The sequence below is a fragment of the Lagenorhynchus albirostris genome, chromosome 1 (assembly GCF_949774975.1).
Source record: "Lagenorhynchus albirostris chromosome 1, mLagAlb1.1, whole genome shotgun sequence".
Classification (NCBI taxonomy): Eukaryota; Metazoa; Chordata; class Mammalia; order Artiodactyla; family Delphinidae; genus Lagenorhynchus; species Lagenorhynchus albirostris.
In genome coordinates, this window is record NC_083095.1 from 131614172 (window position 1) to 131685188 (window position 71017).

Genomic DNA, 71017 nt, shown 5'->3' on the forward strand with positions numbered 1-71017 from the left:
GGCGGGGTCGATGGGCATGAGGGGGTGGCTTGTAAGAGGCCTTGAACGCCAAGCCTCAGACTTTGCATCTGAGTTGATGCAGAGCCAGGAGGAAGCTGGTCCAAACCTCAGGAGCTCATTCTGAACCACAACCGTGAAGATCTCAGCCCTCCACCCGCACACACATAGACAAAGGTGTCCCGGACCCCAGCATCCAACAGGGTTCTTCCCCTCCTAGGGCCTCTCTCCCCCAACCCCTACCTTGGGCAGGGATGAGACGGACATCCCGCCCACATCGCACACCAGAACAGCCTGGGAGCTGGGGGGAAGGGGGAGTAGGTGGAGGGGCAGCACCACAACAGGAATCTGGGTCATGGTGTGAAGTACAGCACCCGTTCAAACAAATGCACAAAACGTAAATGTATTCACAGCGATGAATCATAACAACGTGAACACACACATGTAACCCCACAGTTCCTACAAGTCAAGAAGAGTGGCATTGCCAGCACTCCAGAAGCTCCCTCATGCCCCGAGTCCCCCACCCCCCACTTCCCCAAGGGGATCTAATACCCCGATTTCTAACTCTTTTAAGTTTGCTTGTTTTTGAAGAAACTCTATATGGAATTGTAGAGGACGTACCTTGTGTCTGACTTGTTTGGCTCACAATTAGTTTGAGAGATTCCTCCATGTGGTTTCACGTGACCATCATTCATTCATTTGTATTGCTGTATAGTATCCCATCGCATGACTGTCCCCCCATTCTACTGTGATGGACACTTGTGTTATTTCCAGTTTGGGATTATTACAAATAATGCTGCTAGGAATGTTCTTACCCCGCTTCTTAATGCGTTCACTGCATCAATGTGATGCATTCTCATTTTTACTGGGTATATACTCAGGAGTATAATTGCTAGATCATAAGCTATGCATGTGTTCAACTTGAACAGGATCCAGTATGCAAGCAGTTCTTGGAAAGGATGGTGACACTTCCTGTTCCCCCAGCAGTGACTAAGCATTCTACTTGTTCTATATCATCACCAGCATTTGATATGGTCAGGGTTGTTTTGTTTTAGTCATTGTGGTGGGTGTATAGTAGTATCTTGCTGTGGTTTTAAATGACTAATGAGGGCGGCCACCAATTCAGATGATTATTGGCTTATTTTGCCAGGGGCCAGTTCAAATCTCTTGTCCATTATTCTATGGCGTAGTCTGTCTTTCTCTTATTGATTTGTGGGAGTTGTTTTTATATCTGAATATGAGTCCATCATCGGTTGTGTTTGTTGCAAGTACCTTCTCCCACTTTTCCTGCCCATTTCACCCCCTTAATGATGTCTTTTCATGAATAAAAGTTCTTAACTTAAATGTACCCAACTTATCAATCCTTTCCATTCTGGTTCGTGCTTTTGTGGCATGTCCTGTTGTGAAAAACCTTTCCCTACCCCAAGTGCATAAACATATTCTTATCTTTGTCTTCTAGAAGCTTTATTGTTTTATCTTTTACATTTAGATCTACAATCCATCTGGAATTCACTTATTTATTTATTTTTAAATTAATTAATTTATTTTTGGCAGTGTTGGGTCTTCATTGCTGCACAAGGGCTTTCTCTAGTTGCAGCAAGCGGGAGCTACTCTTCGTTGCGGTGCGTGGACTTCTCATTGCGGTGGCTTCTCTTGTTGTGGAGCATGGGCTCTAGGTGTGCGGGCTTCAGTAGTTGTGGCACATGGGCTCAGTAGTTGTGGCTTGCGGGCTCTAGAGCACAGGCTCGGTAGTTGTGGCACACAGGCTTATTTGCTCCGTGGCATGTGGGAACTTCCTGGACCAGGGCTCGAACCCGTGTCCCCTGCATTGACAGGTGGATTCTTAGCCACTGCGCCACCAGGGAAGTCCTGGAATTTATTTTTAATTATGGTATGTAATAGGAGTCAAGTTACCCTTTTCTCCAGATAGATATCAAATTGATGCAGCACCATTTAATAAAATTACAATCCTGGGCTTCCCTGGTGGCGCAGTGGTTGAGAGTCCGCCTGCCGATGCAGGGAACACAGGTTCGTGCCCCGGTCCGGGAAGATCCCACATGCCGTGAAGCGGCTAGGCCCGTGAGCCATGGCCGCTGAGCCTGCACGTCCGGAGCCTGTGCTCTGCAACGGGAGAGGCCACAACAGTGAGAGGCCCGTGTACCGCAAAAAAAAAAAAAAAAAATTACAATCCTTTCCCTGCCTCCCTGTAACACCATCTTTGTCATGTATTAAGGGTCCATATATGTGTGGGTCTCTTTCAGGGCTCTCTCTTGTTTTGCTTTGGTCTGCTTATCAATCTTTGCATTTATATTACCCCGTCTTAATTATTGTAGCTTTATCATAAGTCTTGAAAGCTGATAGAGCAAGTCTTCCCACCTGTTCTTCTTCAAAAATATTTTGGCTACACTTGTTCTTTTTATTTCTCATAGAATCAGCTCATCTATTTCTACACATACACATAGAGTGTTATGATTTTAATTGGAAATGCATTGAATCTATAAATCAATTTAGGGAAGAACTAACTCTTTAAATATTGCATCTTTCAATCCAGAAACATGGTATGGCCCTCAATATATTTAGGTTTAAATTATTTTTAATTGATGAGTAATGTACGGACAAATTCTTAGTAAAAATGCAAAAAATGGAGATTAAGCAAGTGTTCCTTTCTCTTCCCAAACGGAGCAGTAGCCACTGTTAACTATATATCTGCATGTATGCACTCATGCACACACATGTGCATACACACACACATACCAGTGACAGATGGGATCATATTAATTTGCCACATTTTTTTTACTTAATAATGCAGTGTGGACATCTCTGTGTCAGAAGAAGTGAATCTAGGTCATTTTTTTTTAAGCTTTACTGTTTCAGATTTTATTGGATAATTGGTATTACATGCATTTAAGATATTTTATGTGCTTATAAGTATACTGTATTAGACCATTGCATAATTTTTATTAAATTCAGTTTAGAAAACAGTTTATGTATTCTTATATCCTAAGATTCTTCATCCTTATAGGCAAATGTGCTTGTTCCAGTTGTGTGAAATTGCTTGATGTAACCTGTTAATAGACTTAAATGATGAAAAGTTGGTGCTTTAACACTCTGCAGGGAAGTTGGGAGTTTTGTTTTATAGTAAATGTAGATTTTGCTGTAATTTCAAACCTTCTGCTCTCTTAACTGTACTATACACAGCATGATATAAGAGTAGGAAAACTGACAGAATCAACAAATGACAAGATCAATTTTGCTTCCTTTATACTTTTGGATTAAGCCTATATCTAACACTTCCAAATAGTTCTCCACTGGAGGATATTAGAATCCTCCCACTATTAAGCACTATGTTATTATTTTTTCTCCATTTTCTTTTTGAATTTTGTTTTATTTATTTTTTATACAGCAGGTTCTTATTAGTTATCGATGTTATACATAGTAGTGTATAAATGCCAACCCCAATCTCCCAATTCATCACCCCACCCCACCCCCCACTTTCCCCCCTTGGTGTCCATACGTTTGTTCTCTACATCTGTGTCTCTATTTCTGCCCTGAAAACTTGTTCATCTGTACCATTTTTTCTAGATTCCATATATATGCGTTAATATATGATATTCGTTTTTCTCTTTCTGACTTACTTCACTCTGTATGACAGTCTTAACTCCATCCACGCCTCTACAAATGACCCAATTTCTTTCCTTTTTATGGCTGAGTAATATTCCATTGTATATATGTACCACATCTTCTTTATCCAGTTGTCTGTCGATGGGCATTTAGGTTGCTTCCATGACCTGGTTATTGTAAATAGTGCTGCAAAGAACATTGGTGTGCATGTGTCTTTTTTTTTTTAATAAAGAAAAAGTTTATTCTCTCTTCCTCTCTACATGTGACTTTTTGAATTATGGTTTTCTCTGGGTATATGCCCAGTAGTGGGTTTGTTGGATCATATGGTAGTTCTATTTTTAGTATTTTAAGGAACCTCCATACTGTTCTCCATAGTGGCTGTATCAATTTACATTCCCACCAACAGTGCAAGAGGGTTCCCTTTTCTCCACACCCTCTCCAGCATTTATTGTTTGTAGATTTTCTGATAATGCCCATTCTAAACGGTGTGAGGTGATACCTCATTGTTTTGATTTGCATTTCTCTAATAATTAGTGATGTTCAGCAGCTTTTCATGGACCTCTTGGCCATCTGTATGTCCTCTTTAGAGAAATGTCTATTTAGGTCTTCTGCCCATTTTTTGATTGTTTTTTTTTTTAATATTGAGCTGCATGAGCTGTTTATATATTTTGGAGATAAATCCTTTGTCCATGGATTCGTTTGCAAATATTTTCTCTCATTCTGAGGGTTGTCTTTTCATCTTGTTTATAGTTTCCTTTGCTGTGCAAAAGTTTTAAGTTTCATTAGGTCCCATTTATTTGTTTTTGTTTTTATTTCCATTACTCTAGGAGGTGCGTCAAAAAAGATCTTGCTGTGATTTATGTCAGAGTGTCCTTCCTATGTTTTCCTCTAAGAGTTTTATAGTATCCAGTCTTACACGTAGGTCTTTAATCCATTTTGAATTTATTTTTGTGTATGGTGTTAGGGAGTGTTCTATTTTCATTCTTTTACATGTAGCTGTCCAGTTTTCCCAGCATCACTTATTGAAGAAACTGTCTTTTCTCCATTGTATATCCTTGCCTCCTTTGTCATAGATCAGTTAACCATAGGTGTGTGGGTTTATCTCTGGGCTTTCTATCCTGTTCCATTGATCTATATTTCTGTTTTGGTCCCAGTACCATATAGTCTTGATTACTGTAGCTTTGTAGTATAGTCTGAAGTCAGGGAGTCTGATTCCTCCAGCTCCGCTTTTTTTTTTTTTTTTTTTTGCAGTACAATGGCCTCTCACTGTTGTGACCTCTACCGCTGCGGAGCACAGGCTCCGGACATGCAGGCTCAGTGGCCATGGCTCATGGGCCCAGCCGCTCTGTGGCATGTGGGATCTTCCCGGACCGGGGCACAAACCCGTGTCCCCTGCATCGGCAGGCGGACTTTCAACCACTGCACCACCAGGGAAGGCCCTCCAGCTCCATTTTTTTCCCTCAAGACTGCTTTGGCTATTCGGGGTTTTTTGTGTCTCCATACAAATTTTAAGATTTTTTGTTCTGGTTCTGTAAAAAATGCCATTGGTAATTTGATAGGGATTGAAATGAATCTGTAGATTGCTTTGGGTAGTATAGTCATTTTCACAATATTGATTCTTCCAATCCAAGAACATGGTATATCTCTCCATGTGTTTGTATCATCTTTAATTTCTTTCATCAGTGTCTTATAGTTTTCTGCATACAGGTCATTTGTCTCCTTAGGTAAGTTTATTCCTAGGTATTTTATTCTTTTTGTTGCAATGGTAAATGGGAGTGTTTCCTTAATTTCTCTTTCAGATGTTTCATCATTAGTATATAGGAATGTAAGAGATTTCTGTGCATTAATTTTGTATTCTGCAACTTTACCAAATTCATTGATTAGCTCTAGTAGTTTTCTGGTGGCATCTTTAGGATTCTCTATGTATAGTATCATGTCATCTGCAAACAGTGACAGCTTTACTTCTTCTTTTCCAATTTGTATTCCTTTTATTTCTTTTTCTTCTCTGATTGTCATGGCTAGGACTTCCAAAACTATGTTGAATAATAGTGGTGAGAGTGGACATCCTTGTCTTGTTCCTGATTTTAGAGGAAATGCTTTCAGTTTTTCACCACTGAGAATGATGTTTCCTGTGGATTTGTCATATATGACCTTTACTATGTTGTGGTAGGTTCCCTCTATGCCCACTTTCTGGAGAGTTTTTTATCATAAATGGGTGTTGAATTTTGTCGAAAGCTTTTTCTGCATCTGTTGAGATGATCATAGGTTTTTATTCCTTAATTTTTTAATATGGTGTATCACATTGATTGATTTTCCTATATTGAAGAAGGTTTGCATCTCTGGGATAAATCTCACTTGATCATGGTGTATGACCCTTTTAAGGTGTTGCTGGATTCTGTTTGCTAGTATTTTGTTGAGGATTTTTGCATCTATATTCATCAGTGATATTGGTCTGTAATTCTCTTTTTTGTAGTATCTTTGTCTGGTTTTGGTATCAGGGTGATGGTGGCCTCGCAGAATGAGTTTTGGAGCATTCCTTTCTCTGAAATTTTTTGGAAGAGTTTGAGAAGGATGGATGTTAGCTTTTCTCTAAATGTTTGATAGAATTCACCCGTGAAGCCATCTGGCCCTGGACTTTTGTTTGTTGGAAGATTTTTAATCACAATTTCAATTTCGTTACATGTGATTGGCCTGTTCATATTTTCTATTTCTTCCTGGTTCAGTCTTGGAAGTTTATACCTTTCTAAGAATTTGTCCATTTCTTCCAGATTGTCCATTTTATTGGAATAGAGTTGCTTGTAGTAGTCTCTTGTGATGCTTTGTATTTCTGCAGTGTATGATGTCACTTCTCCTTTTTCATTTCTAATTTTATTGACTTGAGTCCTCTCCCTCTTTTTCTTGATGAGTCTGACTAAAGGTTTATCAGTTTTGTTTCTCTTCTGAAAGAACCAGCTTTTAGTTTTATTGATCTTTGCTATTGTTTTCTTTGTTTCTATTTCATTTATTTCTGCTCTGATCTTTATGATTTCTTTCCTTCTACTAACTTGGGGTTTTGTTTGGTCTTCTTTCTCTACTTCCTTTAGGTGTAAGGTTAGTTTGTTTATTTGAGATTTTTCTTGTTTCTTGAGGTAGGACTGTATGGCTATAAGCTTCCCTCTTAGAACTGCTTTTGCTGCATCCCATATGTTTTGGATTGTCATGTTTTCATTGTGATTTGTCTCTAGGTATTTTTTGATTTCCTGTTTGGTTTCTTCAGTGATCTCCTGGTTATTTAGTAATGTATTGTTTAGCTTCCATGTGTTTGTGTTTTTTACGTTTTTTCCCCTGTAATTTATTTCTAATCTCATAGCGTTGTGATAGGAAAAGATGTTTGATATGATTTCAATTTTCTTAAATTTGCTGAGGCTTGGTTTGTGACCCAAGATGTGATCTATCCTGGAGAATGTTCTGTGTACACTTGAGAAGAAAGTGTAATCTACTCTTTTCAGATGGAATGTCCTATAAATATCAATTAAGTCTATCTGGTCTATTGTGTCATTTAAAGCTTGTGTTTCCTTGTTAATTTTCTGTTTGGATGATCTGTCCATTGGTGTAAGTGAGGTGTTAAAGTCCCCAACTATGATTGTGTTACCATCAATTTCCTCTTTTATGGCTGTTAGCATTGGCCTTATATATTGAGGTGCTCCTATGTTGGGTGCATATATATTTATGATTGTTATATCTTCTTCTTGGATTGATCCCTTGATCATTATGTAATGTCCTTCCTTGTCTCTTGTAACATTCTTTATTTTAAAGTCTATTTTATCTGATACGAGTATTGCTACTCCAACTTTCTTTTGATTTCCATTTGCATGGAATATCTTTTTCCATCCCCTCACTTGCAATCTGTATGTGTCCCTAGGTCTGAAGTGGGTCTCTTTTAGACAGCATGTATATGGGTCTTGTTTTTGTGTCCATTCAGCAAGCCTGTGTCTTTTGGTTGAAGCATTGAATCGATTCACATTTAAGGTAATTATCAATATGTATATTCCTATTACCATTTTCTTAATTGTTTTGGGTTTGTTTTTGTAGGTCCTTTTCTTCTCTTGTGTTTCCCACTTAGAGAAGTTCCTTTAGCATTTGTGGTAGAGCTGGTTTAGTGGTGCTGAATTCTCTTCGCTTTTGCTTGCCTGTAAAGCTTTTGATTTCTCCGTCAAATCTGAATGAGATCCTTGCTGGGTAGAGTAATCTTGGTTGTAGATTCTTCCCTTTCAGCACTTTAGATATATTGTGCCACTCCCTTCTGGCTTGTAGAGTTTCTGCTGGGAAATCAGCTGTTAACCTTATGGGAGTTCCCTTGTATGTTATTTGTCGTTTTTCCCTGTTGCTTTTAATAATTTTTCTTTGTCTTTAATTTTTACCAATTTGATTGCTGTGTTTCTTGGCATGTTTCTCCTTGGGTTTATCCTACCTGGGACTGTCTGCTCTTCTTGGACTTGGGTGGCTATTTCCTTTCCCATGTTAGGGAAGTTTTTGACTATAATCTCTTCAAATATTTTCTCAGGTCCTTTCTCTCCCTCTTCTCCTTCTGGGACCCCTATAATGCGAATGTTGTTGTGTTTAATGTCCCATAGGTCTCTTAGGCTGTCTTCAGTTCTTTTCATTCTTTTTTCTTTATTCTGTTCTGCGGCAGTGAATTCCACCATTCTGTCTTCCAGGTCACTTATCCGTTCTTTGGCCTCAGTTATTCTGCTATTGATTCCTTCTAGTGTATTTTTCATTTCAGTTATTGTATTGCTCATCTCTGTTTGTTCTTTAATTCTTCTAGGTCTTTGTTAAACATTTCTTGCATCATCTCGATCTTTGCCTCCATTCTTTTTCCGAGGTCCTGGATTATCTTCACTATCATTATTCTGAATTATTTTTCTGGAAGGTTGCCTATCTCCACTTCATTCAGTTGTTTTTCTGGCATTTTATCTTGTTCCTTCATCTGGTACATGTCCTCTGCCTTTTCATTTTATCTATCTTTCTAATGTGGTTTTCGTTCCACAGACTGCGGGATTGCACTTCTTCTTGCTTCTGCTGTCTGCCCTGTGATGGATGAGGCTATCTAAGAGGTTTGTGCAAGCTTCCTGATGGGAGGGACTGGTGGTAGGTAGAGCTGGGTGTTGCTCTGGTGTGCAGAGCTCAGTAAAACTTTAATCCACTTGCCTGCTGATGGGTGGGGCTGAGTTCCTTCCCTGTTGGTTGTTTGGCCTGAAGCGACCCAACACTGGAGGCTATAGGCTCTTTGGTGGGGCTAATGTAGGACTCTGGGAGGGCTCACGCCAAGGAGTACTTCCCAGAACTTCTGCTGCTAGTGTTCTTGTCCCCGTGGTGAGCCACAGCCACCCCCCACCTCTGCAGGAGACCCTCCCACACTAGCCGGTAGGTCTGGTTCAGTCTCCTATGGGGTCACTGCTCCTTCCCTCTGGGTCCTGATGCACACACTACTTTGTGTGTGCCCTCCAAGAGTGGAGTCTTTGTCTCCCCCAGTTCTGTCAAAGTCCTGCAATCAAATCCTGCTAGCCTTCAAAGTCTGATTCTCTAGGAATTCCTCCTCCTGTTGCCGGACCCCCAGGTTGGGAAGCCTGACATGAGCCTCAGAACCTTCACTCCAGTGGGTGGACTTCTCTGGTATAAGTGTTCTCCAGTTTGTGAGGCAACCACCCAGCGGTTATGGGATTTGATTTTATTGTGATTGCACCCCTCCTACCATCTCATTGTGGCTTCTCCTTTGTCTTTGGATGTGGGGTATCTTTTTTGGTGAGTTCCAGTGTCTTCCTGTCAATGATTGTTCAGCAGTTAGTTATGATTCTGGTGCTCTCTCAAGAGGGAGTGAGCACATGTCCTTCTACTCCGCCATCCCGAACAAATTTCCTCTCTGAATCTAGGTCATTCTTTGTAAGTACTGCCTGTATCCAGTGACTCAGCGTGCCCTAGAATAAAACCATAAACTGCAGTGCATGGAGCATCCTTGAACATGTTTTCTTGGACGAGGGTGTGCTCCTCTAAAAGATAACCCTAAAGCAAAGAAACCCATTTGGATACTAATGTAATTGTTCAGAGCAGACATGATAAGAGCCTGAACTAGGCTGGAGAGGGAAAGGAGAGATGAATTCCCTTTCCAAAAATATCATGTGCTTCCTCTTGACAGTCTACTGGACCTCCCAAATCCCTGTCCATCAAGGGGCTGCTATAAATTGAGGATGTAGAGCAGAGCAGAGAAGAGAGCAAGGGAACCCAGGGTGAGGGTAGCAAGGAGGAAGAGAAAGGGGTCTGGCCTGTTGATTAAAGCTGGCACTAGAACAGAAATGGGGTGGGATGAGAACTACTGCCTCCAAGTCATGTCTGCCCTAGGCGGGGCCCTGAACCACACACACTGACTCTGAGCTTCCAGATACTCCATGCTTCTCCCATGAGAGGAATCAGAGGCTCAGAAAGGTGAAGGGGTCTGTCCAAGCTCACTCAGTGAGTCAGTGGCCAAGCTGGGCTTCTGAGTCCTGACCACAAAGCCCTGTGTGTGTGCAGTCTCTGGGCTGAGTGTCCTAGTGAATGAAGCTGTCTGAGGGCACCAGATGGGCAGATCTGGAGGAGCCAAGACCTGAAACTTGACTGGGGCAGGTGCTGGGGAGATGGGCCCAGCACTGGCACCATTTAGAGGGAAGGCTAGACAGCAGCAGGTGACAAATGGTGTCTGATGAGCCCCTGCTGACTGGAAACCCCTCCCCAGGCAGCCAGTGGCCCACCATGCAGCAGATTGAAGGCAGTGGCTGGGAGCCAGGCCACATCCTCAGTCAGCATGGGGCCCAGGTGGGAGTTGGGGACAGAGCTCTGCTTCCTGAGGACTTGGGAGCCCGTTTCTGGCCAGGCCTAGGAGGCCCACCCCCCACAGGCAAGGCCTTCACAGTCTCAGGAAGGACAGGGCTTAGGAAGCTCCTGCTGGCCTCGCTTCCCTCCTCCCACTCCTCCCCCAAACCTAGCTCCTACCTCCTCCCCCTCTACCGAGCTTCCTGGCTTCACATTTTGAGTCCCTCTTTTATATTTTGTGGTACTATTTATATTAAGAAACTCCCTTTCCAAAACTTTTTATAAATAACAATAGGGAATTTCTGATTATGATACAAGTACGTGTAAATATAGCCTATTAATTCTCCTATACACACACAAGGGCAAACATGAATTTTTTTTTCCCCAAATTGAGATCATAATTGTTTTTAGTAACCTGCTTTCATCACTTCTCAACATACTGTGAAGTTTCCATACATGGGGGCATCGTGGCAGGATTGCGCAGCGTTTAAGAGCACGGACTCAAGTGGCAGGAGGCCTGGATTTCAGACCTCGACGCTGCCACTCATTAGTTTTGTGACTGAGCACGCTACTCGCCTCTCTGGGCCTTGGATCCCTCGTCGGTAAAATGAGGATGATAATAGTATCCGCCTTCATAAGCTAAATGCAGGAGGGGGGTCTGACTTGGTACCTAGTAAATGCTCAATGAACACCAGATATTAGTATTATTGTTACTCCTAACCTAGTGACAGAGCCTGGCATCCCTTCCCCACCTCACAGCCTAGATCCTGTAGCTGGATTCCAACCCTGACCCTGAGTCCTTTTCTGGATCTCCCGGGCTTAACTACGCCATGTCCCTTCACGCCCCCTGGGCTGCTTGGGAGGCTGGTGCCTAGGGTTGGCTCCCAAGAAGCATTCAGCGAGATTTCAGAGAGATTCTTCCCTGGGTTCTCGGTGACGTGAGGAAGAAGAGGGATTAGAGAAGGGAGAAAGGAGAAGGGAAAAGGTGGAGAAATGGCCCTGATTTAGCCTGGCCCTGGAGCCTTTCAAGTCTCCATCGCTCATGGGCCTCCTCACCTAGTGTCTGAATCCTGAGTCGCCCCTAGCTGGCCTCCCCGGAAAAGGTGTCACCCCCAGGAGAGCACATTTGTGCAGCTGCTCTCACACGGCCAGAAGGGGTGAAAATCCTGTCATGACCACCCCTCCAAGGAGTTGCTAAGACTTGAGAGCACAGCTTGGGATTCTCTCTGTTCTTTGGCCTTGGAAGTGACCCACTGACTTCCAGGTGTGGGTGTAGATATTTGGGGGGGCTACAGTGGGGCTGGGGGTTCATCTCTGAGTTCTGGGGTACACAGGAGATGAACAGCTACCGGCAGGCCATGCAGAAGATGGCAGAGGACATCCTGTCACTGCGGAAACAGACCAGCATCCTGGAGGCAGAGAACCAAATGCTGAGGAGCCAGCTGACCCAGGAGGGGGTAGAAGAGGAGCCAGACATCACTGACAGAGCCCAGAACCTGGGTGAGGGCGTACAGGCCACCGAGGGAACAGGGTGGCAGGAGCCTTTCCCAGGACACAGGCTAGTAGGAGCCTGGCTGGGTCCTCTCTGAGATGGGAAACTGAGAGTCCAGTCCTGTGTCAAGCCCCAGGACTGGGAGATACCCCCCGCCCCCCAACCATGCCGATTTGAACTGGGAGGTGCCTCCTCCCTGAGCCAGTTCCTCCTCCACCAGCGTCCATGAAGCAGAAACTGCTGCTGAGTGAGCAGGACATGAAGAAGCTGAGGGACAAGGTGCAGCATCTGCAGAATGAGCTGATTCGAGTGAGCCTGGGCTTGGAGGGCAGAGGGGAAGGGGGCTCGGGAGGGAGCGTCTGGAGAAGCGTCTGCGGCTAGAAGGGAGAGGGACGTAGGGGCCAGGGGGCCAGGGCAGTGGAGGACTGAGCAGAGTGGCCTTGGGTGGACCCTAAGGGTCAAGGGCACCCCTGCTTTCCCCCGTTTCCCCTCCCTCCCCCACCATCAGAAGAATGACAGAGAAAAGGAGCTGCTCCTCCTGCACCGGGCTCAGCAGCCACAGGCGGCGCTGCTGAGGCGATACCAGGACAAACTGCAGCAGATGAAGGCGCTGGAGGAGACCGTGAGGCACCAGGAGAAGGCAGGTGCCCTAAGGGCCAGGCTGCCCAGGCCCAGCTCCACACACGGGCAGGTGTGGAGCCTCTAGGCCATCCCAGCCTCTGTGCTCTGCCCTCCAGGTGATTGAGAAGATGGAGTGTGTGCTGGAGGACAAGCTGCGGGAGAGGAACGAGCCCCTGCAGAACAAGCTGCAGGGAAAGCCCAATGTCGGTGAGTCTGCTCCCCAGCTTCTGTCCCATCCCTGGAGGCCCTGCCTTCTTGGAGCCTCTCAGTTTCAGGAGCACCTTCAAACTGCAGCAGAGGGTGCTAGGTCCCCTCAGTACTCAATCAGGCACTGAGCACTTCCAGAGGTCCCCCAAGCTCCCTTCTCCTACCATGGAGTCCCTCAGAACACATGGAGGGGACACAGTGTGTGAGCCATGCTAGAAAGAGGCTCAGGCCTTCCAGAAGATGCTCTGAGATTAGAGCGAGCAGAGATGGGCTACCTGCAAAGAGGGGCTGTCTGGGGCAGCGGTTCCCAACCTCTTAACTCCAGGACCCCTCAAATTATTTGCTCATCTCCCTGTGTCTTCAAAGAGTCTGCTTCTATAAAACACACAAAAACTTTCTGGTTAAATCAATGATTTGCTTTCTCCACTGATGTTAACCAAAGCCACCTAGAACTGCCAACGAGAGGCAGCTCTGATGAGCAGGAAAGAACCAGGTCACCCCGCATCAGGCCAGCCCAAGCAGAGGATTTCTGTGCCACCTCCCTGGGGACCCCCGTGAGCCCAGCCCTGTGTCAGGCTTCACCGCATGGGGGTGTCTGTAGGGGGCATTTTTGAAGGTCTTTAAGAAACAGTGAAAGCTGGGCCCACCTTTCAGGAACCCTGAGCTTAGGGTGAGAGTTGAGAAGGCAACCTAGGGAGGGGAAACAGCCATGCACAGGCCTGGGGAGTGACGATGCCAGGAGCAGAGAAGGGAGGAAAATAGAGGTGAGGAGCTGAAACAGACCCAGGACAAATGGTGGGGGAGTGATCAGAGAGAACACTGGGGTCAGAGTCTAAAGAGCCTAGAACGATGGCCTGAGGAGGAGTATGGACCTGATCCCACGGGCAGTAGGGAGCCATTGAAGGCTTGGGAGCAGAGGAGGGGCATAAAAAAGTAAAACGCTGAGGCAGATTGGACCAGGGACAGGGAGGCAGGAAAGCCCATCTCATGAACATCTATGGCCACATTCCACAGCCTTCCCCATGCTCTCAGCCTCTGGCCTTCCCCCGGGTCCAACGGGAGAGAATCTGCCTGTTGACCTTTACTCAATGCTGCTGGCGGAAAACTCGAGGCTGCGGGCAGAGCTGGACAAGAACTGCCACCAGTCGGCCCCCATCGTTCTGCAGCAGCAGGCCCTGCTGGTAAGAGCCACCAGCACAATTCTGGCCTGGACCTGCCTGCGCAGGTCACCAGGCACCCAGAAATCACTCAGGCACAATCCAAGTTGAAACCCAAGACCAGGAGCAAGGTTTCCCAGGGTGTCCAATGTGCCTGGAGTCTCCTGGAGAGCCTCTGGCTCTCAGGCCTTGGCTCCTTTCCCCTGCGAACACACATGAGTCTGAAAGCTTCACCCTTACCCTGATTTAGCATCCTGGGAGAGAAAGCAAGCCCCTAGCTGACCCCTGACCCCGTTTGCCACCTGGCTGCCCTGCAGTTGGGCTCCAAACAGGCCTCTCAGAACTCCATTCTGGAGCGTTTCCTGGGATTGGTACAGCCTTGGAGAGCCCTTTTCCCCCATCCCAGGTGGACCCTGGGGAGTTGGGAACAAGAGGAGACCTGGCAGAGAAGCTGCAAGAGACAGATGGTCCAGGCCACTGCAAGGGTACCCTGCCCACATAGGTGGGTGTCCCTGGCCCCTCCCTACCTCCGAGGCTGTTACAGGTGCCCCTGCTTTATGCAAACCCGAAGACAGAACATTTGGAATTACAAAAGCGGGGTGGGCTGGGCACAGGAGAGTTTTTCTCTTCATCCCAGGACTCGCAGGAGGTGAGTTCTGTTTGAAAGCACACCTGATGCTTGGACATCCATGTAAAGTGTGGAGGACGGGGAACCCTTTCTTTACAAATAGATCCTTCACTTTACAAAATGACCCCCAGCTCAAGATTCCTTTCTGTGCACTAACCTAGTGCCCCCTGGTGCATTTTACATTTAAAAATTGGTGTGCAAAAATTTCATACAGTCAAAATATGTGGGGGAAACAACTGTGAAAAAGGCACATGCCAGGTCTGAAACTCCGGGCAGGTTCTGAGGCTCGTTGGCCTCAGGGTCTTTGGCCCTGGGTCTGAGGCTCTGCATCAGGGAGCTGAATTTGGAACTCAGACCTGGCTGATTTCCCCCTCAGTGTCACCTGGCCTCCTGAGCTCACATAGCTACAGCCCCCAGTGGGGACCATGTGTGAGTTTCTGCTTTGCCCACAGGATCTTCTTGCCAATAATTCAGACAAGTTTAACCTCCTAGCCAAGCTGGAACGCGCTCAGAGCCGGATTTTTTCCCTGGAAAGCCAGGTAGGTGAGGTGCAGGGGTCACACAGGCCAGGTAGCCTCACCACTCAGCCTGAGACCAGGCTCAGCCTCTGTGTTTCAGAAGAGTTGGGGCTCCATGTGTGAGGAGGGTCCAGACTCCATGTTTGAAGAGGGTCGAGGTCCATTTGGGACCAGGGTCGAGGCTCTGTGTTTGCAAAGGATCAGGGCTCTATGTGTGAGGGGGGTCAGGACTCAATTTTTGACCAGGATTGGGGCTCCCTGTATTTGGAGTGTCAGGGCTCCCTGTTTAACCATGTTTGGACTCAGGGGGTACGGAGGGTCGGGGCTCAGTCTGCATCCAGGGTCAGGGCTCCATCTGTGACCAGGATCGGTGCTCCATGTGAGAAGAGGACCGAGGCTTTGTGTGTGATCAGGGCGAGGGCTCCGTGTGTGTCGGGTTGGTGATTGGTGTTTGTCTACGGTCAGGACTCCCTTCCTGTGTGAGGAGGGTCTGGGCTTGGTCTACATCCAAGATCAGGGCTCCCTTTGTGACCAGGGTCAGGGATTTGTGTTTCAGGAGGGTCTGGGCTCTGTGTGTGACCAGAGTCAGAGCTGCGTGTTAGAGAAGGGCTGGGGCTCTGTGTGTGAAGGGGGTCAGGGCTCCCTCTGTGACCAGGGCCGAGGTTGCACGTTCGAGAAGGGTTGGGGCTCATTGTGGGGAGCGCTGCAGCTCCATGGTTGAACACTGACGGGACTCTGCGTGTCAGGAGGGCCAGGGCTCATCGTGACCGGTGTTGGAGCTCCGTATGTTGGTGGAACCCAGAGAAGGTCCATCAGTCATATTCAAACTGTCGCTTGTCCACCCACCCTTGTTATCCTGAGGTCTCTTGGGAAGGTAGCAGGCCCACGTTGCCCAGGGTTTTGCTTTCTGCTCGAAGAGCAGGCTGAGGTTTGGGCTGTCCCAGCTCTCAGGGATGGGCGCTGCTGCCCAGTGGTTCTCCATCTGTGTCTCTTCGTGTCTATAGTTGGAGGACTCAGCTCGACGCTGGGGACGAGAGAAGCAGGACTTGACCACACGGCTGCAGGAGAAAGAGTACGGCTTGAGGCTCCCTTCCAACACAATCATCACAGATGAGTCCGTGAGTGTTCCCTCTGGAGGAGCTCTGTGGGGTTCGGGGGGTGGCTCTGGCAGCCACACACACACACCCCTTCCCCGAGTCACTGGACCTTGTGAAAACCTGTCCAGGGGGCCCTGCTCCCTGGCTGGTAGTCAGAAGACCTGGGCTCAAATTCTGCTCAGTTACCAGCCGAAACCCCTGCCCCATCTCAGTCCCCCGCCTGTCTAAGGGGAATAGAGAACCCTGCCAAGACACCCCCTCCCCTTCGGGTGGTGATGAGTATCAAAAAGGAGGGGCTGTGGTGGACAGTTTGCCCACAGGGGCATTTCTCGAATGCTGTGGCACTGGCTGTACTTTAGGACTGGATTTGCTCATGGGTAGAGTAGCTGTGGCCCCCTCTCCACTCCACAGTGCCTAAGATTCTCCCATGAGCACGCACTTCTTGGGCCACTGCAGTGCTGCAGACCTGCCAGAGGTGGGGGCATGTTGCCAGAGAGAAACACTGCCAACTTCCCAAGAACAAATAGGTTTATTCACAACTGTCCCTCAGGCTCAGCCCTGGGCCCCCCAGCCCCCCAAAGCAAACCCCCTGATGGCTTCCGCTCTTGAACCATCAGTACTCTGCTGGAAAGGCCTGAAAAGGATGGTGGAACTGGGTGGAACACAGGGCTACCTTTGCAAACTCACCCGCTGAGCCCTGGCGACTTCGGCAGAAATTAGGTATGACCTGCTGTGGTGAAATGGGTTTGGAAATCTTTGAGAAGTCATGGCCTGCTGGATTTTGGATCCTCTGAGGCATGACTTGCCAGGTAAGATGCATTTTATTGAGTCACCCTGCTGGGGACAGGGGCATACTCACTTCATCTGGCTTTGCCCACCACAGAACCCCTCCACCTCCTCCAAGAACCAGAGGCGACCCTCCAAGCTGGACCCCTTGATGCCCAGCTCAGAGACTAAGCTCAACAATCTCTCTAAATCCCAGCAGACTGAGTCCTGGCAGACCTCAGTCTTGGAGCAGGCCTCCCTCTCTGTGTACTGAGGCGTCTCAGACCCACTCCCTAAAATGACTTTATTAAACGCTGAGGTCAGTGAACATGCACCTCTTTCATTGAGCAGGGCAGCCTGGGGTGCCTTAGCTTCCTCCTTCCAGACCCCACTCTGGGCCTGGGTCCTCTGCTGTAGCCCTGTAGCCTCCTGCCTGTCCCAGGAGCTACCATCTTTGGAGAGCCAGAGGCCATAGTGGACCCCAGACAGGGGGTGGGTGGGGGTGGGGGAGAAGAGGCCTTCCAAAGCAGGATCCAGGGAGACAAGGCCTGTCAAGGTCTCTGGAAGAACTGAGACCACCAGAGGCGAGCTGGTGTGAGAGGCTGGAACTTCCTACCTGCACCCAAACATCTATCATATCTGAAATCCCTTTTTTCAAGTTTGGTTTATCTGTTTCTTGGGAAGGGAAAGACTTGAAGCCTGCCTGTAGCAATCAGTTACATGTTAGTATGAAATACCCCATTTACCTGAGCTGGCAATATTGTGTCTAAATGTGTCCAGGGACAGAAAAACAGATAGGGCCAGAAGAAAGAGCCCTCCACTGAGAGTTAGGAAGCCTGGCTTCTAGCTACAAGCATGCTGTGTGACCTTGGGTGACTCAAGCAAGCTCTCTGGGCTTCAGTTGCCCCATCTATCCCCAAAGAGCTTAACATCCTTGACAGTAAGGCCCTTTCCAACACTAACATTTCCAAGCAAAATGATTCAAGCCTGGAGAAAGGAAAGGAAGCAGGAAGGAGAGAGAAAGACAAGAAGGAAGAGGATCGTGATGAGGAAAAGCAGAAAGGCTCCAAGAATGGATTCAGAACCTGCAGATCCTGGGAGAAGAGGCCAAGCCAGCTAGGCTGCTGTCCCTAGCGGCACTAGCCCCCCGTCTACCTGAAGAACTTAGAGTTGGGTAGCCAAGGGCCAGGAAGGATCAGGTACCTGGTCAAGCCAGGAGTCATGAAGCTCAGAGGGGGTTAAGGTGGCCAAAATTGAGACTATTGTCAGGCAGTCCAAATAATGTACCAAAGACTCTGCCCCAGTCTCCCTGCCTAATGCCCAGAGCTTGGACAAGTGGGCATGTCCCACTGGAGCAGGAAGTTAAGGCCTGGGGAAGCCCAGAGAAGGGTCAGGTGGGGTAGAGGAAGTATGCTGTCCTCTCGTCCCCAGGGTCGGTCACCTCACGCCAACCCCTCACCCACAGTCTCTTCACCACATCGTCCCTGGACATGCCCAAGACTCTGGCTGGACCTTGGCAGGAAGTCCTCATGACCCCGCAGGGAATTCCCACCCAGGGCTCAGCCAGTCAGAGCCCTATACGAGCCTCCTGATAGGTGGGCCTGCCCTGGTAGCCAAGATTGGCCCACACCTCTCAGGCTGCCCTGTACTCTCAGCAGAACTCTGCCAAGTTCTATGTCCCTCTGCCTGCTGCTCCAGTAGCTCCTGGTGCAGTGGCAATAGCCCTCCACCAACTCTGCCTCACACCCAACCGGGACAGCAAGGGAGGTTGATCCTGCTGGCTCCTGAGCTGCTGTAGGTGGGTGGGTCCCAGCAGAAACGGTGTCAAGTGCAGCTGCCTTGGGTTCCCCATTCACGCTTAGATCTATTTGCTGATCTGGGTCAGGGAGCATCTCTACAGGAGTGATGGATACCTTAGGGGTCAGATGGAAATGAAAACACTTTACAGAGTTCAGCTGTTTATTGCCTTCATGGGATGGGAGAAGAGGGGGAAGAGATGGGGTGAGAGAGGGGTGCCTCAGCTGAGCGCCAACTCCATCTGGTCAGAGCTGGCCAGAAAGGAGCAGGGGTGGGGACCAAGCACTGGAGATGCGGACACTTCCATGGGCCCCACCCCCTTGGGCCGTCCTCCCACACCCCTGCTAGCCTGATTGGCAGGCTGTGCCCACCCTCTCCAATCACGCCTGTGGTGGGTCCTGGTTGAAGGGCTGGAAGACAAGGAAGATGGGTTTGTCGGGCATCAGGATGAGGTTGAATATGGTGTCCACATCGCTGAGATGCTGCAATTCAACCTTGAAGCTCTCCAGAATCTGAGAAAGAGGGGTTGTGGGCTTAGGAGAGAGGCAGGGAGGGTCTGTCTCCCCCAGGCCAGGCTTATTCACCTGTGAGCAGTGCCTGTTGAGTGTGATCTGAGTGGTTCCAAGGGGTCTACTGCCAGCTCCTACTGAATCCTGCGCAGAGCCTGAACACGCCACTAGTGCTTTGTCCCCTTGGTTCAGGCTTTCACTTTGGTTTCTACAAGACTTTTCCCACCCCACCCCCATCCCATCACCACTGTGGGGAACATATGACCAGGGAGCACCAGTGGGTGGTAAGTGGATTTGCCCAGAGAGAAGACAGCAGGGAATTGTGGAGGAGGGGAGACAACGTAATGGGAGACAGATGTCCCCAGGCTTGACTCACATGGATGAGGAAGAGGGTCATCTCGAGCTCAGCAATCCGCCGACCCACGCACTGCCGTACACCCCAGCCAAAGCCCAGGTTCCGGAAGTGAATGAGGTCCCTGTCTTTACCCAGCCACCTGGCTGGGTCAAACTTGTCCGGATTCGAGAAGAAGGCAGGGTCTCGGCCCATGGCATAGATGGCCACTTGTACCAATGTCTAGGGACACAGTGAGCAGAGGTCTGAGTAGGCCTCACCTCCTCACAGCCAGGAGCACTACCCAGCATCTCCACTCCCGGTCCCTAGCCTGGCTACCCAGCTGTGCAGCACAGGACACTGCCCACTATGTGACCTTGAACGAGGCCTACCCCGCTTCCCTGAGCCTCGCCCATTAAATGGGCATGACTGAAGACACTAGGCCAGGCACAGCGCAAGGGATTGCCCTGCCCCTTTCCTCAGCACCAGAGGGTCCCCAGAGACCCAGGCAGCCAGTGGGATCTCCCTCCTAACCCTACACTCCAGCAACATTCCAAAGACCATCACCCACTGTATCCACCACCTCTGCCCTTCATTCGGACTTGGACCACTGCCACCAAGGACCCCACCAGCCAGCTCCAGGAAGAAAGGCAGGACAGAAGGCCCCATCGCCCCCATCTGTACGCAACTGCAATCTGCCCCTGGCCTCGTCTGTCTGACTGACAGAGCCTGCAGCCCTCCTGCTGCACCTACCTTGGCAGGAATCATGTAATCTCGAAGAACCAAGTCATTTGCGAGGTATCTCTGTAGGGTCACGGAAATGGGGTGGAGTCTGCCAGTGAAAAGCGTTCAGAAGCTGATGCCCTAAGGCCTGGACGAAGCCCTGCACCTGGCGTGGCATCTCAGCCCCAGCTGCAGCACCCTGGAGGACCTGGAGGCAGGAGCCTTCTCCCTATTCCCAGCTATCTTCCCCAGGGTTCCCACTTCCTGCTACCAGTCTCCTCCACCAGGGCATTCTTGTAACCCTGTGCACAGGCACAACCCTGCCCCTGCCCAGGGATTTGTGGGGTTGGGGGCGGGGGGGACAGGCATAGGGTGGGGGTGGGCTTGCCTCAGTGTCTCCTTGATACTAGCTTTGAGGAGCGGGACCAATTGCAGCATCTTGCTTATGTCTCCCTGGGCCTGGCGCCGGGCATTCAGGACCTCCTCCCGCAGCATGTCCTGCACATTCAGGCTGCGTGCCATCTCATACAAGTGCCACTGCAATGTCATGGATGTCTGGCAGGGAGTGAGAGGGTACAGAAAACCAAGAGGACAGGTCACTCCTGGGGCACCTAGACCCAGGCTAAATTTTCGTTGCCAAACACCTCTCCCCACCCTTCTCCCAGTATCCAGAAACCACCATCCACAAAAAGCAAAACAATTCAGGCGGCAAACGTCCAAGAAGCCTTTCTTGTGGCCCAGGCAGGAATGTTTGGGGCAGCACTTGTCCCTGCCCTCCCCCTCATGTCACCAGAGCCCACCCATCTCCCCAGCCAGTAGAGGGTCTCCACATAGCTAATGCCTTCTTCCAAAGGACTCCAGAGGCCCTAAGAGGCCAAATCCTACTTCTGTAACGGTTGTACTCCTGAATGATTGCCATTCATCTTGAAATGCCTGTTAAATGACCAGCCCTCTCCCCAGTAGAACTTCCCCCTAAACTTAACATCTGCCTACAGCAGCACAGCATAAAGTGAGGCTCAAAAATGCTGAAACCAGGGCTTCCCTGGTGGCGCAGTGGTTGAGAGTCCGCCTGCCGATGCAGGGGACACGGGTTCGTGCCCCGGTCTGGGAAGATCCCACATGCCGCGGAGCGGCTGGGCCCGTGAGCCATGGCCGCTAAGCCTGCGCATCCGGAGCCTGTGCTCCTCAACGGGAGAGGCCACAACAGTGAGGGGTCCGCCTACCGCAAAAAAAAAAAAAGCTGAAACCAGAACAACCAGACCTGTTTTCTATCAGTATTGCAATTAGCACATGGTATATACTGAGATTAATCTCAGTGTTGGCCCAAGGTCGTGACTGTTAACTTTCACTGAAGGTATGAGTGACCCTCGTCAAGCCCCGCAGTTCAGATTCCTCAGTGGGGGGACCCTGGGCTGGAACAGTCCTCTGCCCTAGGGCTAGGATACGAGTTGTTGGCATATTATCTTACCAAGGACCACATTTTGGTCTAAGAGGTTTGGACATGCTCCTTCTTCTTCCCAGCAGAAACAATTGTGAAAAAATGTCATCCAGTCACTTCCTGGCTTGAAATCCTTGCCTGGCTCCCTGGAGTCCCCAGATCAAGTCCAGAGGCTCTGACCGGACCCATGGACCCCCTCCAACACTTGCCTGTTGCTCCCAGCCCACCGCCACCTCTCTCCAACATGCTCCTCATGCTCTAGCCACACTGAGCTACACACAGCTCCTGAAGCCCAGAAATCTTCCTCATGCTGCTCCCTTTTCCTACAATTCCCTTCCCCAACCTAGGAAGCAAGTGTGTACTCCTTCCTCAAGGCTCAGATCAAATGCATGTATTTGTCTCAGTACTTCCAAGGCTTGACACAGAATGGGTACTCAGGAGATACTTGTTTAATAAGGTAGTCAACTAAGTTACTAGCTGTGTGACCTTGACAAAGTTCCTTAACCTCTCTGTGCCCCAGTTTCCTTATCTGAAAAAGGGTTGTTTGTGAATCCTAAATGAGTTAACACATGTGAAAAGCTTAGGACCCTGCCTGCCACATAGTAATCGCTTAATAAATGTTACCTAAGAATAATAGCTGCTTTGGTGCAGGTGAGCTTTTTTCGGAGATCTCTTCTACATGACTGACAATGAACTATATTTAAAATATGCTCAAAGCCTCCATCTGTAGCCGAGGGACGGAAAGGCCTCCATTAGAGAACAATGTAAATATGATACGTAGGAAATCAAGTTATTCACCTAAGCATGACACATGCTTCTCCCCAGTCCTGAAATGCTATTCCTCCTCTGTCCTCCTGGCAATAAGAGGAAAGACAAATTGATTTTACTCTATGGAACACTCTCCCTGTCCTACAAGGCCATGTTAGTCTCTCCCTTCTTCTCAGCGTTGTCAGTACCTGGCACGTGCCTCATCATCCAGCCCTGTAATACGGTGAGGTAGTTATCTGTGTCCACGCTACCTCCTTGTCATGGGCTGAATTGTGTCTCTCCCAAATTCATATGTTGAAGTCCTAACCCCCAGCACCTCACAATGTGACTGTATTTGGAGATAGGGCCTTTAAAAAAAAAAAAAAAAGGTAATTAAGGTAAAATGAGGTCATGTGGGTGGGCCCTAACTGAATAGGACTGGTGTCTGTATAAGAAGAGAAGGAAGACCATGTGAGGATGTAGGAAGAAGACGGCCATCAGTAAGCCAAGCAGAGGGGCCTCAGAGGAAAACAACCCTGCTGACACCTTGATCCAGAACTGCGAGACAATATATTTCTGTGGTTTAAACCACCCAGTCTGTGGTACTTTGTCATGGCAGTCCTAGCAAGCTAATATACTCTTCCACTCTGAGCCATCTGGGAGATTTGAAGTCTACTATATTCACCTTTATAGTCTCAGTGCCCAAATCATAACTAATAACCACAAAACACTAAAGAATTAACCCTCACCATCACATTAGCTTGAGAAAGTTTAAGGTATTGGAAAAAGGGATGGCACATAAGACAGAGAAGTTTTGACTTTCAAGAACAGAAGTTTCTGGGGCTTCCCTGGTGGCACAGTGGTTAAGAATCCACCTACCAACGCAGGGGACACGGGTTCGAGCCCTGGTCCGGGAAGATCCCACATGCAGCGGAGCAACTAAGCCTACGAGCCACAACTACTGAGCCGGCGCTCTAGAGCCTGTGAGCCACAACTACTGAGCCCATGTTCACTAGAGCCTGTGCTCCACAACAAGAGAAGCCACCGCAATGAGAGGCTTACGCACTGCAACAAAGAGTAGCCCCCGCTCGCCGCAACTAGAGAGAGCCCGTGCGCAGCAACGAAGACCTGACACAGCCAAAAATAAATAAATTAATAAATTAATTATTTTTAAAAAAGGACTTGGCCATCCAGGACGTTTAAAAAAAAATAAAGAACAGAAGTTTCTGAGGTATTGTTCGGCCTCTGGGAGACACCACAGATGATGCCTTCAGACATCAGGGGCAGCTTTTCTGAGGTCCTGCCTTCCTTCCTGACTCGGAGTGAGCTGTCACCCACCTGTGCCTAGTCACTCCCTCCTCAGAGGCAAAGAAAAAATGGTGGATCAGCCTCAAGGCATGCTCCATGCATGACCAGCTTGACCTGCCCTCCTAGGAGATTAGTATCTAGGAAGTAGAGTCAGGAGAGGGAGATGGACCCCACATGGACAGGGTTTCAGACAATGAGGCAGGCTGGTGGGAGGGGGCATAGGGGCACAGGAAGGGACAGGATGTACCCCTACAGCCACCTCACTGTGTCCTCACCGTGTCCACGCCCCCTGCAAGCATCTCTGTAATGTTGGCCTTGACGTCTTCAGAGAGCAGCTTGTCATTTCCCAGGAGCCGGTAGAGGATACCTGGGTAATTGGTGAACTCTCTTTTCCGTCTCAGGTCCCAGTAGAAGTTCTCGGTGTATTTTTCAGCTGTGGGGCAGGAAGAAAGAAAATAGAGTGAGGCCAGGACTTCCCTGGCGGTCCACTGGTTAAGAATCTGTGACTCCACTGCAGGGGACACAGGTTAGATCCCTGGTTGGGGAACTAAGATCCCGCATGCCATACCATGTGGCCAAAAAAAAAAAAAAAAAATAGAGTGAGGCTCTCTGTAGAGGGGAGGGAAGGAGCACGATCTCTGGTGGGAGGTGGTACGGGGGCTTGGGGATTCTAGAGCCCTGCACTTTCTCAGCTGCCGTCTTTCTGAGCAGCGGTCTCTGCTAAATCCTTCATATCTGTTTTTTTGATTTATTGGCCATAGCTCTTTGGGGTAAGTGCTATCATCCCCATTTTACAGATAAGGAAACAGAAGTCCATCTAAGATAATGACTTGCCCAAGGTCACAAGGGTGTCAGGGGCAGGGGCAGGATTTGACTCCAGGCCTGGCATCTTCACCACATCCCAATCAGCCTTCTCCACCCTTTACCAATCTCTCTCACCAAAGTCCTACTCTGTCACCAAGCACAGCTGTGTCTGAAATACTGGTACTTAACCCATGTTGGGAATCACGGGCTCCTTGGAAGAATATGATGGACCTCTTAAATCCTCTTTCTCCAGAAAAATCTAATCAGCCCACCATATTCAGGGGTTCCTGGGCCTTCCTGATGCCCATCCCTGCCCACCAGAGGGTGGGTTTTCTACATGGCAAGCCAGTGCTCATTGACATAACTGGGGACAAAGAGGCAGGCTGAGGTCTGGAGCTTCCAGCTGACTTTCTCTCTCCCTCTGTCTCTTTCTCCCCACTCCCCCAAATCTCATCCCTGCCAACCGAGGCCCGGATTTCCCATCTCCTGAGGTAGACAGGGCTCTCCTGGCCCCCACATATGGCTGCTCAGGGTACAACCCTCACCTTTATTGAAAATTATGTCCCATGCGGCTACATGGTCTCTCCAGGTCTTGGTCCTGAACAGACGGAACAGGTCTGGAGGGAGGTTGAGCATGGGGACACTAGTGTGGAACATCTGGTAGACAGCATCAATGAACTTCTGGGCCTCAGGGTCCACTACTTCGTCCAGCATCCCCAGGCGCTCCCCAAACATGACATTGGTGATGGCTGCAGGGGAAGCAAGGTTGAGGAATCTCTTCCAACCCGACCATCTGAGAGCCTCTGCTCCCAGGAAACCATCCCTCCCAACACATAAGAGCCCCTGCACCCAACCTCAGCTTCCTTCAGTAAAGAAACTGAGGCCTGAGTCCCAAAGGGCTAAAATTGCAGGCCTAAGGAAAACTGCCTTTCTGGCGGCCAGTCAGGTCCACTAGAGGGTCATGTGGCAGACCCTAAAAAGGGATCACAGAGCCTCCAGCCCAGACTGGGATGAAACTGCTCGGCCCCTCTTCCCCCAGCAGCCTCTCGGCTTTCCTCCTGGAAAGAGAGGTTTCTCGTCTATAATTGACCAAAGTGGCTAAATACTTCCTGAAACATGTCAGATGGGTGCCTGGGGGACATCAGTCCCTGGTAATTGGCCATCCAGGGCCCACTCTGGCTGGACGTAAGAAGACACAACAACTCCAAGGTTTTCCTACCTCCTGGGTCAGCAATCTGAACGCTGATTTCATGCCAAACTCTGGGTACTCCAAATCTCCTGAAGAGACCACATGGGCCCCCATCAAGCCACAGGGCCTTTGCATGTGCATGTTTCCTCTGCCTACGCTGTCCAACCTCCTTATTCCATCTGGATAACTCTTACACATCCTCCAATACCCTGCTCGGATTAACCACCCAACCCTCCCCTTCCCTCCCAGACCTCAAAGGGAAGGTCTCTGTCCCAGGAGATTTGCGGAATGAAGGACCAAGCCAAGCCTGGCTTTTGGAGGAAAGTGGCAATAGGGACCTACAGTTTAGAGACTCTTGCCCCCATAGCTTGAATCAGATGAGAGCATGCAGCTCCCCCTGGGTGGCTGATGGCAGAGAATGTGTTCAGCGGCTCATCTCAAGCCAATCCTGACACTTCTTCAGGGTCTGTGTTGGGTCTCTAGGTGGGACGCTGGGTTCTCCCTCCCCCAAGACTGTGGCCAGGTAGGTTCAAGCCCCTTACACTCAAAGGCGAAGCGAAACAGGTCTTCCCTGATGTCCCCTGAGAACTTTCCAGAGCCCTGCTGCTTGATGCGCCTGTGCAGGACGCCGACGAAGTCCTGAGACACTGGGTTCAGCAAGGGAATGAAGTTCTTTATGGCCTCTGGAGCCATCACCTCCGTGTTCAGGACCAACCGGTCTTTCTTCCAAGCTCCTGCCTTCCTGAGAAAACATGGGCCCTCGGGCCCTCACGGTCACAAACCCCAGGCCTGGCAAACACAGAGGGGGCTGACTTGACTCTCCCAGGAGGCTGAGCCACAGCTCAGAATCCAGCACTCCATCCACGTCCTCCTCTGCCCTCACCTCCTCCCAGCTTCTGCCTGGCCTGGGCGGGGCAGCGGGGAGAGAAGGGAGGAAGTGCGTGACAAGAAAAAAAGAGGTTGAAGGAGAACAAAACCCCAACCCTGCTCTACTCTCTCTGCTGCTGCTGCTTCAAGCCAGAGAAATCATATTCTTAGAGCCTTTAAGCAACTTTCCAACCCTCTAGTCTTTGCCTCTGCTACAGGCCTGCCCTCCTCACCACTTCCCCTTGCTCCTGGCCAATCTCACCTCCTACCATTCAAGGGTCCCTCTACATCACCTTTTCTGACCCCTGCACAGACACAATTGACCAACCTCTGCACCCCCAACGCGTCCCATTAATCACATTGGTGGGGAATCTCAGGTGCCCAGGATAGGGTTAATGCCCATTCTTATTCTCAGCTTATGGCCCATTCTTGAAAATAAATCCATGCAAAGCCCTCTTTGTCATTTTAGGGCTTTGTTTATTTACAAGCATGTTATTATGAACTCACCACCCAGCAGAAAAACTAGGAACTTGACCATAACTTACAGATGCCCACCTGGTCCTCCCACATCCTGCCTCCCCGGCTAAGGGGACCATCAACCTGAATCCCTTGTTTGCTTTTGTATATAGTTTTATCTGACCGACATGTATTTCTAAAACATACTTTTTAAATATGTATACTTGTTTTCAACTTCTTATAAAAGCTGTCATGATTTGGTTTGTTCCCTCAATTTTATATTTCTAGGTATCATCTGTACTGTTGTGAGTCACTGAGTCTGTTCTTTTTGACTGGGGTATGCCACTGTCATTCATTCCTGCTCCTGTTGGGCATTTAAGTGGTTTCCAGGTTCTCACTATTATGAACAACCCTGTTGCAAACATTCTAGTACATGTCCGCCTCGGGGGGGGCAGGATATTCTTTGGAGTATATGCTTGAGAGCAGAACGGCTGCATTGTAAGCATGTGAATATGCAACAGCAGGAAGTAATGTCCAACCATTTTCCAAAGTGATGCCATCAGTTTTCAGCCCCACTAGCAAACTATGAGCATTCTAGTTGCTCTGTATCCTCACCAACACTTGCTATGGTCACATTTTAAATTTTTGATGAGCAATTTGGCGGAAAACGGTACCTATTACATTTAAATACACTGATTTGTTCATGTTTCTCACTGTTCCTTTAGGCTATAAGGGACTCACAGTGGCAGGGCCCTGCCCTACTTTTGACTCAGAACCCAGCACAAGGACTGGTACATAGTAGGCACTCAATAAAATGGGACTTAATGAATGAACCAGTAAATGAGGACTTCTCAAGGTCTTTAATTACTCAGTAAGATCTTCTGCCTGATCATGTCGCTGAGGGTTGGCAGGGCAGTTCACCATCCCCATCATCTGTTTTATGGAGGCAGGAAGAGGACAGGGATTTGTCTAGAGGCCCCAGCTAGAAAGAAAAGGCAGGGCACGCATGGCCCCAGCCCCTCACCCCCAGCCTCTGCCCTCGCCACAGCTGCCATCATCTCCCTCCAGCCCCTGGGAGATGGCCCAAGACTCACTTCAACAGGACCCCGATGGGTTTCTCGTAATACTGGTGATAGGCAACCCAGGGTGGGATGTTGTATCGTTCTGGGTTGGGTCCCTCGAACTTAAAAAGCAGGGCCACATCTTCAGGGTCGATGATATAAACTGACTCCAAATTGCCGAGCTTCTCTCTGGAGGGGCAGAGAAGGGGTGCTGTGATGTAAGGTTTGAGGAGACCCACGCACACCCTGGGCAATCAGGACACAGTGCTCGGCTCGTCTGTAACCACCTTGTGGCTGACAGAACAGAGCAGACAGGCCTGGGAGTGGATTCCGTTCCACAGCCTCCTCGCTGTGTGACCTAAGTCCCTTACCCTCTCTGAGTCTCAGTTTCCTCAGTGGAGATAAATGCAGTACCTGTCTTACAGGATTGCTGAAGGATAAGATGATATGAAGTCTAGGGGTGTGATTCCCGTGAGACATTCTATAAGTGACAGCTTTGTGCTTCTCTTATCATCACAGTGGCGCCTGCCTACCTCAGCACATCCCCAAGACTTACCCAGGGCCTTCTATGGACCATCAAGTCCTCCATGTTCATTCTTCCTTTGTGTCCACACTCTCAGCACCCTCCACCCTCTCACCCAGGCAGAGCTCAGAAACATGGCGCCTTCGTGGCAGCTTAGGGTGACCCTGTACTGAAGTGATTCCATTCAGCTTGTCAGGCAAGCCAGGCACCGGGCCAGGCAACCCCTTCTAGGCTCTAGGATTGAAGTTCTGGGAGTGGCTGCCCTGCCCCCTGGAATCAGATGTCCAACATAGTACCTTGTCGCTATTAAAATAAAACTACGTCAGACCCAGGGTATAAATATACCTCAGAGCACTTTGCAGAGAGTATTAAAGCACAGCTATTGTGAAACAACAGAAAATTCTACTTCTCACTTGCATCTGCCTTTTGCATAAGAAAGTTAATTCAAGATACCCTTTAAAAAGAAAAAAAAAAAAAGGTAATGAAGAACCTAGGGGCAAGATGGGAATAAAGACGCAGACCTACTAGAGACCGCACTTGAGGACATGGGGAGGGGGAAGGGTAAGCTGGGACAAAGTTAGAGAGTGGTAGTATATATATGGACATGCATACACTACCAAACGTAAAATAGGTAGCTAGTGGGAAGCATTTGCATAGCACAGGGAGACCAGCTCGGTGCTTTGTGACCACCTAGAGGGGTGGGATAGGGAGGGTGGGAGGGAGGGAGAAGTAAGAGATATGGGGATATATGTATATGTATAACTGATTCACTTTGTTATAAAGCAGAAACTAACACACCATTGTAAAGAAATTATACTCCAATAAAAATGTTAAGAAAAAAGGAATTAAATATATTTATAAATTACGTTCTTAGAGTAAAATAGCAAAATAAAAGATACTTATTTCTAAAGAAAAAGAAAAAAGACACACTTTAAGGTAAAATATCATGGAACATACAGGTATAAGCCAAATTCTCATTCTCTCTCTCTCCCCCCTCCCTCCCCTCTCTTCCTCCCTCTTCCCGGAGAAAGGAGAGGGAGGGGGAAGGGGGAAGGGAAGGATGGGGAGATGGAAAGAGCACTGCTTTAACCACTGACCCATAGAGCCTGGGCCTACCTTCCGCAAGTCTCCTTGGCGAGCCATGGCCTCCTTTTTTTTTTTGAATTTAATTTTATTTTTTATACAGCAGGTTCTTATTAGTTATCTATTTTATACATATTAGTGTACATATGTCAATCCACGGCCTCCTAGAAAATCCTCTCAGTGTTTTCCCAGCTGCCACACGGCCTCAAACCACTGACTCCATTAAAAAAAAAAAGCTAAGCAAAGTCCTTGAACTGCTATTGTTATTATCAATTCCACCTCTGGGAATCTAGCCCAAGGCAGCTATCTGACATCAGACAATGATGCCTGATGGATGAGAATGTTCATAGCAAAAAAATGGAAAAGGATGTCTAATAGCAAAAAAAAAAAAAAACCTAGAGTGGACTAAATGTCCACTTTAAAGAACTGGCTAAAAAAATATACCTTATCCATGCTATGGGCTACTATGCTGCCTTTTCAAATTATCTTAAAGTGAGAAAAGAGAAAAGAAGTCCTCCATACATTGCTATAGGACAACGCCAAACAGCGTATAAATATATTCACATTCTGAATGGAATATAAATATTATCAAAACTGAGATTGTATCTGATTTCAATTTTTCTAAATTGTTTGATAAAGAACAGGGACAGCCTTGTATTAAGGAAAAATCCACAAAACTTGTATTTTAAATTCCTCACGTTCATTTAGAAGTTTGTTATTTCAAGGCTATAGCTAGAATAGTGACACACTGAACTGTAAGTTAGACAATCAAGGTTCCAGCCTTGGGTTCGCCCTGATGAGCCGTGTGACATTGGTAAGACCCTTCTCCTCTCAGGGCCTCAGTTTCCCCATCTGTAAAGTGGGGATAATAGCACCAACTTTAAGGACATGTGCCAAGGCTCAGATGAAAGTGACTCAGAAAGTAGAAAGGGGTTTTATAAAATAAAGAGCTCCTACGGGGACTAGGGGCAGGAAGGATGAGGCGGGGTGGAAGAAGGGGATAACGAGAGAGCTCCATGAAGTGAGGTTGGGGATAGAGGCCTGGAAGAGAGAAAGAGACAGACAGACAGACAAGGAAGAGACACTCAGGAGCAGACTTCTCCCAAGCCTGACATTCAGTCTGGCGGGGTGGGGGGGCAGGCAGCGCCCTGCCTCCAGCCAGCTATAAAAAAGTCACTTAAGACTTCAAAAGGCATTGTGGGAGAGGGAGGAAGTGACCCTGACTAGGGAGCAGCTGGTCCCCTACACAAACTAGCCTCCTCCCCCAGCCCACCTATCCAACCAGCTAACATGTCCTACATGCCCTTTCCTCATCTCAACCCTTTCACTTAAAGTAAAAGTAAAGTATTGTCCCTCCTGGTGTCCCCTCCCTGCCCTCCCATCCCCCTCACCTACGCTCTCAGAAAAGAACTCAGGTGTGTCTTGAAGCCCACCCACCTTAGAAACTGCTAGACCAGAACAAGTGAGGCCTCCCACCAAGGGCAGCCCCCAGACCCCACCTCCATCCCAGGGCAAGAAGGTGGGGTACACAGTGGTCAAAAGACCGAAGGCCCTTCCTCCTGGCAGGAAGCTAGGCAGATGCTTGGGGAAGAGGGGCTCCAGCCAGGCCTAGTGGGAGGGACAAAATCCGCTGCTCCAGAGCTGCACAGGGCCAAGGGCCGAGGTTCTAGCTGAGGGACCAGGGCAAGAATCCTAACCTCTCTGAACTTCATTGTCTTCTGATAATAGGGATGATAAACTTACCTTGCAAGGTGTGCTGCGGATAATGGATGTAGGGAGGCATTTGTCAGGGCTTGTTCTCTTAGCATTCCCACCTCCCTAAAGTTTCAAAGGGTATAGGACCTGGGGACTGTTGAGGCCTCAGGGCTGGGAAGTGAACCCACTGTCTGGGAAGCCTTATCCCTTCTCCTGCCACCCCCAGGCAGGAAGAAATAAAGCCAGAGGTGAACAAGAGCCTGGAAGGGGAGGGCAGACCATGCGAGGAGAGGGGAGCCCAGCAGGGCTGCCCTATCCCACCAGCCCCCAACCTCTGCCAGGCTTACCTGTAAATGGGGCCATACTTCTGGAAGTTCTGGATGTGGTGATAGTGGATTTTCTGTGAGCCCTTCTCCCTCCAGAAACGGTATAGGTTAAGCCAGCCATTGTCACCAGGGGTGGGGATCTCGTTGAAGGGGCGAGGGGTTTTAGTGGAGATGCCGGCTCCCTCTCCGGTGCCCACCCTGGGATGCCCCAGGCCCTCCCGCGGGGTGCTCAGGAGGGGCTGGCAGCCTCTGACCAGGACTGAGTGGAGGGGAAGCCCCCTGGCCAGCATGCTGCCCCTACAACTGCTCCTACTGCAGCAGGGCCTGACGAGGTGACTCTGGCCCTGGGCCCCTGGGGCCCAGCTTATAACCACCAGCTCAAGGTTAAGCGAGAAGCTGACAAAGCGGTCAGCCTCCCTCCTCCTCCCGCTGGCTCCAGCCCACATAGCCCCTCCCAGACTCGAGAACTGTAAAGAAAGAATGTTGTCCACCATTCCAGTTCTACAAAGATCAAGCCATTAGCCACTGCGGTCACCCACCTGAGGGGAACCCCTCTGTGCACCCTGAGGGAGACTTCAGGATGAAGAAAAACAGGAAGCATTTGGATTATACTGGCCCCTAGAGAGTTAAGATGTATATCTAAGGAAAACTTTCCATGCCCCTGGACTCTTGCACCTTCCCCTACATAGAAAAGCACTAAAAGCATTAACTTGAGATGTCTGTTGATTGTGATTAGCAGTAATCTTTTCATGTTAGGCTACATGGTTTTTTTCCAGCAAAAAGTTCATATAAATCGTGGCTTCTCCCTTACTTTTCTGGAGCAGACCCTCAGAGCTATCTGAAAGGCTGTCTCCTAGGCGATAGTCCTGTAGGGTAGCAACACTTGCCACCCCAAAATGTCTCTTTGGAATGCAGATTATTTCAAGATGAGAACAATCAAGGCCCAAAAGACTTGGGAAGAGACTGACCTTCCCTTTAACCCCCTGAAGAAGAAGTTAGATAGAAGGCCTGTTTCAGGAATCACCAAAGACATCGGCAAAGAATGTGGACTAAGTGTGGTGAGGGAAATTCTTAGAGACCAGAGACCACTCTGAATCCCATAATCTCTGCATGGCCAGCAAACATTTATTTACCAAACATTTGCTTTCCCATCTCCACGTCCCTTCAAAGTCCCAAACCCCTACCTCTGGCATCCTCTTTTGTCTCCAGCTGAAGATGGTCTTTAGGTGACATTTTCAGCTATTTTGGCGAGTTAGTTTTTCTGAGTCTCTCCCATGTATGTGTGTTTTCTTTTTTTAAAGATTTATTTATTTATTTCGGATATGGACCAATTTTAAAGTCTTTATTGAATTTGTTACAATATTGCTTCCGTTTTATGTTTTGGTTTTTTGGCCACGAGGCATGTGGGATCTTAGCTCCCCAACCAGGGATCGAACCTGCACCCCCTGCACTGGAAGGTGAAGTCCTAACCACTGAACCACCAGGGAAGTCCCTAAATGTGTTACTAAATTTTGTTTTATTTTCTTCTGATGAGACATCAGTCTCATGTCAATTTCATTCTTAGACCAGCCAGAAGAACCTAGAAGGGTAGAGGAAAACGTCTTCCTCCCCAACAGGTGGCAACGAGGATGGGATGCAACTTTACTGGCTGGACACTACTCACTCCAAAGCTGCTACAGTTAAGAGACCCTGGGATAACTGACAAAAGGCCCCAGAATGTAAGAATTCTTACTATGTCAGTCTCCCGGATCTCTGCCTTCAGGGTCTGTTGGAAATGAGACTGGTGAGTTTTTCTCTTTTCTAAAATAGATTAGCTGGAGAAAATATCTGTGGGCAGCTCCTTGGATTGGGTAACTCTTGGTTTGAAATTTGGCAGGGTACCCTTGCTTTGTTGATTCTTCTGCTCCCAGAAATGGTCACTGTTTTCCTTTGTCTCTGTTTCTGGTGTCCTTTCTCATAAGGAGGAAAACCATTCAAATGATTAGGTTTTCCCTTCATCTTGTTCTATGTCTTGAGAGCTTGGCTTGTAAACCAGTGAGAATAGTCTCTCTGGTCTCTGCCACCTGGAAGGTGCACACGTCAGTGTGCATTTGGCAGCCTGTTGAAGAGACTGGGATTCCTAGCAGTCTTTGTCCAGCCATGCCAGCTCTCAGGGGAGTTTATCATATAGGGTCCCAGTCCATATGGGGGCCTTTGTCATCTCAACCCTCATTGCTTTATTAGTGATGTGACAAAGGTCTTTAATTTCTTAGACTATTTTTTTTTGCGGTACGCGGGCCCCTCACTGTTGTGGCCTCTCCCGTTGCGGAGCACAGGCTCCGGACGCGCAGGCTCAGCGGCCATGGCTCACGGGCCCAGCCGCTCCGCGGCATGTGGGATCTTCCGGGACTGGGGCACGAACCCGTGTCCCCTGCATCGGCAGGCGGACTCTCAACCACTGCACCACCAGGGAAGCCCTCTTAGACTATTTTTGAGACTAAACTTTCTGGATCTTGTGAGGGCTACATCCTTTACACTATCTTGTAGGGATGCCTCTTACACCTTATTGGTTTGAGTCACTATTAGGACCCTACTTGGCAACGGCCAGACGATGGATCCTTTAAATTGGAAAAACGTCTAAATTGATAAAATATTTTAGAGAGCTCTCATCATAAATAGCTATTTTATTGGTACCTATGAAAAGAATAAACTAAAGGGTGGATACAAGAAATATAACAACTAATTTTAAAAACTCCCTAATGAGAAAAACAAAACAAAACAAAACAGTTTGGGAAGCCTTAAAGAGTTTGGTATCCCAGCTTCCCCTCATAGGGAACAAGGTGGAAATTTTTAAAGGGTTATTTAAAAATAAGGTAAATAAAACAAATATTGAAAATAGTGGAGAGATTCCCTGGTGGCACAGTGATTAAGAATCCACCTGCCAACGCAGGGGACACGGGTTTGATCCCTGGTCCGGGAAGATCCCACATATATGCTGCGGAGCAACTAAGTCCATGGGCCACAACTACTGAGCCTGCGCTCTAGAACACGTGAGCCACAACTACTGAGCCCACGTGCCACAACTACTGAAGCCCGTGTGCCTAGAGCCCATGCTCTGCAACAAGAGAAGCCACAACAATGAGAAGCCCGTGCACCGCAACGTAGAGTAGCCCCTGCTCGCTGCAACTAGAGAAAGCCCACGCACAGAAACGAAGACGGAACACAGCCAAAAATAAAAACAAATAAATAAATTTATTTTAAAAAAAGAAAGTAGTGGAATAAAGAGAAATCAGGAAGGGAAGAGTCACTGGACTCTTCCAGCAGAATGGAAATCTTTAGATGGTTATTAAGAAATGGGATAAATAAAACAGACATTGATGGGATTAAAACAAAGATTTTAATACAGCATTACCTAACACTGGATGGGCCAAAGGGACCCCCTTGATCCCCTCAAACATTAAAGGGCCCCAAACATGTCTACTCTATTTACCCCTACTTTAGAAAAATTTTAGAGGCTGGAAGAAAAAAAAATACACTGAAAAACCTGACCAGCAATCGCTTAGGGCAACAGATAGACCAATTAATCAAGTTAAAGAGCCACAGAAGGCCCTGGGACCCTTTGCTCCCCACCTCAGTGGGGACCCAAAACCTTTTAAACAGGAGTGGATAAAACAGCCAGGGGATACAAGGAAAGAGTTCCTGGGACTCCTTGTGAAACCGAGTCCCCCTAAAACCGAGTTCCCCTGCCAAGTTTATGATTAACCTCTCTATCCAAAACTTTATTCCCTTTCTTGTCCCATTCCTGTTTCCCTTAGGATTGAGGTGTATCAAAGAAAAAGGGAGATTAAAACTGAGCAGGACCCTGTAGGGCCTTCCCCATGACAAGACCCCACTGTGTCCCCCACTTCTTTTTTGTAGAAAAAACTTTAGTCTCCTAGACCTTCCCCAAGTTTCCAAGAGCAGGCAGAAGAAGTTAATAAGAGAAGTGAGGGAATGCAGAAACAAAGGAAAAGCAGTCGTCCATCAAGAAAAGTAATGGTAGCTTCAACAACAGTTCAGTGATAAAACAGAGTCCTAGTTCCTCCTCAAGGGCTATAGATAACAATCTGGTGCATATCTTAGAGTTGTTCTGCAGAAATTAAGACCACCCCACACCTGGTAAAGGATGGTGGAGCCCAGACTGGTTGGAACCACAAGATTGGTGATAAAGATTCCTGAAATATCACCCTGCTACCTCACCACCAGCCAATCAGAAGAAAGTCCACAAGCTGCAACCATCACCCCTAAAGTTGCCTTTAAAAACCCTTCCCTGGCGGTCCGGTGGTTAAGAATCCGCCTTCCAATGCAGGGGACGTGGGTTCGACCCCTGGTCGGGGAACTAAGATCCCACATACCGCGGGGCAACTAAGCCCGAGTGCCACAACTACTGAGCCCACACTCCGCAAACTACAGAACAGAGCCTCCACTCTGGAGCCCCTGCACCACAACTACAGAGCCCACGTGCTCTGGAGCTCACGCGCCGCTATTAGAGTCTGTGCGCTGCAGTGAAGATCCCATGTGCCGCAACTAAGACCCGATGCAGCCAAAAAAAAAAAAAAATACCCTTCCCTGAAAGCCACAGGGGGATTCAGGTGTTTTGAGCATAAGCTGTCCATTCTCATTGCTTAGTGTCCTGCAATAAACGCTGTACTTTCTTTCACTACAACCCAATGTCAGTAAATTGGCTTTGCCGTGGAGTCGGGCAAGTGGACCCAAATTCGATTTGGTAGCAGGGGTAAGATAAAGACTTGCTGATGGGGTCCTAATGGAGGCTATGGTTAAAGGTATAAGAGTTAACAGAATTGGGATGAAAGTTTATAAGGAAATTGGTGTATCTGAATGGGCTTTTTGTAATATGGTTGCATCTCTTTTGCCTGATGGTACTGTGAGGATAGACATTGTGTCTCACTGGGGAACGCTTCCCCCACCTGGTATTTTAAGACAGGGCATAGAAATCCAACCTTCAGGCAATGTTAACTGAACATGCTATAGAAATCGGCAGGGTTGCCTGAACCCACACAGTGTGAGGTAAAACCTGGGGACTAATATTCAGGTGCTAACATGAGCAATAGTGAAAGATTTTTGCCTCTAGGGTGAACTGGTCTGGGGTTGACTTGTGCGCTTGGAAACAGGGTCTTTGTTGAATGCCTCATGCAAACTTTTGAAGGCATGATACACTGAACCCTGACGTTGTAGAACATAAAAATCCTTTGATTTCTAGTTTAGTTGGAAATCTCTCTGATACAAAGAAGCAAATTAAAGAAAATGTAGTTGGGCAAATCAATCTTTTGATATCATTTAGACAGCAGCCCAGTTCTTCAGGAAATTGAAAGCAACTTTGTCTTGCAAAACTTACAAAATCAGAAATATAAATACAGCACGCAATAGCCTGAGACTGAGCCTAGTTAATTTGATCAGGTAGAACTTGAAACCAAAGGAAAAAAGAGGAAAAGTGACCTTTTAAAAACTACAAACTGCTGGAAAGTTTCCCTTACCCAAAATCTTGTTCACAGCCTGATTCTAGTTCATGCCTGATTCATGACTAAAATTTTTAAATGAAAGCTATGAGGTCTCTGGTTGTGTCTGTCTATAGGTCTCAATGTGTATATTATTGGTGTGGTATTTTTCTACCTCTTGATAGTATTGCCAATATTAATTTGTGAAAGAGCTTTATTTAATTGGCTTAAAAGTAAGCACTTATAAATGAAATATTTCTAAATTTCAAAAGTGTAATAGAAACGAACCCAAATGTTTTTCAAGTTCATGTGATGTAGGACTACTCTTTAGTAAATAAAAGCAAATTTTTAATTTTTGGTTTAATTTAAATAGGCATGTCTTAATGTTATCAGCATTAAAATTAAAACTCAAACAGGGAAGCCATATGGGAACATATGTTTATGTATGACTGATTCACTTTGTTATAAAGCAGAAACTAACACACCATTGTAAAGCAATTATACCCCAATAAAGATGTTAAAAAAAAATTAAAACTCAAAACTTTTATTCTACCCAAGTTTACCAAAAGTCAAATAAGTTTATGTTATCTCTGTTACAAAATTTGTCAGCAAGAAAAATATCTTGGGATGATGGGTGATTTAAGAGAGGAAAAAACAGTGTTTCAGCAGAAACTGTAACACAACGGTTGTGGATATTAGATTCTAGTTCTGTTTATCATCTTTGAGGTTTTGTTTTTCTATAAACTGGACTGTATCCTGAATTCTTATAGTTTCCTCAAAGATTTGACTACAAAGCTCCAAACTTTTCCAATTTTTCTCCTACTTTGACTTGGAATCATTGAGAACTAAAACTGCACTTTTCTGAAGCCCTGCAAACTAAATCTAGATGACTTGATAGAAATTTCAGAGAAATCACAAGAGCTCATGTTTAGGCAATTTTAATTTCTGTTGTCTGGGCCACTCAGGAAGCTTACCTAAATACCTGACAACATCATCAGAGACATTTCAAACTTCAAAAGGTGCTTCGACCCTGACGTCTAGAAGTCTTCTTGACTGACAGCTCTCAGGACTCAGACACTGGGTTTGTAATTTGCTCCAATCCTTAATGCCTCTTATTAAATACCCGATTGCTTGCACCTCATAGGCCTAACTTTGAGAATCCCCCTGTATCACCATTTCCTAAAATGAATTTTACTGACCTGCTGTCAGGGCTAAGAGAGTGGTTTAAGGAAGTGGAACTATCCACCAACTCAGCTTCTACGGTGAAAATTCTTTAAAAGTTTCAAAGGCAGGACTGTAGGGAAGCAAAACTTGCCACCCCAAAATGTCTCTTTGGAATGCAGATTATTTCAAGATGAGAACAATCAAAAGACTCAGGAGGAAACTTTTGACCTTCTCCCTAACTGCCTAAAGAAGTTAGATAGAAGGCCTGTTTCAGGAATCACCAGAGACATCGGCAAAGAATATGGGCTAAGTGTGGTGAGGGAAATTCTTAGAGACCAGAGACCACTCAGCATCCCATAGTCTCTGCATGGCCAGCAAACATTTATTTACCAAACATTTGCTTTCCCATCTCCACGTCCCTTCAAAGTCCCAAACCCCAACCTCCAGCGTCCTCTTTTGTCTCCAGCTGAAGATGGTGTTTATGGTGAAGGTTGCAGCCATTTTGGCGAGTTACTCAGGTCTTCTGAGTCTTTCTCCTGTGTTCATGTTATTAAATTTTGTTTTATTTTCTCCTGTTAATCTGTCTCGTGTCAATTTCATTCCTAGACCAGCCAGAAGAAACTAGAAAGGTAGAGGAAAATGTTTTCCTCCTGACAGACCTCAGTAAGTCCCCTAATAAAACTGAAACCTGCTGCTCTGACGTTGTGCATTTTTTTCAGTTGATAGTACCAAGGCTTGGTCTGGATTTCCTGCAGTCAGAGAGGCTCCCCAAAGCACAAGGAGACCCCTCTGTCTCTGTCCTCAGTGCCAGCCCCAGTGGGCCCTTGAAATGGTATAGATTTGCGCCAGTCCTCTGCTGGGGCCTCCTGCTAACCCCTGCTCTGGGACGCATTGAAACTGAGTCCCCCTAAAACTGAGTTCCCTTACCGAGTTTATGATTAATCTCTCTGTCCAAAACTTTATTCCCTTTCTCATCCCCTCTGACTTCAATCCTGTTCTAACTGTGCTACCAGAGTCAGATGACTAAAATTGTTGTTGTCAATAACATCGTTAACGTACTAAAATTGCTGCTGTAGCCATCATCAACAATGTACAAACTCAGGTTGTTTCTCCAGGACAAGATGAGCTAACAGACCCTCAAGCCATGAACCACTTGGCCAGAGATTGTAAACCAGAGACATCCTGACTCCTATGATTAAGAAATGTCACAGAAATGTCACAAGACCGTAATTAACCCCAACTTCTTTGTTCTTCCCCTTTAAAAAACCTTTAACTCAAAGACCGAGTGGGAGTGGATCTGAGGCTTGTCTCCTACTCCCTTGCTTGGCGCCCTGCAATAAACACTGTACTCTCCTTCGCCACAACCTGGTGTCAGCAGATTGGCTTTGCTGCACATCAGACAAACAGACCCAAATCTGGTTCGGTAACACTAGCTGCTGGCAGACATCCATGAGCATGTACAGACAGCCTGGGGTTAGAGATAATAATGAGGCGCCCAAGAAGAGGCCAGAGCCACCTTGCAGCTTTGGGGCAACATACATCTTAGTTGCAGCTCCATTATTTATAGGTATATGATTATAAACTGTTTTTGTATAGTTTCATGATTTTTAAAGTTCTACTGTTTCTGCTCATAAAAAAAACCCCTATATTTTCTGAAAATGTTGTAATTAACAGGTATTGCTATTATTATTTTTAAAGATATTACTATCTAAAAATAAAACTGAATTACAGTCATATTTGCTCACTGTAGAACACTAAGGAAAAGGACAAACATGAAAAATTAAAACCTCCTGAGTCTTTCATGTTGAGCGAAAGAAGCCAGACACAAAAGAGTACATACTGTTGGATTCCATTTTGACAAAGTTCAAGAACTGGCAAAATGAATTTATGGTGTTAGAAGTGGTTCTCTCATGGGGTAGTAACTAGGAGAGGGGATGGGAGAACTTTCTGGGCTGCTGGAAATTTCTCTGTCTTGATCTGTGTGTTTACATATGTAAAAATTCACCTGAGCCATAAACTTGTGACATTTGCATCCTATGGAATATATACAATTAAAATGTAAAGAAAACCATTCATCTTTTTCTAATAGATTCTTTTTCCTATAAAAAAACAATGGGCCTAGGGCTTCCCTGGTTGTGCAGTGGTTAAGAATCCACCTGCCAATGCATGGGACACAGGTTCGAGCCCTGGTCTGGGAAGATCCCACATGCCCTGGAGAAACCAAGCCTGTGCACCACAACTACTGAAGCCCGTGCGCCTGGAGCCTGTGCTCCACAGCAAGAGAAGCCACCACAATGAGAAGCCCGTGCACCGCAACGAAGAGTAGCCCCTGCTCGCCTCAACTAGAGAAAGCCCGCCAGCAGCAGTGAAGACCCAACACAGCCAAAAATAAATAAATAAAATAGATAAATTGAAAAACAAAACAAAAAAACATGATGGGCCTTTACAAAGAGGACACTGCTTCTCTAATTAGGAGTTAAACCCAAATCAAGCTTTAGTGCAAATCTTCGATCCTTAGGTACAGTGGAAGGAAGGAAGTCCCTGGCTGTGGGTGAGCGAATAGTCACTGGGGGCAGAGCCCAGAGGACCAGGGAGGGTACTGGAAGCCCCCGCCCTGAGAAGCTCTGCACAGCACTGCCCTCTGGCAGGGAGGGGGCAGCAATTCACTCAGTGGGTTCCCGCAAGGATGACAGCATTGCCACATCTGAACCTCTGTCCTGCTGGCCCAGAAGGCAGACATCAGACTCACTGTTTATGGGGCCAATGAATCAAAAACTGGCTTTTAGGGCTTCCCTGGTGGCGCAGTGGTTGAGAGTCCGCCTGCCAATGCAGGGGACACGGGTTCATGCCCCGGTCTGGGAAGATCCCACATGCCACGGAGCGGCTGGGCCCGTGAGCCATGGCCGCTGAGCCTGCGCGTCCGGAGCCTGTGCTCCACAACGGGAGAGGCCACCACAGTGAGAGGCCCGCGTACCACAAAAAAAAAAAAAAAAAAAAAAAAACTGGCTTTTATCAAAAACTGCTGGACATCCAGTGCTGGGCTGCCCAGGGACAAATGCCCATACATTGCTCTTTCTGGAGATTCTCCATCTGACAACTCCACACCACCGCTGGAGGCAGAAGCCAGAAGCTCACTTTCCCAGCATCCCTTATACCTGGTACACAGGCAAGCCGATGACTTGGGCTCCACCAATCAAATGCTCCCTTGTGAAATTTTAGTTGAGAAGGTAGTGACATGGAGAGGCAGCACCATGTGGAAGGTATCTGGCACCCATGGTGGCAGAGACCTCCGGCCTGGGCCAGCTGCAGCTTGTGAGCCCTGTGGGGTCAGTGGGTGGCCACCAAGGCATCCCTGGATGTGGTTCAACTGACGTTCCTGACACCATGGCATCCAAGCCTGATTATCTTCCTTCCCAGAGATTTTGTGAACTATATAGTATCCCTTGATAAATTCCTTCCCTGAGAAATATTAGCTAGAGTGAATTCTGTTCTTGACAACTAAGAATGCTCAATGAATCAATAGTAAACAACTATTATATTGCTAAAGGTCCATCACACTTCTACGTGACAAACATCGTTTGCAACTAAATTAATACAGCTAAGATGGACCATCGTGTACCATCCTACTTTTAATTTATGCCCTATAGACTCATTATGGGGACATTCTGGGAACCAAAGAGAAGAAGTCTCATAACAAAGTGGTGTTTGATGGAAACAAATAGGTTTGGTATGGGGACTGCCACTGTGACACCTGTCATTCCATCACCCCGAGATAAACATAAAACATATGTGGACTGAAAAAAAATGCACAATGTGAGAACTGTGAGTTTCAGTATTATTGGGGGACTTACTGAGGAATATAGCCCAGGAGACAGCCGCTCAGATAGCTCTGAGGAGCTGATCCAAAGAGGTAAGAGGGGAGGTCAGTATATACGTGATTTTGGAGAAGGGGTACATGCAGTCAAACACACATCTCGGTAGAAGGTTACTGTTAGTCATGAGGAACCGATATCCCAGTAAATTATTTTAATGCTTTTCTAAGTATGAGAAGATGCAAGAATCTGGGTTCAGACAATTTTCTCCTGAAAATATCTAACTTCTGAGGGCCTGTTCTACCTGTTTTCCCAGAGCACAGAGTGCTTCATTCCTTCATTCCTTTTAGGGTAAACTGTAGGTAGAACTTGATGGTGGGCATACATTTTGATGTATTTCCCTTAGTCCTTGTTTCCTGGATCCTGTATCTCTCCTGTTTTCGGTACCTTACTAAGAAAGAGTACATGAAATGTAAAATGTTGAGATCCTGCTTATCTGACAATGTCTTTATTCTACCCTCACCGTGATTGAAAGTTTAGCTGGATATAGAATTCTGGAATTGCTGCTGAAAAATCCAAATCCATTCTGATTCCTGAGCTTTCACATTTGTCTTTTTCCCCCCCTCCAGTTGCTCATAGGACCTTCTCTTTATTTTGGCTGCTTCAAATTTCACAATGCGTCTTGTCACATTAGTTCTTGGGCTGGTTACTGGGTGAGCCATTTTATTATTTTATTTTATTTTATTATTATTTTTGTTGTTGTTGTTGTTGTTGTACGTGGGCCTCTCACTGCTGTGGCCTCTCCCATTGCAGAGCACAGGCTCCAGACGCACAGGCTCAGCGGCCATGGCTCACGGGCCCAGCCGCTCCGCGGCATGTGGGATCTTCCCAGACCGGGGCACGAGCCCGTGTCCCCTGCACCGGCAGGTGGACTCTCTACAACTGCACCACCAGGGAAGCCCTATTTTATTTTATTTTATTTATTTATTTACTTGGCTGCGTCAGGTCTTAATTGCAGCACACAGGCTCTTCATTGTGGCAGGCAGGCTCTCTAGTTGTGGCACACGGGTTCAGTAATTGCAGCACACAGGCTTAGTTACCCCGTGGCATGTGGGATCTTGGTTCCCTGACCAGGGATCAAACCTGCTTCGCCTGCATTGGAAGGTGGATTCTTAACCACTGGACCACCAGGGAAGTCCCAGTAAGCCCTTTTAATCTGGAAACTCATATCATCAAATTCCTGGACATTTTCTTGTATAATTTATTTCATAATTTCTCCCTTTTTTTTCTCTTTTCTCTATTTCTAGAACTCCCAGTAGTTATATGTGAACCTCCTGGATTTATCTTTTATTTTCTTTTCTCTCCTGTACTTCATTTCTTGGTCTCTTTATTCCACCTAATGAGAGACACCCTACTTCAGCTACCAGCCCCTCTGTTGCAATTTTTATTTCCACTATCCATTGTCTAGTTTCCTAGGGCCGATTACTGTATCTGCATTTGGACACAATATGGACATGACAGTTTCTCAAATCTCTGAAGATATTAATCATAGGGGTTTTTTTTTAAGTTTTTTTGTTTTCAGTTTTCTTTTGTTCGCTGTATCATCTCTGTTTCCTCTGAGTTCCTTTTTCTATTTGTTTTGGTCCCTACCTTTCATGTTAGAAGTTTCCTCAAATGCCTACTAATTTTGGGCAGATCCCTAGTTGTCCTGCGTGGACTCCAAATTTAACAGTCAGGACCCAAAAGGCTGACCAGTTTGGAGCAGGTGAGCAGGGCTTGCCCAGCTGTGGCTTTGGGGCAAGATCATCAGAGAGGACTCTGACAGATCCCCAATGTCAGCGGCTGTATGACTTTTCACTTAGGCTGATCATTTTCCCCAAGGAAGAATCTTGTAATTTTCAGTATGAGACCTCTCACTTACCTCACTGTGGCTGGTGTCCCCAGGCCCAGAGCCTTCCTGGTTCAATGAATCCAAGGAGCAAACCTCAACGCTTTGACCCAGAAACCCTCCAGGTGTTCTGTGCACACAGCTATGATCATCACATTCATACAACTTTCTGTGCTGCCGCATCGTTACCAAAATTGTCATAAGCATTTCTCACTTATTATTAAATACTAGTGAGCTATCTCTTGGAAAAGTTGCATCACATTCTGTGAATGACGTTATCTGTGCCTTATTCTTTTAAGTTCAAAACTCTGAGGTTCAGAATTCAACTTGGGTGATAAGGTAGGAACAGATCATGTCAGGTCACAACCAAGGGGTGGGGGGGACTGGTGCTTTTATTTATTCCCATACCTGCAGCGTTCGACATCTCTATTCCAGACACTGGGCCAGGTGATGGCTTAGAGGAGGGGTCCAAGGGTCATGCGGGCCCTGCCCTCAGGGACAACACAGTTAGGGGAGGCGGTGAGAAAGCCATGAAGCAGGGAAGGCTAGAAGGACTCTGGACTCCAAAGAGAGGGGTGAAGCGGGATTTTCTCCAGGAAGGCTCAGTGGCCTCCATGGGCTCTCAGATGAGAATCCAGGAAAGGAGAAGCTTGCTGGTTTCATGCCAATTTCCTCCTCTCCAAGGCAACAGTTGAAGGATCAGTTCCAGAGAGCAAATGAGAAGGGAATGGGAGAGGACGAAACAGGGAGGGGTTAGTTAGATCACAGCTCGGAATCAAGTCAACCAGGTTGGCTATGGTTCTGCCTCTTACCAGCTGATGACCTAAGAAACTTAATGAATCTTCACTGAGAGTGTCCACCTCGGTGTATGAGTCACCTGACAGGGTCATCGGAAGGCAGAGAATACCGTCCTCAGAACCCTCTGCAGAAGCCTTGCACTCCAGAACCATGGGTGTGGACCTTCCCGTGGAGGAGTGAGGTGATGGGTGGAAGGAAACTGGACAGTGCCCAAATGGGGCAGACAGGTCCAATCAGGGCACCTTTCGCTTTCCTTCTTTGGGGCAATGTAAGGGAAACCTATGTAGGCATAGAGGAGCAGAGGGAAAAGGAGAGGCCAGGGTGGGAGGCAGGGCCTGGAGTCCAGGTGCAGGGGATTGAGGGAGTGGGGGCAAAGCCGGTGAGAACAGGAAGGAGATCGGCTTCAGAGAAAGCTCTTTCTGAGTCACACCATGCCTGGCAGTGATGAGAAGGCCTCGGGGTGAGGGAGGAGTAAAACAAATTGCAAGATGGGAAATGACTCCCTGGGCACTGTATCTCTGCCTGGGGCCCTGCCCTGTACCCCTACAAGAGGGAAGAACTCGGCCCCCACTGAGCAGCACACAGCCTTGCTCAGCTTCCTGACACTCACCCCGCAGGCCACCCGCATCTCTGTCTCATCCTGACCTCCTGGTCCATGGCTCCCGAATCCTCCTCAGCCCCCTTCAACACACTGCCAATGGGGGCCAACCAGACAGCCTCAACAGAAGTAGAGAGGTGTGCTCCCAGCCTGCTTGCCTCCCAAGCATCTGGATTCAGAAAAATCAAAAAGAGCCTGGTTTTTCATTTCTGCACCCGGAAAAGCCCTGTAGCTTTCCCTGTCTGTCTTGATAGAATATAGTGAATGTTTACTATGTGCAGGGCATGTTCCAGGCATTATTCCACATAATCTTCACACTTCCCTTATGAGGTAGGTTCCAATGCTTTCCCTGTTTTACAGATGAGGAAACTGCAGGCCTAGACAGAATGGGTGTTTGCCCAAAGATACAGCACTAACTGGAGACAGAGCTGGGATTCAAACTCAGGTTATCCCTCTCCCAGGCCTGGGCTCTCAGCCCCATCACCATGCCATTGAGAAGTGGACCTGAGGACACTAATGAGAGCAGTAACAATGCGACAAAACCCTGCAAACTGTAGAGCAGTGACCTCATTACCCAAAGTGAGCTAGGCTGAGAGACCTGGAAAGGCCCTTAAGGGTCATTTCTTTGGTTTCCCATGGTACAGCTCGGAAGACCCCAGAGAGGGGCGGAGACCTACCCTGGGTCACTAGAGCAAGGCAGGAGCAGAAGCAAGCCTGAAGCCAGGCCTCGAGGCCCCCAAAGAGCTAGAGGGGCCCAAGTCAAGAGTGGCCACTTAGAGGGACTTCCCTGGTGGTCTAGTGGTTTAGAATCCACCTTCCAATGCAGGGGTCGCAGGTTCAATCCCTGGCTGGGGAACTAAGATCCCACATGCCGCGGGGCAAATAAGCCCGCGCACCATAACTACTGAGCCCGCGCGCTCTGGAGCCAGCACCACAACTAGAGAGAAGCCCGCGCGCCACAACAAAAGATCCCGCGTGCCACAACTAAGACCCGTCACAGCCAAATAAATAAATAAATTTTTATTAAATATAATAATAATAATAATAAACTCAGCCTCATAGAAGATTTATCATTTAAAACAAACCAAAAAAAAAAGGAGTGGCCATTTGGAGAGGCATGGCTGACTCCTCCCCACAGCCTGCCCTGTGTAAGTCCAGCTGGGCAATCACTGCAGACTTCCACAGAGTAGGTGCCTGGCTATGACAGTGGGGAAGGCCAGAGCAAGAAGAGGAGGTGATGAGAAGACCTTTATTCCCCAGGCCTTGGAAGAACTTGAACAAACAAAGCAATTTCACCTTGAACTCCAATCCCCGTCATCCCTCCCCAGCTGGCCCTGATCTGGGGCTGTAATTCAGCATGGCTGACTCAGAAGGAGCCCCGGATCCCTTGAGTTGAGGTCTGCGGTCAGGCCACTCTGGACTCACTTCAAGATCTTGGCAAATCAGGTCAGCACCAAACCCAGGATGTCAATTCCAGTCTACACACTGGCTCTGTTGCTTTCCTCTCTGATCTGTCTCCTCAGCCCCTTCCCACCACACCACACCCCCAGACCCATCCCAGCCACCACACACGGCCTCTCCCTGCACCCATTACTTCCCCAGACAAGGATCAATCATAATAGAATTTCAACAAAACTACAGCCCACTTGATGAACGCGTACTTGTCAGGAAGCACACACGCCATGTAGCGCACTTCATGACTACAATCTACACTCTTACCTTATGTTTTACATTGGACAATATGATACTTCTCCTTTTTTTCCCCCCCAAAATGTTACCTGCTGGCAAATAAAGGATGTATTTAAAGTACACATATAAGAGACAGAAAGAGTGGCGGTTGCTTCAAGCTAAGGGGATGATATCTAAAGGGAATGGGTTTCTTTGGGGGGGATGAACATGAGAATGTTCTAAAATTGATTTATGTAATGGCTGTACAACTCTCTGAACATACTAAGAACCGTTGAATTATACACTTTAAGTGAGTGAATTGTGTAGTATGTGAACTGCATCTCAACAAAGCTGTTACCACACACACACACACACACACACACACACACACACATGCACACACGGGCTCACACACTCACAAGCTGACATCCTCCTAACCCTTCTGTTGTGTTTATCAGCCCGCAGATCACCCGGAACAGTAAAAGTTGTCCCTACACAGCCACTTGACCCAGGATTCCAGTAGTGTTGGATCAGTTCCAACAAATTCGGAGCAGCAGTTTTTTAGAAAAAAAATATTTTTTTAAATTTATATGTATTTTATTTTTATATATTATATTTGTTTATCTTATATTTATATATATTTTGTATCTGCACTTGTCAAGAGTGGTCGTTGTTCTCCTATAGGGGAGGGGCCAGGCATGACTTTCTGATAAAGAGAGTCTGGCGGGAGCCTGTTTTGCCTCACCGATGACCTTGAGCCTGGAATGACATCAGCCCGGGAAGGCCAAGTCTCACAGGCAGCACTGGGGCAATGAGCTTCCACAAAGAAAAGCAGTCAACTTGTTTTCCTTCATAGACTCTTAGAACCAAGGTGAAATTTGTATATTTCTGACTTAAAGCCAATCTCTTTAAGTGGGTCCCACAGTCCTCCGTGGAAGGAACCCTAATTGGCACGGTGTGAAAGACTATGGTCCTCTTCTTGACAGCACCCCAACTCTGGTCAGGCCTCCATCCTTCCCCCTCAGCCCATGTGTCTGGGGCACTGATCCCCAGGACTGGCCCAGGCCAGAGGCTATCGGCTTCATCCTACCCCCTCGCCAGTCACTGAAGAACAGGCCTGTGATCCGTCTGAGCCTGTGATCAATAAGACGTGAGGAAGGGTATGAGGACGGCTTCTGGGAGAGAGGCTTCTTCACTTTTCTGAAAGAATTTCTAGAAGCATATCTTTCTCTTTGGACAAGGATGACTATGTTAGTTATCTATTCCTGCTTAACAAACTACCCCAAAACTTAGTGGCTTAAACAACAAATGTTTGTTACCTCACAGTTCCTGAGGGCCAGGAATCCAGGAGCAACTCTGCTGGATGGCTCTAGCTTCGGGTTTCTCATGAGAGCTGCTGTCACCTGAGGTTTGTCCAGGGCCAAGGATGAGCTTCCAAGCTCATTGGATTCAACTGGCACTACCTCAAGACCTTTCAGTGGCTGCTGGCAGGGGGACTCAGTTCTCCCTGGATGTTGGTCAGAGGTCTCAGTTTTTCACCTCAGGGGCATCTTCCAGGGTTACTTGAGTGTCCTCACAACATGGCAGCTGGCTTTCCCCAGAGCAAGTGATCTGAGTGACAGCAAGCTGAAAGCTGCTTTCTCTTTTATGCCCTCATCTCTGAATTTACACGCTGTCACTTCTGCTGTTTTCTATTCGTTAGAAGCGAGTCCCTAAGTCAAGCCCCACTCAAGGAGAAAGGAATTGGGTTTCCACCTTTTGAAGGAAGTGTCAAGGAATTTGTGGACATATTTTAATCCTCACTGAGGAAGCCTACAGCCCCCCAAATTCTGGGCAGCCATCTTTGCAATTACAAAGGGGAGCCAGTTTTTAAAAAGATGTAAAGAAATCAGGCCCTTGATGCCACTGTAGAAATGCTGCATTAAACCAGCTCTAAACCGAGCCTACTTGGAGACTTTCCAGTTACATGGGCCGACGAATTCTCTTTATAGTTTCAGCTAGTTTGAGTGGGGATTTCTACTGCTTGGAATCAAATGTCTTCTGATCCCCTGGTAGGAATGAAAAAGACAGCACAGAGTCACAGGGTCCAGTCACCCATGGCATATATATATATATATATATATATATATATTTTTTTTTTTTTTTTTTTTGGTTGTACCACACGGCTTGTGGGATCTAAGTTCCCCAGCCAGGGATTGAACCTGGGCCACAGCAGTGAAAGCACTGAGCCCTAACCACTGGACCACCAGGGAATTCCCAACCTATGGTATATTTCAAGGACAATCCTACCCACTGCCTGGAGGTATACAGGACACTGCCCACCCACCCACTGGGCTGCCCTGTGCACAGGAGCCAGTGAGCTCTTTCTTAAGTAACAATCAGCCTAGGAGCGCCCTCCATGTGATGAGGAGACTCGGTCAAAAATAAACTCCAGGGACTTCCCTGGTGGTGCAGTGGTTAAGAATCTGCCTGCCAATGCAAAGGACACAGGTTCGAGCCCTGGCCCGGGAAGATCCCACATGCCACAGAGCAACTAAGCCTGTGCGCCACAACTACTGAGCCAGCGCACTAGAGCCCGTGAGCCACAACTACTGAAGCCCGTGTGCCTAGAGCTGGAGCTCCGCAACAAGAGAAGCCACCGCAATGAGAAGCCCGCGCACCACAACGAAGAGTAGCCCCCGCTCACCGCAACTAGAGAAAGCCCGCATGCGGCAACAAAGACCCAATGCAGCCATAAATACATAAATAATTAATTTTTTTAAAAAAAGAATAAACTCCAGGACAGTCACACAGCTGGCATTTTCTCGTTTTGTTTCCCAGACAGAATGTTCAAATACTAGATTTTTAAGATCAAAACCAAACCCAGGGAGACCTTTTAGTTGAGTCCCAGCAATGAGACCAGGTTCGTGCACTCAGACTTTGATGGGTCCTACACCCTCCCTATGCCTTCAACTTCCAACTCTGTTCAACACCTGCATGTCATGGGAAAATCGTAAACAATTTTAAGAATCCGACAAATATGTGGTCGAGTTTCATATCTACCCCAACCAGCTGTGGGGCTCGGGGCAAATGCTCAGCTTCCTCATCTGTTCATGGAAAAATTAGCCCCAGCCCACCAAGTATAGTAGGAAGTAATGAAATCATATATAGATATATATATATATGTATTTACATATGTATATTATTTTTTCCTCCCTTTCTGTTCCTGCCAGTGCCCACACTGAAACTTTCACCTTCTCAAAAGTGACGGGAAGTTATCGTCCACCCTCACCAAGCCCTTCACAATGGGAACGTGAATTCTCTGAGGGGTGCGGTTGGATTCATGAGCAGGCATGCCCGGGCCCCTCTTGGCTCTCTCAGGAGGGCTGGCCAGTGCTTACAAAGCCCTTGTTCTCTCCTCTCCCCTCATCTCTTGCATTCTGGAACTACCCTGTAGTTCTCAGAGTGGAGGTAGTACACTTTTAACTCCATCTAAAATTCTGCCTATGACCGAGAAGGTGATTATATTGACTGGGATCAGATTTGGATGGATAAACAGAAAATCCAAACCACAGGCTTACACAAAATAGGAGTGGGTTTTTTCTCACATAAAGGTCAGTCTGGGGCTAGTTGGTCAGTCCTGTGGAAGACTCAGGCTCCATCTTTCTGCTCCATTCATGCCAGCACCCGCTTTGCAGCCCCATGGCCACGTCATGGTCCAAGATGCTGTCAGAGCTCTAACCATGCTTCTGGCCAGAAAAAGGAGGAAGAACTACAGAAGACAAAAGGAGCCCTCCCTGTTGAGCCAGCTCCATGTAAGCAGCCTTCCTCGAGGTCCCACACAAGTCCAGTTACATCCCATTGGCCAGAATTTACCAGAACGATTGCACCTAGCTACAAGGAATGTAGCTTGAAATGTAGTTTTTATCTTGATGGCAACACACCCAGATAGCAGTCTTGACTGCAGTAAATTAGGCCAAGTCAGGGAAGAAGGTGAAGGAAGCCTGGTTCTTCCATCCAAGAATAAAGCTGACATTCTGACCCTGTCTGACATCTGGGTCTATTACTTAATCACTGCAGAACTTGCAGGGGGGCAGAAGTGTGCCTGGAAACTCAGAAATCCCCAGCATGTAGCACAGTGCCTGGCACAGAATAGATGACCAGTATTTTCATTTCTGTGGTAGACACTGTGGGGTAATTCCATGTCTCATGATGACAGCCTCTTCTCTGGGAAAGACCCCAAAAACACAGAGATGGGTCCTGGCCACAGAGGACGATTCTACTCGAGTGTCGACTCACCCAGACTGGACCATTCATGGTCCCTTCCAGAACCTTCCAAAGTTTATGGGAGGAAAGAGCAACAATCCTTCTCCGGCGGCCAAGCAGTGAGGAGTAAGGCCGCGTTCTGTCCACCCGGAGGGAGGAAGTGAATGAAGAGAGCGAAACCAGAGCCAGAAAAACTCAGAGAAGAGCTCTAAGCACACAGGTCATGGCCAAGACCTTGTCTCTGTTCCCAGAGCCCCAGAGGCCCAGCTACACCTCTTTCCTTCTGGTAAACCCCAGTCTGCACCACCCAAATCAAGCTGGGTTTCTGTCACTTGCCATCAACAACTCTGACTACTGCAATTACCTTTCCCCTTCCAATAGGGAAGAGACTTCATGTCTATAACACTTTTAATTATAGAGTAATATTTGTCAGAATTCTTTCAGTAGCAAGTGGCAGAAATCTAGCTCAAACTGGCTTAAACAAAAATAAATACATAAATAAATAAAAATTTATTGACATAAATTGGAAAAGTCAGCATAGAAGCTGGTGAGCCAGTGGTGTTTCAGGGCTCACATGCCCTCTCTCCCTGTCTCTCTCTTTTTTTTTTAATTTATTTATTTTATTTATTTATTTTTGTCTCTTTTGGGTCTTCGTTGCTGCGCGCGGCCTTTCTCTAGTTGCGGCGAGCTACTCTTCGTTGAGGTGTGCAGGCTTCTCGTTGCGGTGGCTTCTCTTCTTGCGGAGCATGGGTTCTAGGCATGTGGGCTTCGGTAGTTGTGGCTCGCGGGCTGTAGAGTGTAGGCTCAGTAGTTGTGGCACACGGGCTTAGTTGCTCCACGGCATGTGGGAACTTCCTGGATCAGGGCTCAAACCAGTGTCCCCTGCATTGGCAGGCGATTCTTAACCACTGTGTCACCAGGGAAGCCCTCTCCCTGTCTCTTGATTCTCCTTTCTTCCATGTTGTCTGTGCCCTCCTGCAGCCACCTGCATATGGCAAGAAGCAGCCAAGGCAGCTGCAGACTCCCTGATCCCCAGAGCTCACCCTCCTAGAGGTAGAGGGACCCCCCTACTCCAACAACCACAGATCTTACAGAGGAGGTCTGATTGGCCAGCTGGGGACACATGCAGACCTCTTAGTCAATCATAGTGAACAGGGCCATTATACTAGGCCTGATGGGCAGGATTGTGTCACCGCCAACCCCTGCAGCCAGGGACCAGCAGCCTCTGTGGTTGATGGGGCCTCAGGATGGGGAAAAGGCAGTCTCCAATTCAGGGAGGCACTGGGCAGACCACAGACACAGTAATACTATTCTGCACTGTGAAACAAGCAAAAGCTTTGGAGCCGGAGGGACGTGGGTTTAAATCCTAGGTCAACCACTGAATGAACATGTGGCCTTGGACAAGCTACTTCAGCCTTAATTTTTTCATCTTTAAAATGGGGTTAATCAGGAGTTCCCTGGTGGTCTAGTGGTTAGGACTCTGCACTTTCACTGCCGTGGCCTGGGTTCAATCCCTGGTCAGGGAACTAAGATCCCACAAGCTGCGCCACGTGGCCAAAAAATAAATAAATTTTTATAAAATGGGGCTAATCATTCCTGCTCTTCAGAGTTGTTGTAAGGATTAAGTAAGATAATAAAGTACTTAGAAAATCATGGGTTCTCAAAGCAGCCCACCTAACTTCATTGCATTTGATAGCACCCTACTACCCCCTGTGACTTAGCTTAGGGTGTGGATACCATACATGAAAATTACGTGTTTCTTTTCTCGTGCACAGATCCAGGCTGTGTCAAACTGTCACTAAGTCAAACTGCACTCACCCTACCTTATTACCTCCTCAGAGTGAGTTTCTTCTATGTTCTAACCCTACCCTGACTCTAACAAACAGTCTAAATAGTCTGGAGTGGGAGGTGGGAAGAACCTAGAGATGTTTGGAGAGAAATCGGCCCTGGAGACAAGTCTCAAGGTTGTGGCCTTTCTAATATTAAGGAGCAGAAGGTGACTCTTAGAACATTTTTTTTTTTAGAGATTTTTTTTATTCCATTTTTAAATTTTATTTTATTTTATTTTTTGATTTTATTTTTGGCTGCATTGTGTCTTCATTGCTGCACGCGGGCTTTCTCTAGTTGTGGAGAGCGGGGGCTACTCTTCCTCGCGGTGCACGGGCTTCTCCTTGCAGTGGCTTCTCTTGTTGCAGAGCACTGGCTCCAGGGGTGTGAGCTTCAGTAGTTATGGAGCGTGGGCTCAGTAGTTGTGGCTCGCGGGCTCTAGAGCACAGGCTCAGTAGTTATGGCACAGGGGCTTAGTTGCTCCGCGGCATATGGGATCTTCCCGGACCAGGGCTCGAGCCCATGTCTCCTGCGTTGGCAGGTGATTCTTAACCACTGTGCCACCAGGGAAGTCCCAGACATTTTTTTATTATTATTAAATTAGCACTAAATTCCTTTTGCTCTTTCTCCCTCCCCCTTCCTTCCTTTCTTCCTTCCTTCCTTCCCTTCTTTCTTTCACCTTAGGAGGGGTCATATGGTCTTCTGAGGGTCAGGAGACCTTCCCAGGATGGAATGACATCTGTCCTCCCTACCCAGGCTGGCAATTACGTAGCCAAGGTTGATAAAGACTGAGTGCTCATGCCCCGGAGGAGAGGGGACCCCACTTGGGGAACTCTTTTTTTTTTTTTTTTTTTGTGGTATGCGGGCCTCTCACTGTTGTGGCCTCTCCCATTGCAGATCACAGGCTCCGGATGCACAGGCTCAGTGGCCATGGCTCACGGGCCCAGCCGCTCCGCGGCATGTGGGATCCTCCCGGACCGGGGCACGAACCTGTGTCCCCTGCATCAGCAGGTAGACTCTCAACCACTGCGCCACCAGGGAAGCCCATTGGGGAACTGTTTCTTTTAGTGGATCCTGAGCTATTCCTTCTGGCCAGAGAGAGTGAAATGAAGGAAACTATGGGACAGAGTTGACAGAACTTCTGTGGTGAGAGTAAAACAGGGTGGAGGAGGGGAGAAGTTAGGACCTGGAAGCCAGGGGACCACAGCCCTCAACAGAGAAGTGTTCCCAGTTTGGGGATCCCTGCAAAGGACATCTCTGAGGGCTGGCCCCTGGTGCCACCCATCACAGCCCTCCTTTGAGAACTTACTCTACAAGGGCCGAGCACCCACACGGACTTCCCATGGGGTGAGGGCAAGCCCGAGCCCTATTCTTCCCTCATCTACCTGGTGGGTCCCTCCCTGCACCCATAAGACCCCTGTAAATCCAGAGGAGCCCCTGTACCCCAACTTGAGAGGTGAATAAGTAGCCCAGAGTATCCCCTGGCAGGTTTCGGGGAGGAGACACTACGCCTCTCTCTCCCCATCACCACCACTGTCCCCTCCCTGTCCCCAGGCCTTCCTGTGTCCCATGCCCACCCCAGTAGCCTCACTGCCTCACTGACCCCTGCCTCATCCTGAGACAAAGCACAGTTTTAGGACCTCTAGAAGCCCAGGCATTTTTATTTTTGACAGCTGTACCCCACATCCGTGCAAACATAGTAAAATATTTTAAACCTCTGTAAAATCTTTGAAAGGATATTTATAATTTTGCTCTTGAAACCATTTGGCTAGGAGTAACTGATTTAAATGACAACTGGGGAATTCTTATAAAATGAGAAAAACCTAACCCACACATTCTTTCAAAGGTAATGAAATTTTTATGAATACTAAATTTAACAATTAATGAGGTTGATATAACATTACAGGAGGACATTTGATTAAGAATTTATTGATTTCAATTTTGTGGTGTTCTTATTTTAGAGCCGGTAATTTTTTCCCAGCTGTCAAATATTCAAACGGGGCCCCTGCGGAGGCCCCAGGCCATGGGCTCCTGTTGCGGGCAACATAGAAGTAACCTGGGCCAATACATCTTCCCTATCCTCCACCCCAAACATACACCCCTTTACACACACACACACACACACACACACGCTAAGGACAAACGTGACCTTGGCTAGACTGTGGAGACAGAGTCTAGCTCCCAATGAGGAAGACACCAGTTAAGATCAGGGATGAAAACAAGGTCATATCATGTCATGTCATATGTCACGTAAGAAAGGGCTTCCTTACTGCAGCCAGTGGCTGGAGCTGCTAAGGGCATGGAGGGTGAAACAGGCCAGGCTTGGTGCTTCTTCCCTACCAAGGAGGGTGAGTAGATGGGGCGGGAGGGGGAGGGACAACTTGCCCTTGTTTTCACAGCCAACCACAGACCAGTTGCCCAAACCTATATGGGGACTACAGCCTGTGTTCAGGGCCGGTGACATCAGGACTAGTGGGCTGTGAGAGGCTTCTCTGTGGCACAAGGGCAGTGCCCTACAAAGAGGATGTGGAAAGGTTGGCAGACAGACAGACAGTCAGACATACAGACAGACAGAATGGTGCGGAGAGGAGATTAGGAAGAAGCTGGGGAGAGCAAATGGCTGAGAAGGACCTAGAATGAGGGCAGGGAGAAAAGCGGGAATAGCGCTGGGTTGTGTACCAGTTCTCAGGGGAGGGCAAGCAGGCTCTCCCAGGATTGGGCTGGCCCTGAGACAGCAGCAGCCGGGTGTCAGGGCCAGCCCGGGGGTGGGGCGTAGTGACGTGGCCAGGAATGGCAGGGGCACTAGCTCCTCTGAGAGCCCTTGTGGTGTTACCGAAGCCTTCTGCAGAGACAGAGGGGTCTGGAGGGACATCTGCGCTTGGTACTCTCCCAGTACCCCAGCCTCCCTCGGAACAGGAGGGAGGGTATGGGCTGAGGCAGCCTTCAGCCAGGTCTGCAGCAAGGGCTGAGGCAGAGAAATGCCACTTTGTCCTCTCCTGGATCTCTTTGAGGCATCCAGGTATCCACAGTGTACCAGCTGCCTCCCTCGCCCCAGAGCTTGTCAGCGCCTCTGAAGTTACACACTGTGCCACTAGGTGGAGCCAAAGCCCACGGCAACAGCGTGGGGCTGGGACGCTCAGCCGCCAGGGTTTAAGAGGATGGTGGGCTTGGGAGGCAGAGGACAGGGGAAGAGAGGATGAGTCTACAGCGGGGCCAGAGAGGGGACGGGACAGCAGGCCCCAGCCCAAGGTGGACTTACTTGGCTTAGAAAGCCTGCCCTAGCAGTAAAGGCTAAATCGTCCCAGAGCGGACCCCAGCAGCCACAAACCCCCATTTATCAGACGAGTCTGAGGCCCGTCAAGGGGAGCCAGGACTGGGCTGAAGCCAGAGCCCGCGCCACAGCTCCCTCCCTTGCCCCGTTCCTGGAATCCGTGCCCTGCCGGTGGAGAGGGCGCACGTGAAGAAGGTACCGCCTCCAGAAAGGGCAATCCCGGGCAGCGCCCGCTTGGCCCGGGGGCCTACGACTGGCACAGGCACTTGGCTGCCGAACCCTCCACCACCCTCAGGGGTGGCACGGGGTGGGGCAAGCGGAGGCCCGGATTTCTGCAGAGGAGCGCGGGTAACCCAGCATCAGAACACGCCAAGCGCAGCTGCTGCAGGTGGAGGCGGTGAGGGTTGCTGAGGTTCTCGGATTGGCTGGAGGTGAGAGGGCGGGATCAAGGGCGTGGCTGAGAGATGTAAAAACCCGGAGAACGGACCTGGCTCAGGTGTTGAGCATTCCACTGAAGCCAAGGAAGGAGCTATAGAGCTGACCGGCACCTGGGGAGAGCATCGGCCATGTTGTCCCCAAGCACAGGTGTGCTGCGGGAGACCAAGCTGAAGGCTACCAGAGTAGCCTTGTGACTTCCAGGACTCGGGGGCCCCGGGACTCTTTCCTGCACCTCCCCTTTGTCTCACTGACCTCCCATCAGCAGAACCAGATAGATATCCAGACCTTCTCCAACCCGCCCGCCCCCTCTCACGGGAGCCATGCTCTCCCTTTACCTTCATCTTTCCCTTAAAAAAAAAAAAAATCTCTCCCCAGGGCCCACGGATACATCGCACTTAGCTTTGCACAGCAAAAGCGCTCAGCACAGAACGCCCTACTCTTCTGTGGTTGTCCTTTCACTTCTCACAGTGTCTGTAGAGGGGGAGGATGGAGAGGGGGGAGGGGAGGCCACATGGCCACTGGTTGCTACGAGTGCATTACTCATTCCCCACACATGTACTGACCACCTACTATGTACTAGACCCTGTGATGGGAACCAGAGATAGAGCTGTGAGCAAAACCGACACGGACTCCGCTGTTACACAGCTTTCACACCCAACTGTAGGACGGAGAGAGAGAGAGAGAGAGAATTTGAGGACGCGGACTGGTTATCCCCACCGCTGGGAATGTGGGTGGGCAGTGTTTGCCTTAACCGGTGGAGTAAGGAGGTTTGCAGAAACGTGTTGGGGGTGTCAAAGCTCATCACACTTGTAAAAACAGAAATGGTCAGTTATCATCAATATCAAGAAGATACACTGCCCCCTTGTTGTACCAGGGTGTTGCTTCAAGCAAACTAATATGCAAATGCCAGTCCACAGGCATGAGTTCTATTTGGGAGAAACGGGAAGAAATTAGTTGTTCGACTCTATCCAAAAATCAACCATAAAGTTTCCTTAAATGGCGGACTTCCTTTGAAATCTAAAGGAAGAAATTGTCTTTCTAGACACACCAAGTTAACCACCTTGCCTTCCCTCAGAACAGTGCAGTCAGTGGACACTAGAGGGCAGCAGAGAGATGGAGATGCCAGAGAGAAGAGCCATGGGTTAGTTCCTACCTGCCCCGGGAGGCATGAGCAGCCTAATAAAAACAACACCAATAATAGTTCACATTCATTGAGTGCTTACTCTAGGCCAGGTATCCTTCTAATTGCTTTACAAAAAAATGACCTCATTTGATCCTCCCACCAACCCTATGAGGTAGATACAGTTGTGTTAGTCCCATTCTACAGTTGAAGAAGGAGAGGCTGAGTAACTTGCCTGAGGTCACACAGCCAGTAAGGAGTAAATCCCAGATATAAACCCTGGATAGAGCTGTAGAGCCTGCATGCCTCACACTGCAGTTCTGCCTCCTGTGAAGAAGATGGACAGCGAAGGAGACAGCTGAGGTCCCTGGAGACATAACCCCAGTGGACTCTCCAAGGCCAGTTCTGGAAGCAGGCACCAGACAAGGGCTTCTAGCTAATCAAGGACCTTGGGTCATCTGTCAGGTAAGATCAGAAAGTCTGGCCCCTCCACAGGGCCATGGGGAGGTAACACCAGCCCTCATCACCACCTGCAACTGGATCCAGCCCTCCTTTACCCCTGGGTGCCCACCTCCATGGTGTACCCTTAAACTGTTGTGGCCTGTCTGGCTGAGATGTGCGATGTTGGCTTCAACCCACCCTCCCCTCATCCCTCAGACAGCCCTGCCTGCCCCACCATCAGCTGGCTCAGGCCTCCTCACCGCGGTGAAGAAGGGGCCGGTCAGAAGTGGCGGTGGCTGCTGACAGGTTGGGGTCCAAGGAGGATCAAGAGCACGTTGCTGGGGGTCCTGTCTGGGACCACCTGGAGAGGAGTTTCAGCCCAGAGTCCAATCCTTTCTTGGGTTTCTTCCCAATTTAACAACAATTCATTGAGTTGCTGCTGTGTGCAGGTACTGTGCTGACTGCACAGGTTACCAGGAGAACTTGCTGGGTGAAAGCTGTTTACCATCCCCCCTGCCCTCGGTTAGTTCCTCTCTCATAAATTAAGAAGTTGGAGACCAGGGGTTCCTAACTCGGGACTGAAGTGTCCTCTGACATTTTATGTGTGTGTGTCCGAGTACATCTTTCTAGGTCAGGGTTTCTCAACCTCAGCGCTACTGATGTTTTGGCCTGGATCATTCTTCCTTGTGAGGGCCTGTCCTGTGCACTGTGAGATATTTAATAACATCCATGGCCTTTACCCACTAGATGTCAGTGGCACCCCTTTCCCAGTTGTGCTGATTAAAAAATGTCTCCAGATATTGCCAAATGTGCCCTGGGTGCCAGGGGTGGGGGGCACAAAATTGCCCCTGGTTGAGAACCACTATAAAAAGCTGCAGGAAAGCCCTGGGCTAAGTGAACTGCAAGTTCATCAGTATCGCCCTCTGTAGAATGAGGGGTAGAGCTGGGTTGCCTTGTGTGTGGCAATGGGTAGAAAGTGTTCAGCCTCCCCTTCTTTCCTCATTCCTGACCTGGGATTCTCAAGGGTCTGCTCCCCAAAGAGAGGAGTGCCACTTTTAAGAAAGAACCTGAAAGGACCAACTCTTACCCAAAGTTCTGCGGGAGGGGGGACTTCTGACACCCTCTCTGAAACCAGCCCAGCCTTTCTGCCCACACCCGTTGCCGTGGCCAGGCTGGAAGGGGTGCGGGAAGGTGGCATGCTGCCATGGACCATTTGGGAAAGGAAGTGGCAGGACCTCCTCCGGGCCCAGTTCTCCGTGAGCCCTGCCAAGGCCGCCCACACCTGCCGACTCTCTGGGGTCCCTCAGCCCTGTCTTGGGAAATATGTCTCCCCTCCACCCCAGTGCCCGCAGATGCAGGCCCCAGCCGTAGGCCTTGCCTGTGCCCCCACAAGAGCCCCGAGAGGGAAATGGGGCAACGGCCAGAGTCAGCAATGGTGGTAGATGTTGGAAGCAGACAACCCTGCATCTTGAGGTAAAGCCCACATTCTTTCTCTCCTCTTGTTGGGCAACACCTCACTGAGCACTGCTGTGTGTCAAGGCAGAAGGTCAGAGACGGATTCAGTGGTGAGCTGAGAAATGTTTCACAACCAGCTCTCTGCGATGCGGCGAGGGGCCCCGATGTGCAGTATTTCCCCATTTCTTTCTCTATTTTTTTATAAATTTATTTATTTATTTATATTTTTTATTTTTGGCTGCGTTGGGTCTTCGTTGCTGCGAACGAGCTTTCTCTAGTTGCGGCGAGCGGGGGCTATTCTTTGTTGCGGTGCGCGGGCTTCTCATTGCAGTGGCTTCTCTTGTAGAGGAGCACAGGCTCTAGGTGCACGGGCTTCAGTAGTTGTGGCTCGCGGGCTCTAGAGCGCAGGCTCAGTAGTTGTGGTGCACAGGCTGAGTTGCTCCGCGCCATGTGGGATCTTCCCGGACCAGGGCTCCAACCCATGTCCCCTACATTGGCAGGTGGATTTTTAACCACTGCGCCACCAGGGAAGTCTACATTTGTCCATTTCTGTGGTGTTAACATTTCTACTGCAGCAGGTGTCAGCCACCAAATGTGATGTCGTTGAATGCTGGGCTGGTTCACACCATTGTATACTGTGTCTCCACCACCAGGTACGATGGACATGAATAACCTTATGAGCATGGGTAACAGTAAAATCGTTAGGAAGTGATGAGGTTTTAGTGTGTATTTCCCTTTTTAACGAAATGTATTTAATTGTAAATTTATGTCATTTAATTACTAACAATGGCTGCATTTAACAAGCAGTTCAAAAAATTCCTCAAAATGTAACCACCAGTTCTCAAAAGCCAGTACAAGCCAGCTCCAGTTCCTTACTGAGAATTGAATGGGGTCCATGACCTCAAGACCATAATCTCTAAGGAAGACAGGTCCACCCAGGGTAGGATCATTGTTGGCGGATAGAGGGACACACTGCAGCCATGGAGAACCCGAGGAGGCACTGACCCTACCCAGAGGTTCAGGGAAGGCTTCCTGGAGGAGGTGCTGTCACACATCAACCAGAGGGAAGAGTAAGGTATCCCAGAGACGGGGGAGGGGAGTGTGCCAGGCTGAAGGGAGTAGTGAGGAAACACCAAGAGAGGAGAAAGCGCTTGGCATGGACCAAGACCCCAGATGAGAGGATCAGTCTGGCTGAGGGTTCTGCCGTTGATGCCTCTGTCAGTCCAGGCAAGTTCCCTCCTTCTCCAGGCTTCTCCCTTCTGTCACACTGGGGCCTTGAACCACGTCGTCTCCAGGCCCCAGGGGTCTGTGGAGCGGCCTTGTGAGTACAGGAAACTCGTGGTGAGGCTCTGGCCCACGGCAGGCCTTCCACTACCAAGTCTTCACCTCTCTTCCCCTCCCCCCTTCACCCGGTTTCCCCAGGTGATCCGCGAAACTCCAGGTTTGGCTGCAGAAAGGAACTATAATTACAGTCATTTATAGAACAGTGTGCTGCTTCTCCTAATTACCAAGCAGTGCAATTTCAATTAAACGTCTAAGGAAACTTCTCGGGAGCCCCCTCCCCAGGGTCAGCCCGTCAACGGGAATGGAATGGGGGGCTGGCAGCTACCGCTGGATCTCCTTGCTAGCTTTCCTCCTGTGACGCCAGGCAGGAAACCCTGGCTCGGAGGCCTGCTCTGAAGTGGGCGTGGGGTGAAAGGAGGCAGGGGAAGCGCCCCAAGAAGAGGGGCTTGAGACCTGGGCAGGGCCAGGAGCTCCTTGTGGTGATGCAGGAGGCCTGGGGTCCATCACACACACGTCAGAGCTTGCAGCCAAGGAAGGGGTCTGTTTAATGTTTAGGAAGCAATGCCCCCCAACTAGCTGCAGATTCTCTGGCCTCGTATCTCTCACCACCTCCGGGAAAAATCCCCTCAGAAACAGCCCACACCCTGCAGAGAGGCCATCCAGCCCTGCCTCACACACCTCCTGTGACAGGGAGCTCAGGACCCCAAGAAGAAGCCTCTGTGATCTTTGGGTGTTCCACTGATGAGAAAGCTCTTCCTCAAATCAAGAGAAGCCTCTGTCTGGGCTTCCCTGGTGGCACAGTGGTTAAGAATCCGCCTGCCAATGCAGGGGACACAGGTTTGAGCCCTGGTCCGGGAAGATCCCACATGGCGTGGAGCAGCTAAGCCCGTGCGCCACAACTACTGAGCCTGCGCGCCTAGAGCCCATGTTCCGCAACAAGAGAAGCCACCGCAATGAGAAGCCTATGCACTACAATGAAGAATAGCTCCCACTCGCCGCAACTAGAGAAAGCCCGCGCCCAGCAATGAAGACCAAACGCAGCCAAAAATAAATTAATTAATTTTAAAAAAAAGGAGAGAAAACTCCGTCTGTGCAATTCCTGCCCACAAGTCCTCTCTCTCTCTCTCTCTCTCTCTCACACACACACACACACACACACACACACCCCTGCCCCCGCCGCCCCAGGGCTACTGTTCCCTCTTTCCTGGGGGCACCGATGGACGCTGCTGCCCACTGATCCTCCCCCCGGGCACGTGTCTCGACCCCAACCCTTGTCTGGGCCCTCAGCACCCCCAGTTTCTGGGAGGACCCTGGTTTGCGGCTCCTGGGGCTTCTCCCTGTACACACACTCCTAGGTGCCAATGTCCAGTCCCACAGCTCTGGGCAAATAACTCCCAAGTGGCTCTGCTCCTGAGCCCCAGACCCTGGCCCCTCCCATGACCCATACCCACACCACCCCCAAACCGAACGCCGCCAGTTCTCTTGGGGCCCTACCCCCTCTGCCCAGTCTTCAAAGCCTCAAACTCCAGCACCTCCTTCTCCTTCTCCCAAGTGTATCCAAACCCCTGGCCCTGCCCCACTCAGGCCTCCATCCTCTGTCACCTAGAACACTGCAAAGCCCCCTAGCTGGTCTCCCCACCTCAGGGGCAGCAGAGCTAGCAGGTGCACGTCTCCAGGTGGAATCCATTCCCATCTCCTCCACTGCTAGCTGGGCTCACATGCCTCGAGCAAGCCACTTAATGTCTCTGCATCCTTTACTTACAATTAGCACCCCTCTCCTAGGGTTGCCTGTGAGCAGTATGGTTCCCAAGGAATTCAGTGTGGCCAGTAGGGGATGGGAGGAAGAGGGATGAGATGAGGCAGAAAGGGCACAAAGGCCCGGTCCCTGAGACCTTCCATGTTCAACTAAGGCCTGTGGACTTGCTCCTGAGATGAGAGAGGAGCTTTCAGGATAAAGTCTCCGATCAGTTTGGTATCTTAGATGGTGCCAGGGGATGTCCTGCCTTCTCTCCTGCAGAACCTGAGACCTGCCCTTCCCAGGGGGTGCTGGGCGGGGTTGGGGGGGAAGAGTGGGGGCTCTGGCTCCAGACCCCACCAGCCCCCTGGACTACTCTAGTACTGGTAAGTAGTGGAGCTATACCTGGCTCAGCCCTCCCTCTCACCAGACTTCAGGCCTCTCTCACCTCGAGGAACCAGGACTGGACAACCCTGCAGAGGTCCGACCTGAATTCCAACCCTCAGAAGGTGAGCTTGTGGCTAGCAAATGCCACTAGTGCTGGCGTGGCCCCGCAGACAGGGGTGTGAGGAAGCGTGGCCTCTGACACACCACCTACAAAGCTCTTTTGCAAACATGTCATTAGCTTGTTTAATCCTTATAACAGCTCTGGGAGTTGGGTGTTATCCCATTTTACCGCGGGCAAGCTGAATAATGTTATGGTCCTATTACGTACCCATCAGGAACCTGCTCAGAATGCACAGTATCTGGGTGAGGGAGGAAATACGTAAGCCAGCAGGGCCAGCCAGGCCCAAGGCAGATCAAGGGCCAAGCAGGCAGGGGCTGCGGTGGGGAGGTGCGGGTGTGCCCCTAGGGAGGGCTCCCTGAGCTAGGGCCTGCCAGACACCAAGGAGAGAGGCACGGAGGGGCCAGGAAAACAGGAATGGGGGCAAGAGGTAGGCTGAGAGAGAGCCCTAAAGCTGAGGTCTGGGGGAAACCTCCTTATGTCAACCTACTCATTGAACAGATGGGGAAATTGAGGCCAAGGTAAGAACAGAAACTTGCCTCAGGTCACTCAGCCTGCCAGAGGCCAGGCTGGGACCTGTCCCCCAGGCTGGGGCTCAACCTCCACTCTCAGTGTCCTGAACCCGCCTGGGGCCTGGTGGGGAGGCAGGCCAGGCTGAGGGTGGCCCCAAGGGGCATGTAGCCTGGCCTTAGGGAGAAATAAAGATCAGCCCCTCTGGGGCCCCAGCAGTTCACTGGGCTTACTGGGTTTACCAGCAGGGACCAGATGAAACTTCCCCTCGAGCCTCTCTGAGTGGCCAGCAGAGAGGGGTGCTGCCCCAGAACAGAAAGCTTCCAGGTTCCCAGCCACCTCCCCAAGGGTCCATCCCGAGGTCCAAGGGCAGTTGGGGTGGGGGACATGGAATGGGGGGAGGGGCAGAACAGGGTTTCCAGGGGTGGGAAGAGTGCACAGGGCTGAACTTCAGGACTCCTGGGTGCTGTCCTCATGCCAGTCCCCTCTTCCTTCTGTGTCCAGTTTCCCCACCTGAGCACTGGAGAAAAGAAGCCCTTTCACCCTCCTTACATGCCCACCAGCGTAGAGAACATTTTGGAATGTGCACCCGGCTCCATCCAACCTCTGCTCTCTAGAAAAGAGAATGCTTCCTAGGCTGCAGCCCTGCACAGAAAGTTGTCTTGCAATGAGGCTAGACCTAAGAAGGAGCTAACTTTCCAAGGTCTCCACACTGAGTGTCCCTGATGGACCCTGGGATTGTCCCTTTACCAAAATCCTACTCTGGGGGGCAAGGAGGATGACCAGACTGCTGTGGGGAGAGAGGAGCTGGAAGTCTCTGCTGCCATCTCAGGCCTCCCTTAGGCGAAGGGAGAGAATTTTCCCCAGGAAGCCAAGGGAGGGGAGTCTGAAGCATGATCCCTTCAAGCCCTAGAAGAGATCTCAGTATAGGGCAATGGCCTCGCTGGGGTAGAGGGCTCTATGTCACCCCTCAGTAGCCCTAAGACTACTCGCTGGAGAGGTTACCTATAACCCGTCTCCTAGAATCTGGTGGCAGCTGGAATCCGTGCTCTGACTGAAATCTCACTATCTCCAGAGGCCTCCCTTCAAAGTCCCAGAGGTCCACCTTCTAGGGGCAAAAGTCCCAGGGCAGGAGGCAGTGCAAGGTCCGGGACATTGAGGATATCGGGGGTCCCCAGGCCAGAAAGACCCCACAACCCTGCCTCTCCCAAGTTTTAAAATGCCCAGGAGGCTGGAGTGTCCCATCCAGGTGGCTGTAGTTTGCTGGGGTAAGTCATACCCTCCCGGGTCCTCAGCACCCAGCCTGGCTATGCCGCGTAGGGGATGGTCTCCCAGGAGCCCCTTTCAGGATCACCCTCCTCGGGAGCCCATCAGTGTCCCCATACACCCAAGTCTGGGCACTGTCTTCAGGAAAGCCCCTTGTAGGGCCAGTTATCCCAGTTCCCCATTTATTCTCACAAGCTGACTGGTCCCTCTGCCCAGAGAGCAGACAGGTGGGGCAGGGGGCTGGGGAGTCACAGCAGCAGTACCCTGGGGACAGAGGGGCAAGGAAAATCGAGATGGGGACCCATGGGGGACAGCGTCCTGGCAGGTCCTAGGCTTGCACTCCCTGGAGGGGCCAGTGACTCACAGGGACAGACAGGAGGTGTTTCCTCCCAGAGCCGAAACCAGACAGGGCCGTGCTGGAGGGAGAAACACCCCATCCTATAGGCTTTATCCTGTAGGTGTATGTCCGGGTCTGCATTCTGAGTCACCGTGAGCCCTCCCACTGCTTCCCGCTGATGTCTGAGTCTGGCTATGCAGTTTACCCTTTGAATGCCCTGCCTCACTGTCACCGTCACCCTGGTTCAACTGCCATTACCTTTGGCTTGGACCACAATAAGAGCTTCAAATCGAAAATCTCCTCCCCCTTCTGGGGCTTTCATCACATTGACATTGTGGGTCAAGGCAGGTGTCCTGGGGCCCCACTCTCCTCTCCACTCCAGCCACCCCAGCTCTTCCTTCGCCTCTTCTACTCTTCTGCTCACCGGTCTTTGCTCCTCTATTCCCTCTGCCTGGAATTCCCCTCCCACCCCGTGCTTTGCCCAGTTATTACCAATTATTAATAATAATGGGGCTTCCCTGGTGGCGCAGTGGTTGAGAGTCCGCCTGCCGATGCAGGGGACACGGGTTCGTGCCCCGGTCTGGGAGGATCCCACATGCCGCGGAGCGTCTGGGCCCGTGAGCCATGGCCGCTGAGCCTGCGCGTCCAGAGCCTGTGCTCCGCAACGGGAGAGGCCACAACAGTGAGAGGCCTGCGTACCGCAAAAAAAAATAAAATAAAACAACGGCTTTGCCCAGTTATTATTATCTTCCAGTTTCAACCCATGTCACTTCCTCCAAGAAGCCTTCCCTGACCTCCCAACTAAGTCAAATTCTCCATTACATGTGCCCCTGGCACCATGCATCCCTCTCTCTAGCTCTTGTCAGAGCAGCATGTATTTTGTGAGGTTTAGTTGTGTGGTTAGTGGTGAGTGCCTGCCTCCTCCACTAGATCGGAACTGGCCTCCATCACCTCCACAGCGTGTGACACGGTACCAGGCACATAGTAGGTGCTCAATAAACAGGTACTGAATGAGTGAATTCCCAGCCATCCGGATGTCCCATGGTGAGTCTGCAGCCCCTCCCCTGCCACCTACCCTCAACCCCGCCCCAGGTCCTCTCTCTCTGACCCTTCTCATCTGTAATCCCCAGAGCCTTCTAATGGTTGGGCTCTGTGGTGGGGATGGGGCAGGCAGCCTGCCCCCAGGCCCCAGGATCAAGGCCAGACTAAAGACCCCTGTAAATTCCCCAACAGGTGCCAGAGATAGCCTCAGAGACACCAACTGCCCTAATCTAGTCCCTCAGAGGAGCCCTCCTCCCCGAGTTTGCATCTGACTACTGTTTCACACTCAGGGCCTGTGGCCCTCAGAGACTGTCTAGCCTCCATCTAGAACCAGTTACTCAGAGAGGTTCAGGGCCCAGCCCAAGGTCACACAACAAGGCTGCCACAGAGCCGCACCAAGAATCCAGGGCGCCAGCTCCAGCTTAGGGTTCTCCCTGTGCTATTATAAACGTGGCTATTTTTAGGAAGCTAATTAGAAAGTCAAATATGACTCCTGCTAATAATAATCCCACCTTTATGCTTTCAGTCTCTGCATCACCTCATTTGCTCCTGCAACAGCCAGGTGGGCTGGGCAGTGAAGCAGGAGATTGATCTCATTAGAAAGATATGGTCCAGAAAGAGGAAGTGACTGGTCCTCCAGCCCGTCCCACAAGCCCAGCTCAGTGATGCTCCCAGAAGGGCACAGTGTCCCAGAGTCTCCCGTCCCCTGCCCCTAGCAGCCTCCCCTCCATGTCAGTTGCAGCCACAAACCTTCACTTTTACAGCCCTCATGTGGGCTCAAGGCCTGGTATTCACTGGTGCTCTTTCCCCTGCAAATCTCTAGCACGCGTCAGGGATAGTTCTGGCCAAGGAGGCATGGGCAACCTAGCTGTGCAGCCTGGGCTACCCCTCAGTTAGAGAGAAGGACAGCTTTGCCCCCAAAGGGGCTAAGGTCAGATCCAGCTCGTCATCCTGCAGCCCCACCTCCTGCCCACTCCCCCCTCTCCTGCAGAAGCTCCCGGGACATCTGGTGGCATCAGACAGGGCCGGATGAACGCAAACATGAGGTCAGATCCTCAATTGCTTCCCGAGCGCTTCCCAGAGGAGGGAGGTGCTTCCCACCAGGATGTAGCTGGGTCATTGTGTCTGGGATATGGGGTGGGGGACAGGGTGTGTCTGTCTCTCAGATGGGCAACTGAAGCGTAGGTGAGTGCTGTGAGCATCACGAGCCCATCACCTCCTGTAAGGTCCTAAAGGCTCAGCGCACACAGAGGGGGGTGGCAGAGAAAGATCAAGAAGGTACACGGCTGCTTCCCAGGAACCGGGTCATGGGTCTGACTGGTCAGACTGGCTGGGGAGCCCTGCAGTCAGGAGACTTCTCAGAAAGGGGGCGCTGGCAGGGCTCGAGGGCCACAAGGAGGGGGGTGGCACTGAGATGGGCACAGCAGGTGCAAAGGTGTGGGAAAGAGGACGGTCTCAGTGATTCCCCTCTCAGATTAATGCCGCTGGCCTGGGTCCCACCTGAGCCAGGGAGGCTGGCCTGCATGGGGAGAATCTGGGGTCCCACACGTGTGGTAACTGCCCCAGGCACTGCCCCCCATCATGGAGCCTCTTCACTGACTGACAGATCAGACCACTGGTCCCTGTTGAGCCAGCAGGGACGGGTGGCTTGCCAGGAGGGAGACAGCGGCCATCCGGACGACGAAGGAGGAGAGGCCTCCAGGGTGGCCCACAGCCCAGGGGTGATGGGTGCATCTCCCTCCCTCCATTACCTGTTGGGATGAGGTGGGCACCCCCTCACCCAGTCCCAGACACAGTCCCCAGTGACAAGGAGTCCCGATCCCAAGGGAGCTGTGCTGGCTGCAGGACAGCGGCCACACCTGGCAGGGGACAGCAACGATGCTGACACAGCAAGAACGAGGCCGCCAGCGAACAAAGACGGGGATGGGGGCGGAGTCTGCAGGAGTCGCTCGTTCCTAAGGTGGCGGCCGGCACCACAGGCTACGTGGCTGAGGGAGGATGAGTGTTCCAGTCCAGAGTGTTCCCGACCGCATACTTGGGAGCAGGGCTGGTACCGGCCCCTCCTGGCCATAGCTTTGGGCACAGGTCAGCCTTGCCGGGAAATCCCTGTCACTGCCCTCCGCCCAGGGCCCAGGGCCCTCCTCTCCCAATGAGACATGGTCTCTGAATTGCTTCTCAGCCCTGACAGCGGGGTCTGTTCACCACACCCTTTAGGGCAAGAGGGGGAATGTACAGTACGGTAATGGGAGCCTAGAAGAGGTCCTGCTGAGCCCAAAGGCAGGTGGCACCGATGGGGGAGGATGATTGCCTGTGGCAGATGCTGTGCCCTCGTGAGAGAGGCACCCAGGAGCCGGCCAGGCGGCAGGACAGGTGTGGGAGCCCCGACATCGGGACTGTCACACAGCGTCAGGGAAGGAGCTGCCAGGCCCAATGAGGGTTAGGAGCTTCAGGGAAGCAATGGCTTTTCAGCTGAGTGAGCGAGAAACATTGGCTAAAGTAGTCGGTGTCCCACTTTCCTGGCACAAGCTAGGGAGGGCTGCCCACTGCCCACAGGGCCCAACTCCGAGTGATCCACAGAGCCAGAGTAGGCAGGGTAGGGTCAGGGTCCTGGGGAGGTGGGAGCAGGCGGCAGCAGACACTCCTCCCCCCTCCCCCCTGACTCCCAACCCCCGCAAGAGGAAAGTGAGGTGTGCTGGGTAGCAAGGGAGGGGCTGGTGCTGGAGAGGAGCCCCCTGGTGTCTGGGGGGAGGGAGGGCCAGCTCCCTAGATTGTAAGCTCAGCAAGGCACAGTGGCCCATGTCACCCTGCTCCAGTGGGGCTCTGGGATGCCTCAAGTACTGGGATGCAAGCAGGGTGAGGACATTCACTCCGGAGCCAGGTCCTGGGCGTGTCCTGAGAACAGCATGAAACTTAGACCTAGACGCAAGAGGGAAGAGATATGGGAACATATGTATATGTATAACTGATTCACTTTGTTATAAAGCAGAAACTAACACACCATTGTAAAGCAATTATACCCCAATAAAGATGTTAGAAAACAAAAACAAAAACAAAAACTTAGACCTAGGCAAGGAGGGCTCTTGCCTTGGACCCCACATTCCAGAAGAACGCACTCTGGTCCTCCTCTGTCCTCACCACCCCCAATAGGGGAGCAAAAGGTCCGTGAGCCAAGGGGACATGCCCACCCAAGGCCCATGTCCCTCCTCCAAAGGCAGGACCCCAGAATTCCCTGCCCCACGGTCTGCATGGGCCTTTCCCCAGAGCAGCTGTTGCCAGGTGTGTGGACGGACCACGAACCAACGGCCTGGGGAGGTCACACGCGAGGCCCAGGTTGGGGCCAGGGGCAGGGCTGGGGATTGGCTCTCCCCACTCTGCCACGTTCCAGCACTGGACTCCAGGAGTCCAGGAATTCTAAATGCAGCCTGGCCTCCCAGGTGGTTGTGAAGGCTCATTTGTCAGTGTAGGAGGCTAGAACATTCTGTTTAGCAGTTCGTTAGCTTGATTGTAACAAATCTCTAGATATGTGTTAAGTAGCCTCCCTTTGTCCTCTGCCCCGAGCCTCACAGATGTCAGGGGTGGGCCTGTCAGAGGTCCTTCCTGCAGTGCTTCCTAATTCTTGCTCTGAAGCTCACGGCCTCCTTCCTAAGGGAAGCCCTGAAAGGAGACATGACCTCTAGAGCCCCAGGGTGAGCCATCACCTCCCTGGAGCAGCGCCAAGTCCTAAAACTCCACTCCTGGATTCCTGACACCTAGCGGCCGACAGAGGGGAGGCGTCGTCCCAGGAAGCTGGGGCCCTGGGGGAAAGGAAGCAGGATTTACTGAGCACCTCCTATGAGCCGGGCTCTAGAACGATCTCCCCTCATCCTCAGCAACCCTCTGGGGACGGTGTCATTGTGAGCGCCCAAGCTTTGCAGGTGAGGAAATGGAGGTTCAGAGAGCTCACAGGCCTCGCCCAGGGCGAAACAGGTGGCCTCAGAGCCTCATCTCTGAGTCCAGAGCCTGCACTCTTTGTACTCAAGCGAGCACAGAGAAATGTGGGGCATTTCTGGCTGGGGTGTTTGTGGGGCGCTGGGGCCAAGCAGAGAGCAGGCTGCTGGCCGGGGGGTCACAATTGGGAAGCCAGGTCCAGCCTCCGTGCGTGGACCCCAAGCTCTGGCCACCAGCGGCCAATCCTGAGTCCCCGTAGAAACTGAAGGGTGTCCATGAAGCCAGCCGTGTGCCGGGTACCCACTCGGAAACTTTCTCAGGCCCAGAGGGCCTGAGCGCCTTTCGCCAGGGATGGAGGAACTGTCTCACATCTGTGAGAGCCACAGGAAACCGAGGCATCCGGGAAACCAGCACCCAAGATAGGA

The 71017-nt window shown here is 49.6% G+C and overlaps 1 protein-coding gene across 1 annotated transcript; it reads right to left on the minus strand.

Annotated features, from left to right (window-relative positions):
• Window positions 1-19108: 19108 nt before the first annotated feature.
• LOC132531941 (cholesterol side-chain cleavage enzyme, mitochondrial) lies at window positions 19109-32078 on the minus strand. The gene is made up of 9 exons (XM_060170045.1): window positions 31810-32078; window positions 28195-28350; window positions 26320-26519; window positions 25134-25337; window positions 24060-24217; window positions 20680-20846; window positions 20322-20400; window positions 19614-19811; window positions 19109-19240 (listed from the first exon to the last, which is right to left on the minus strand). Exons 1-9 carry the CDS (start codon window positions 32076-32078, stop codon window positions 19109-19111), a joined length of 1563 nt encoding a protein of 520 aa, XP_060026028.1.
• Window positions 32079-71017: the final 38939 nt, after the last annotated feature.

Excerpts from the sequence above, each read along its gene's own strand:
- LOC132531941 (XM_060170045.1), bottom strand. The coding sequence starts at position 32,078 with ATGCTGGCCAGGGGGCTTCCCCTCCACTCAGTCCTGGTCAGAGGCTGC. Across the intron at positions 24,218-25,133 it reads GGACATAATTTTCAATAAAG|CTGAAAAATACACCGAGAAC; the intron begins GTGAGGGTTGTA and ends CCTGCCCCACAG. Across the intron at positions 20,401-20,679 it reads AGTATCAAGGAGACACTGAG|ACTCCACCCCATTTCCGTGA; the intron begins GCAAGCCCACCC and ends TTTCACTGGCAG.